At 38.4% G+C, this 72089-nt stretch overlaps 1 protein-coding gene across 1 annotated transcript; it reads right to left on the reverse strand.

The window, feature by feature from the left end:
• Nucleotides 1-13634: 13634 nt before the first annotated feature.
• LOC145104895 (uncharacterized) lies at nt 13635-37817 on the reverse strand. The gene is made up of 7 exons (XM_079042059.1): nt 36696-37817; nt 35775-35804; nt 16374-16531; nt 16062-16266; nt 15913-15992; nt 14052-15072; nt 13635-13811 (listed from the first exon to the last, which is right to left on the reverse strand). The coding sequence occupies exons 1-7, from the start codon at nt 37815-37817 to the stop codon at nt 13635-13637; spliced, it is 2793 nt and encodes a 930-aa protein (XP_078898185.1).
• Nucleotides 37818-72089: the final 34272 nt, after the last annotated feature.

Here is a 72089-nt window from a genome sequence, read left to right on the forward strand (position 1 = left end):
AAGCGTAGGGCTTTTCGCCACCTTTTCGTGGATATAAAGTTTGTCGGAAACAGACTTAAAACGAAGAAGATATAATACTTTGAAGTTATTGTCAGTTTTAGCCTCTAATGGAGTTTCGTGACAAGGCAGCCCATGCATGCAAGGAATGCATGCGTAAGTTTAGTTGGGTATGCCCAGCGTAAGATGGGTTACGCCCAGCGTATAAGGATAAATGGGCGCGGGTGCAGAGAGGCGTACGTCCAGCGTACGAGAGGTATGCCCAGCGTACGCTCAAAGTTCCTAAGCCCTAATTTTTTGGGTATGCCACTATATAAAGAACATAATGCTTCAAGGGTCAGCCTCCCTCTCATCCTTAGACAGTTTTCACGAAACCCTAATCTTACTTGAGTGTTCTTGGAGGTTGGAAGGATTTGTGAGAGCATTTTGTTGTTTTGGATCCAGCCTTCAAGGAAGCAAAGGTCAAGGCAAGGTGTTGGTGCAAAAAAGAAGGTTCAGATCTGGGATTGTTGCTTTACTTCAGACCTTTTCAAGGTATAAAGTCTTGAGCTTGATGATTAATCTCTTAGATCTCTCTTAGGATGAGTTTATGGACTCTTTTGGTCCCAAGAATGGATCAGTATGACTCCAGCACGTTTTTAGGACCAGGGTTGCCACCCTTAGTATCTTGTGAGTCCCATAAGCAGTAAAGTTTCAATCTTTAGGGCTCATTTCTGGCCATATTTGAGATCTATCCCTTTTCATGGAAGTTTGTTGTCACATTTCAAGTTTGGGCTATATTGGTGGGTTACAAGCCACCAAGTGAGGGACTTTATGGTTTAAGATGTTGAAAAGGACTTGGATCTGTGTTTGTAGCTTCTGGGGTAGAGTATTAAGCACTTAATAGGAAGGTGACTTAACAGGGGAGTACGCTGAGCGTACATGCAGTTACGCCCAACGTACACACCATTTAGCTTGTACACTTAGCGTACATAGGAGAACGCCTAGCGTACTCATCAGATTGGGCTTGACGAGTTTGGGCCTCGGTTTGGGCCATGTAATGGATTTTGGGTCTTTGGGCCTTAGTGGGCCATCAGAAGTTAGATAATTTGGGCCAAGTATATGTTTGGGCATAGGGTAAGCCCATTAGAGGGATTGGGCCCAATTTAGCAAATTAGGCCATTAGTGGGCTTGGTAAGCCTACATAGTGTTAGGCCTTTTGTAGATCATGGTTTGGGCCTTAAAAAGGGATCAAGTTGGTCTAGGGGGTAAAATGGTCATTTTACCCTAAGAAGGATTATTGTTTTCAACTAAGTGATATTTTGGTATTGGTAGCTCGGGGAGCCGAAGGATCAGCAGCTCGGGGAATTGCCAGATAGCAGCCAGAGGGGTATCAGCAGGACTTCAGCAGTGCAAGGTGAGTCTCCTCACCGTGTGCATGGGTCTACGACCACAATGTCGGCCCATTTAGTTTATGTATGGTAGGAAGACCCGGGGGTTAGCCCCAGGCATTGTATGATAGTATGTTTCTGGACCATGGTCCGATGCCGGGCGAGGCCTGAGAAAGGTCTATAGGTATGTTATTCCAGACCAAGGTCCAATGTCGGGGCAAGCCCGAGGAATGTTTGTATGTTAGTTTATACGTGTTGTCTGTGTGATACTTGTATGTGCCTGGTAGGGAGGTGAGTGTGGGTGAGGTCTCGTATCTCATCACTAGCTGAGTATGGACGGGGTTCTGTATCTCTTTAGTATCAGAGCAAGGGTTGGGCCCGAGATAGGAGAGAAGTGAGTGTGGACGGGGGTCCGTATCTCACTATCAGCCGGAGTGTGGACGGGGTTCCATGACTCATCAATAGCAGGACAGGGGCGAGGCCCAAGTTAGGTGAGGCCTTAGGACAGGAATGCAGTAGAGTATGTTTGCTTATGTGTTAGCATGTTTATATGATTGTATGTGTATGGCGGGCGACGCCCAGAGACAGGCGGGGCCTTAGAGAGACAGATCTGTATACTGAGCGGGGCTCGATGCCAGGCGGGGCCCGATGCCGGAGCGAGTCTGATGCCGGGCAAGTCCCGATGCAGCGGGCGGGGGCCCAGTATGTGATTATGTGTATGATATGTGGTAGTATGGGGAACTCACTAAGCTTCATGCTTACGGTTTTCAGTTTTGGTTTCAGGTACTTCCGGTAGCGGAGGGAAGAGCTCGGGATGACTGCATTGCACACACCATGATGTTTTGTTGGGTTTTGAGCATTCTAACACTCCTATGGTGTACATGCAACCCTATAAACCTTGGATCTATGTTTTCTCTATTATACATGCAAATATTAACTATTCCAAGGTTTCATCCTAACTAGCATATTATAAAGCACCTATACTACAAAGTTCTAGTTAGATGACATACCTTTTGATATAGCTTGATGTCTTCAAGCTTTAAGAGCTTAGCCCCAATAGTGTGGAAGCCTCAAACGGAATCACAAATCACCAAAACACCTTGGAAGAACTTGAGAGAATATGTATGCACACTAAAATCGGCCCACTCTTATTTTCACACACTTGTGCCAATTTTGTGAGCCAAGGACCCCTTTATATATTATGGAGGATTAGGGTTACATCCATGTAAACCCTAATACCCATGACCTTTCATTTACATAGGATCCATTGGTTAAAAGCTCCATGGACCATCCATGAAAGCTTAGCCCAACCTAAATGAACTTGGCCCATTCCATATATATAAGAGTCCATATTTAATTAGTTCTTTTTGATCACTTAATTAATTCTAAATTAATTCTTGATCAATACTAATTAAATAATATGATTCCATATTAATATATTAGAACTTATAATATATTAATATAAATCATAAATATACTATTCTCAAAAGACTATCCATATAAATTGTGCCGGTTAAGTGCAACCCAAATGGACCATGCCGGGTCGGGTCAAGTACATACCAAATATAGTTATGGACTTAGACATTAATCCAACAGTCTCCCACTTGGATAAGTCTAAAACTATTATTGAGTATGACTTCAAAACCTAACTGGCAATCATAGCTCTTAAAGCCGCTGTCGAACTCTGACCTTGTCAATGACTTGTCCATTAGATAAGGGATCATATATTCCTCCATTCTAGATATCATATGGACTGAGACATGGATTATAATCATTCTCTCTGTCCATTTGTTGTTTCCTGATTTTCAATTTATGATGACTGACTGATTGAACAAATCAAATCAGTCCTGGCTTGGCCAAGCACTCACATGTGTCATCGCTAAATCATCGAGGGGCCCACAGATATCGCTTTTATCCCGAAGGTAAAAGGAACGGATAAACTTCGACTCATATGGATTGTTCTACTACTTGTTGAATCATACACAAAGGCACGTTTTATAACATCGAGTTACCAAATGCGTTTTCGTGCAATCAATGTATAACCAACTCATAGTAACAACTCATATCTCTAGGTTTGAAGAATATAAGATATTATCGTCTCATGATCACTCGTGATAAAATCCATGAAGTGATTCAAATGAGCGCGGGTTGAATCCAATACTCAGAACTTATGAGCACTCATGAGTGTTGTAGCACCACTTTGTCCACCAACTTGGACCTCTACAAACCAACCCATGACAGTCTTGATTCATATCTACTTCCAAGATATGACCGACTGTGGATGGTTTGAATAACTTAATCATTCAGGAAGAGCGACTTAGTTATTCTGGAAGTCAAAACATGCAAAGTGAAACACAAGAATAAATGAATCAAATATGGTATAAAACCCTATGGATATAAATAAACACTTTTATTTATCACCATACTGATTACTCATTATTTCATTGTTTCGGTTTTATCAACTTTATACTTGAATTAAAAACACTAGTTGTCCCATGCTCCAAGCATGTACACTATGTTTTTCTTAAACAATAGCTTTGCCATACACCAAGTATGCACTCTATGTTTGTCTATGATCCTTACTTTGTGAAATAAACCAATTAAACATAATTTCAATGATTCTAATTTCACACTCCCAAATCCTTATCAAAAAATGTGAGAATTTCAAATTCCTATCATTTATCGAAATCTGTTAAGATTTTAAACTTATATGCACCGACCCTCCTGTAATGAATATGTACAAAGTCACAAAGACTTGTCAACAGTCATTATAAGGTATTCCAATGGAGATCAACTCCATGGAAACTAAGTCTCATATTCAAAGTACATTGCTTTGGACATGCTTCTTGCATTAAGTTTTCTAATCTTACACAGATAACTTCCACCTATGGAGACAACTCCATATTCTCATTTTGACTATCACTTCTGAATAAGAGATGCCTCTTTTCAGAATATGTCAATATGGTCCTTCCAAAATTAGCATTATACTTCCAACTGTCCCTGAGTAACCAATCTTTGGTAAACCTCAGATTGTCTTCGACAATTGCTTAATCATTTTAGTCATATCCAATTCTAGACCTTTTCCCTTCTTAATGCCTCTGGGCATTTGGAAAAATTTAGAAATGACAAATATTATAGCACATGCAATCGATCCTGTACCCAAAGCAAATGGTACACGATTCATGATGTCTCACATAAAGACATGATTCTAGACCAGTCTTTTGCTACAATATTTTTATTTGCCATGTTTTCAAAATTTGACTATGAAGAGGGATGTCGTAATCATAATCGAATTTTGAGAACGCAATATATAGAATTTCCTTAAGTTGAACCAATCCAACATGAAATTCATATATATATTCTTGACTAAAGATGATTAAGGTCTCAATATAAGCCTTTAGAACTGAAATGAAGTATATTCTCTCCCTTAATTATAGTAAAACAACTTTTTCAATCCCTGCAGCCTCACGAATTGAAACTTTTGTTTTCTATAATTAACATTGCTAACTTGAAACACTAACAATAATTATCATGCTCCCACTAACATGATGATTATTAGCATAACACTTATGCTCCCACTAGCTTTGACATGTACTCAGAAATCAGCTGGACTTCTAGAAATCAATACTTTATTGACTTTCTTACCAAAGTTCAGATTTCTGATACGATATGCTTTGATAAAACTTTATCAAAATCATACACCGTTCCTTAGATAGCATGCATGTGTGTCTAAACAATTTCAGAACTATGAAAAGGGATGTCGTAATCATAGTCTCAATTGTTTAGACCTTTTTCCATCTGCTTCAAATCTACTTGGTGGAAGTGTTTCCTCACCATCATTTTCATGAATCGAAGAGAAACCTTATGACCCTTAGATTTTATGGTGTATGTGTTCTTATCCATGTGAATCGTCAAAACCATAGTCACAAGACAAGGATAATGACAAATCCAAACTCATATGGACTGAACTTATGCAATCTTAACTTCTTGCCACCTGGCAGTACAGGGCCTGCCATTGCTTCCAAGTTGTTATGCAACCAATTGAGAACTTTCAGAACTCCTATGCAAAGCCAACTTTAACTAGAATGGGCACAAAATATGTCAACACGATAGGTTATAAACCTCAAGTCGGTGCTAGTGAAGAACCTCACGTTTTATTCTTGATTAGTTCTTGAAATTCTTTTTAGGATCTTTAAGAATCCCACTGTCCTCTTGACATATAAGACTATCTTGCCAAATATTCAAGAGATAGTGCGGATTCTTTATCAAGAAAAACACTTCACACAATTGGCCTTAGTTGGTCTTTGTTTTATCCAAAACATCACAACTTACCAATTTCAAATGTACAAGAGTAGGACACTTTTACTCTTACATTTGACAAGTGTTTTAAACCTTTCTTTAAGATATGTCACTCAAGTTACAATCTTGGAGTATGACTCTAAGAATTGTTTTGGAACGAAGTATGACTCATCTTCCTGATCTAACCATTTCAACAATTCATGACTCCTCTTCTTAGTCATAAGAATGCACTAAGATGACCTTTAGAGGACTAATTGTGATATGATTTCTAAATCATTAAGATGATCACAAACATGATACTAAAGTACTCTCCCATCTTTTCAGATTTGAGAAACTTTTATCTTTCTGCCTAATTTGATTCTTCCCATTCGTTCTGCCATACATTGAGACTTTTCCAATGTTTCAGAATTATACTTAAACTTGTAAGTATAACCATATTTACTAAACTTTAGTAAATCAAATAGTCTTAACGAGCTTTGTGGCGGACATGACCAGTGCACAAGAATGTGTACTCGATCCCTTTAGTCCTTCACTTGACTCACACATCCATGTGAACAAGTAATTAGTCTTGATTTTCCAATGCCTGAAAGTTCTCATTCATCATACTATTCAACTTGCATGATTCCAAGTTTCGGTCCAATTGAAACTTGGGCGATGAGGAACTTTCCTGATTTGGTAAATTTAGACACTACCACAAATGAAAGAATCAAATCCATTTTCCAATATTGCTGTCAGTGGAATCATATAAGCAACAATTTTCCACAAATGCCATTGTAAGGATACTTCAAATAAATAAAATTAAACAATTTTCTTTTATTTTAAAACTTTGCGGAAAAACTTATCCTTACAATCCACATGGAAAATTGTTGTTATCTATTCCTTAGCAATATATCATAACTTCTTAAGCAACTGCTCAAAATTCTGATGCGATCGAAATCCACTTTCGCGATCAGAATCAGCATATACTTCCTTTAAGATTTCTCTCTATTCTTTGATTCTTAAAACATCAACATGTGACCCAGTCACATCATGTAGTGAGGATCTCAGAATAAAACTTAACAGAGTTAGATAATGGGCTCTACCTGATGTAGAGTCAAACTTATTGACTTTAACATCCTTAGGTAAATTTGGCAGCTTTGCAATCAACGCCCCTTCCTTTGGCAAAATAAACATATGGACCCTTTGGTAATGGGACTATCTCAGACTTAGCCTTTCTCTTTACCATTTGGTCAACCGGGTTGACTATGGCCAATCCCTTTCCATTGGGAAGAGAATGCTTTTTCTGGATTTCCAGTGTCACCATTGTCACTGTCCATAAAGTTTTTGGGAAGTTGATCTTCTAATCTAATTTGCTTCACTATCGTTCCAAATCATTGCTGATTCAGCAGCACCAAGCAAATAGATATGATCATTAAGATTCATGTCATAGTCTGTATCATAGTAGTCCCAAAGGAACTCACTATGTGACTTAGAAAGTGATTGAACATCCAATTTTCTCAAGACTTTGAAACCCAACTCTTCCGGCTTGTCAATATGTGACTTCATCTCTAAGATGTGATCACACATAGACCTTGCTTGCCATTAGGGCTTGAGTGACCTTGAACTTGTGGGTTAGGGAGAATAATTGGAGGAGGTGGAGGAAGTAAAGTTCCAAGAGATTTGGGAAAATCATAGATGTTTGAACTCGACATCTTTTGGGAGATATTCAAGATAGTTGATCTAAAGTCCTTAATATAACACCCAATATGAAATATTAAGGCTAGGATCCAACAACCTATTTATAACTGGAAGAGGGATGTCGTAATCCGAGTTATAAAATAGTTGAAGGTAGGTAAATGACGATTTACCAATTTCCACCATGAAAAACAAAATAATTTAATTAGGTTTTTTACTTGGATTTGAAACTCCTAGATCTTTTGAGATTCATTGAACTTTTCAATGGCATGTTTCAATCTCGAGTGTGCCCTTCAGGTTTTGTGACTGGGATGCCGAGGATCACAAAACAAGGTGTGAAGTAACCATGCAAATATACTTGGTACCCTTAATATTTACCCCTCAATCGATGTGCCGGTTAACCACACGAGCTCCACCGATACTATGATAAATATTAAGTTACCCTTTGCCTACTTTGTTAAATCCAGGTTAGTGTGCCGGTTAACCACACACGCTCCACTAACGGTTTAAACAAAGTGCAAAGTGTAATTTCATGGATTAGCACCTTATTCACATTTTCCTAAGTAACTAATATTGGGAATTAATAAAAGGTTTAGTTACTTAGTATTTATCATTAATACTTTTAATAAAGGGAGAATTATAGTCCTTGTCCTACCTGTTCGGCTAACGACCCTCCACCAGTCAAGGAAGCGGTGGGTGAGAGTGGACACCCATTAAGCTGCCATTTTATAGGCAACAACCTTATACCCCCCTTATAGACCGGCTTCGTGAATGAGGCCTACTAATGGTAAGACGACTTGCTCTTATACATATAATATATTGAACTTTTAATATTATAATAGTATAAATGTGTATTTTAGACATTTAAAATACTTGATGGTTTAATCTATTAATTAAACTAGACTTTTAATTTAATTAAACTCAAACCATATATTTATGGATTTAATAATACTCTTTTAATTAAACGCTTTAATTAACTATTAATAAAGTCCATAAGAGTTAATTTGAACTATTCAACAAAACATCATAATTCCAATTATTAAACTTAAAATTAAAACCATTTAATTAATTGTTTAAGTTATGAACCCAAGAGTTTTAGAATTTAATTATTTTTTTCATAAAAAACTTTTCTCAAATTCCAAAACTTGAGGGCAAGTTTTGTAATTCTTGAAAACCTTTGGATTCCATAACTTATGGAATTAATGGTGTTTAATGATGAAACTTTCCATGTTCCATAACTTAAGAACAAGTTATGGAATTGTTTAAAACATTAACACCAAATTTTGTAACTCCATAAAAACTTTGAATCAAATTTTTTTTTTTTTTTTAAAAAAAAAACTTTCATATCCATAACTTATGGAAGTTTCAAAAACCCTTAACATCACAACTTTAAAAAAAAACTTTTGAGCTCCAAAATTTTATGACAAAATTTGTAACTCCTTAAAATATTTAGATCAAACTTTTAAAACTAATAAAATAATCATATCATTTTATCTTTTACTAAATTTGACCTAATTCAACTCATATAACAAATGATTCAAATTTTACAAATAATTCGTTTTTCACAAAACAAGTAATTATCTTAAAATTTGACAAACGTCATGTTTTTTTTTCCTTTTTTTTTCCAACTTGAAAATAAAACATTTGCATCAATATAACAGAAAACAACCCATGGCTCTGATACCACTGTTGGGTTTTGAGCATTCTAACACTCCTATGGTGTACATGCAACCCTATAAACCTTGGATCTATGTTTTCTCTATTATACATGCAAATATTAACTATTCCAAGGTTTCATCCTAACTAGCATATTATGACGCACCTATACTACAAAGTTCTAGTTAGATGACATACCTTTTCATATAGCTTGATGTCTTCAAGCTTTAAGAGCTTAGCCCCAATAGTGTGGAAGCCTCAAATGGAATCACAAATCACCAAAACACCTTGGAAGAACTTGAGAGAATATGTATGCACACTAAAATCGGCCCACTCTTATTTTCACACACTTGTGCCAATTTTGTGAGCCAAGGACCCCTTTATATATTATGGAGGATTAGGGTTACATCCATGTAAACCCTAATACCCATGACCTTTCATTTACATAGGATCCATGGGTTAAAAGCTCCATGGACCATCCATGAAAGCTTAGCCCAACCTAAATGAACTTGGCCCATTCCATATATATAAGAGTCCATATTTAATTAGTTCTTTTTGATCACTTAATTAATTCTAAATTAATTCTTGATCAATACTAATTAAATAATATGATTCCATATTAATATATTAGAACTTATAATATATTAATATAAATCATAAATATACTATTCTCAAAAGACTATCCATATAAATTGTGCCGGTGAAGTGCAACCCAAATGGACCATGCCGGGTCGGGTCAAGTACATACCAAATATAGTTATGGACTTAGACATTAATCCAACATGTTTATCCTGGGATGTTTTACTCTGATATAATATGTTTAGACATGATACTCTGATTAAATATGTTTTGAATGAATGGTTTGACAAATTATATATTCATTAAGGTTTTAAAATGAAATTTTTGGTCATGATTTCTGGGATGTTACATAAACCAAGCGACGATTGCGTGACGATCCCTGATTTGACGCCTGGAAAAGTGGGATGTGACAACTGTAGCGGCTGACAGGGTGTCATGTGACATCAGGCGGCATGAGAATGGGAACCGTTTTAACTTCTACGCGCCTTTATTTTTAAAATCTTATTTTCAATTTCCGCGTCAACAACTGTTATCCCCAACGTTGCAAATTCCATGTGTTCTTTTAGACGGATAATTACCTTTCGCTTTTGAGAAACAAACTTCACAAGTGCATATAAAAGCGAATCTGTGAAACTGAAAAATACCAGAAGCGTCACGAACTAGACTTTTGGAAAATCATAAAGATCTTTGTGCAAGAGTGTGCCAAAGAAAAGGAAATAAAGCAAATTATAGTTGTGGGATGTAAGTGATGTCAACAAAGGCACGAAACTGTGGATCCCGGGCACGAATCTCTTCCTTCTAAGTCAAGAGAGACTAAGAAGTGTCTGTGTGGTTTCTTGTTGAATGACAATCATTTGTTTGTTAAGAAACAATGAAAGGCATCTTTTAAAGTTAGGCTAGAAAAGGTGGTTTCATCTTCAAACAAAACTACGAAACTTAACATAAGAACAAAAGTTGGATGAAGTACTTGTGTGACCGGTGTAGCCATAACCACAAGTAGGTTCAATATTATTTCAGTGATTGGTGATTTTAGAAATCTCAAAAAAATAAAACTGGATCTTATGGTTAGAAAAGTCTTGGTTTTAGAACAATTCATAAATATCACGCAAAAAGAAAAGAGATTTCGTGGTACAATCCATGAAGGTGGAGTGACGTCATTTCCATGGTGAAAGCTAGAAATTTTAATTGTTCACCGTCAATTCATTTATGTGTGTTGAATGTTGGGTTTCACTTAGTTCGTGGTGAACGAAGCTAAGATCACTAACACAGATGTTTTGTAACCATAAACCTCAGTGGTATAGCTGAGAGTCTCAAGGGTTACATTTATGAGTATGAAGGCAAATGGAGAAAAGTGAAGGTGGCTCCAGATAAGTAAATGTACCTCTGCTATGCGAATGTGACCAAGCAGATAACTCTTAACTCAAGATGAGAAGAGTAAGGTAGATCGTGACTAATGTGAATTTCACAGCCTAGTTTGGAAGAAACGAATGGTAGATTCGGTTCATTAAGGCTTCACATAGAGTCTATTGAGGCTTCGGACAACATGCATCAGCATGCTTCTAGGGACACTTAGCTAGTACAAAGATATGGAAATTATACCTGCCCCATCATTCGTTTTTGCAATCTGACCTGCAATGTCACTCAAAGAAACAAAGATATTAAATAAGAAAAGAAAATATTTTTGTATTTTGATAATTTCTGAAAAAGAAAGAAAACAAAACAAAAATAAAATATTTTTGGATTTTAAGCTTGGAAGAGAAAAACATAAAGAAGTTAAATTTTTATGTATTTTTGAAAGGTTTAGTGAAAGATGAAACGAAACGAGAAACTTTAGTATACAAAATATACAAAAAGATCAGATCACGAGTGTTCGCTTAAAAAAATTTATGCGCGAGATAGGGCAAAAGTTCGTCTCAATTCGAGTCTCGAAAAAATCGGAAACGAAATAGAGCGAGCATTCGTTCTATTTCGCTTGTCGAAAAATAAAAGCGAAAGCGAACAGGTAACCCAAAAGCGAACGGGATACTTTGAAAGCGAACATGGTTTTGGAACCGACTCAGCTTCCATAATTCCTAGGCCTTGGAGTATTCTATTAAAGGCTGCTTCCATCATTTCGTGAATATGTCAGCCAATTGGCCTGCGTATCGAACGAAATGAATCTCAACGTTGCCGTCTTCTACATGATCCTTGATGAAATGATACCTCAGTGCTATATGTTTCGTTTTTGAGTGTTGCACTGGGTTGTGACAGATGCGAATTGCGCTTTCGGAATCACAATAAAGTGGCATTCGCTTCATGTTCAGGCCATAGTCTCGTAATTGACTCTGAATCCATATGACCTGAGAAGTACAAGATGCAGCAGCAATGTACTCAGCTTCGGATGTTGACAACGAGACACATGTTTGCCTTTTGGACTGCCAGCTGACAAGTTTGCCATCGAGAAATTGGCATCCTCCAGTTGTGCTTTTTCTATCTAAATCGCATCCTCCAAGATTACCATCTGAAAACGCTTGTACGAAGAAACCTGATTTCGCTGGATACCATATACCGAGTGAAGAGGTTCGTTTAAGATATCTAAAGATATTCTTAACTGCCACCATATGAGGTTCGTGTGGATTAGCTTGAAACCAAGCACAATAACAAACAGAAAACATAATATCTGGTCTACTGGATGTTATATACATTAGAGATCCTATCATTTGGCGATAAAGAGTCATATCAACAGCCGATTTTTCTAGAGATGGTGTTAGTTTCGTTCTGAATGCCATTGGAACATTCACTTTGGAGTCTCACGTCATGCCGAACTTAGACAGTAAGGTCTTCGTGTATGCTTCTTGATTTATGAAAATGTCTTCTGGTCCCTGTCTTATATTCAAGCTAAGGAAAAAGTTAATCGGACCCATAGAGCTCATATCAAATTTAGTTTCCATCAATTTTCTGAATTCAGTTGTTAAGCTAGGATTCGTAGAGCCAAAGATGATGTCATCAACATAAATTTGGACGATCATCAAGTGGTCGCCCTCTTTCTTGCGAAAGAAGGTTGGTTCAACCGAACCTTGTTTAAATTTGAACATTTTAAGGAAGCGAGTGAGAGTTTCATACCAGGCTCTTGGAGCTTGCTTCAGACCATATACTGCCTCGTCCAATATATAGCAGTGATCAGGATACTTCTCATTCACAAAACCCGGTGGTTGTTCAACGTATACGGTTTCTTCTAATTATCCATTTAATAAAGCACACTTAACATCCATTTGAAAAATTTCGAAGTTATTGTCGGCCGCATATGCCAAGAAGATGCGAACAGATTCCAACATTGAAACATGAGCGAAGGTTTCTTCGTAGTCGATGCCTTCTTCCTGACAGTATCCCTTAACCACGAGTCTCGCTTTGTTCCTTATAACATTGCCTTCTTTGTCCATTTTGTTGCGAAACACCCATTTCAGACCAACCAAAGATGCATCCTGAGGAGTGGGAATCAACCTCCAAACCTTATTTCCTTCGAACTCATTGAGCTCATCTTGCATTTCATGTACCCAATCAGAGTGATCGAGAGCAGTATTGACAGATTTAGGTTCTATCTTGGAGATAAGCGAATTAAAAATGCAATATTCCACTTGAGAGAATAAAGCAGTCTGTTTCGCTTTTAGTTGAGATCTTGTAAGAACTCCTGCAGATGATTCACCAATCACTTGTGTTTTTGGATGATCTTTGGTCCATTTTGTTAATGGAGCGTAATTTGGATCATAAGATGGATCCAGTTCAGCATTCACGTCTTCGAATTCTGATTGAACATCTGTATCATCATTCGTATCTGTATTCTCCCCCTCGAATGATGAGACAGATTCAAAGATTGGAATCGCTTCTTCCCTCTCGACTGGACTTTCATGTGTTACACCTGGACGCGGACCCTCCCCCTGGAATGAATCATTCGATTTCTATGGAGTAAAAATCTCCTCTTGAGGACTTGCAGTGGAGTTAAAATTCTCCCCCTCGAGTGTAGTGCTCATGTTTTGAGGCTTGTTTGTTGTTGATGGCTGATTGTGCATGTCTTTCGCAGCATCATATTATCTTCTCCAATTCGTCTACCTTATTATCAGCTGCCTTTGCTTCAGATATGATGGCCTTCTCAGGTTCATCAAATAGAAGCATGAATTCTTCAGAAAGATTAGCCGATGGAATGGTCACTTGGTTTGATTGAGGAAAGATCTCTTTAGCTTGACTGTCATTCGCTTGTGTCTTTTATAAGTAATTGTTGTAGAACGTGACATAATAGGTTTCTTCAAACTTTTTGGATCGTTTATTTAGAACCCTATATGCTTTCGACGTTAGCGAATATCCCAGAAAAATGCCTTCATTAGCCTTCGCATCAAACTTATTTCGTTGTTCCTTTGAATTAAAAATGAAACACCTGGAACCGAAAACATGGAAGAACTTGACGTTAGGTTTTCGTTTATTGATAATTTCATAGGGAATGACAGCGAATCTTTTGTTAAGAAGCGATCTGTTTTGCGTAAAGCAAGCGGTGGCAACAGCATCAGCCCAAAAGTAAAGAGGCAGTGATGCGAATGAAAGCATGGTCCTGGCTACTTCACACAACGAATGGTTTCGTCTTTTAACGACCCCGTTTTGCTGTGAAGTATAGGGAGCAGAAAAATTGTGAGATACTCCCTTATCGGTGAGAAATGCATCGAACGCTTGGTTCTTAAATTCCAGACCATTGTCGCTTCGAACATTGCAAACCACCTTTCGCAGTTGTAACTCAATCTGCTTGATAAAGTCTTGGAGCTTCGGAGTTGCTTCAAATTTCTGGTTAAGAAAGAACAGCCAAGTGAAACGAGAAAAATCATCTACAATAACGAGAATATATTTGTTACCGCCGATACTTTCGATTGCAGATGGGCCACACAGATCAATGTGAAGCAGTTTGAGTGGCTCAAGAACCTTCGTGTTCACTTTAGTTGGATGACTTTTCTTGCTTTGCTTCCCCATTTCGCAGGCGGCGCATAGATGATCCTTGTCATATTTCAAGAGAGGAAGACCTCGCACGTGATCACAAAGAACTAGCTTGTTGATATCTTTGAAGTTAAGGTGCGAAAGTCTCCTATGCCACAACCAACTATTGTCTAAAGAAGCTTTAGTGAGTAGACAGATAGAAGGCTTCTCTCGTATCGGATTGATATTCAATGGATACATCTGGCCTTTGCGTTTTGATTTAAGCAACATTGTTTTCGACTTCTTTTCGATAATTTCAGATCCTTCATCGTCAAACGAGACCTTTAACCCAGTACCAATCACCAACTGTGAAACACTTATTAAGTTGTGTTGCAGTCCTTCAACATATGCTACTTTGTGAATTGAGAATTCGCCATTCGTTATCACGCCATATCCTTTGATTTCCCCAAGTGCATTTTTACCAAACTTCACGAGACCACCATTCTTCAGTTCCATGTATTCTCTCAACTCCTCTCTTCCTCCTGTCATGTGACGCGAACAGCCACTGTCGATATATCATTCAGTGTCAAACTGTTTGTCATGTATAATCTGCAAAAATTAAGCAGATTTAGGAACCCAAAGGTGTTTGGGTCCTTGTGAGCCTTTTACGAAAACTGGATAAGTAATAGAGAGATCAACCATAAAAGTTCGTTTTATTAAGGTTGTTTGGTCTTTCTTCTTTAATGTAAAAACCTTGATACGATTATCTTTCTGGTTCGCTTCTTTTAAGTTACTTTGTTTTTGTTTTTGTTTGTTTCTAATTTGATTTTTAACAAACTTTCTCTCTTCCTCCTTATATCTAAAAGGAGTGTGGGACTCTGAAACAATCTTCGCCTTCCCTTTATCTTGTAGTGAGGAGGTCGAAGAGTGCGAAACTCCAGATTTGGAAACGAAGGTGGCTTTGGGAGATGACTTATGATTTGAAGGATATGAGGGTTTGGAGACAGAGGATATACGATGAATTGTGTGTCTTGGATCCTGAGAGCTGTGAGATTTACGAGATGAGAAGCCTTTTGCATTCCAAGAGGAATTTTGGCTTTAAGAGCTAGCACTTGATCCAACATTCGCTTGACGATTGAAACGCTTTTCATGGTGAACATAGTTTGGATTTCTTGACTTCCAAAACTACTTTCGTTCCTGCATATTTTTGTTGTATCTTGCGTTTCGTTGACGCTTTTGTGTTGCGAACTATTCAGCAGATTTGTAAACATTCGCTTTTGCCCTTGTCTTTCCCACAGGAGTGTTTTCTTGAATTGAGGAGTTATCAGTGACATTATCCTTGGTTCCACTGGAACTTCCCTTTTCATAGGAGGTATTAACCTTATTTAAAGGCTTAGCTACATACCTTCCTTTAACTCTCCAAGTGGTCTTCTCAGCTAGACCTACTGTTTCGTCTGCATTGTCAATCGGGGTGGACCAGAAGTGCTCAACACAAACATCAACATTATCAGTTTCGACTAAGGACGTTAGTTCAACAGTTTGTCATTTAGTTACGCCATTAACTGCAAAGACTTGGTTAGGTGCCATTTGGACCTTTAGAAAGACAGTCGCAACTTCCTTTAGAACCTTTGGATTATTTTGATAAAGATGTGCAAATTCAATCGAATTTTCTGAAATGAGAGTTTTCGTTTTTTCAGGTTCGTTTTTAAGGAATTGCGAATAGTCAACCTCATCTTCTATAGATATTTCACTCATCTCACTGTCCTCATCGAATTCAGAAGTATTTCAACATTTAATCTATTGTCTGAACTCAATTTCGAACTCAATGAATCAAATTTCTGTACAGTTTTGGTTTTGATCTTTAACCTGTCATTTTCATCGAGTAATTGTCTCAGCATGTCCTTGTGGTCTTTGGACTGAATGTATGAGTTAATTTTTTCAAGTCCAATTTTATAAGCCTTTGAGATTTCGTCCGATGAGACGATGGATTCACATTGATAACAATCAGCATCAATTTCATCTTCCTTTAATTCCAAAAATTGCAAGATCATTTTTTGAATTTTCTTACCAATTTTACAATCCAAATGCAATTGAGTGATATTAAAATAAAGCCTCTTATCAATTAAACAAAAATGTTACATTGTTTCTAAATGTTGGAACCTAAAAGTTAACCTCTAGCAATCCTAAGTACATATTCCGAAGGCTGTTGGTTCCGAAGGAAGATGTGATCCAGAACTTGTCCGGAGCTGAAGAAAAGGAGTGAAGTATGTTGAAGAGGAACGCATTCCGGAGCTGATCCTGAAGTCCGGAATGCATGTTGATCCGGACGTAAACTTTCATCTCCGGAACATTACTTGTCCGGAATGAAGTTATTTTGTCTCTTGTGCATTTATTACTTTTGTCTTGTATTTTGATGTAACGTTTCATAGGACTAAGTCTAAAGTTGATTTAGGACAATCAGAATGTCAGACTTGTATCTTTTGTCCGGTCCTATGTAAACACTTGGGTTAATTCACTGTAACATTCTCTCCTTTAAATAGGAGCATTCAATACAAGTCAACTACGGATCTTTCTCTCACTTTTGGCAATTACTCTTATCACATTTAAAACATTCTTCTTGTTCCTCATTTATTAACTTTACTTTGATCACTATTTACTTGTTCTTAATTAATGTCTTGATCGTTTGTTGAATCGATTATCTAAGACTTGACTGGTCTTTCCAGTCTAGACTTGAATATCCATTATTAAGCAGACATTGATCTCAAGCATTCACTCAAGGTTGAGTTCTCAAACCTTGTCCCTGCGCAAAGATCTTGTTCTTACAATTGGTATCAGAGCTCGAGTGGTTGTCCTTTGAGTCCATAAGATCAGATTATAGTTGGTTTGAATTTACCTTGGTATTTCAACCATTTATGTGTTAAGGATAAAAGTTCTTCTATATACCACTTAAGCTTGAAGATATCTTGACTTCAATGGCTGTTTCAAATCCTCAACAAATGATTTCAATGCAAATCGCAAATAGCGTGGGTGGCCCTCCACGTGCCCCATTGCTAGTTATGGAAGAATATGATCATTGGAAAGTTAGAATGGAAAGGTTTTTACTAGCCAAAGAGAAAGGTGAACAAATATGGAGATCCGTCAAAGAAGGCCCTCATGTTCCTGTAAGAACAGTTGTAAGAGATGCAGCTGCTCAACTCATGTGAGAAGATGAAGTTCGTCCAGCCCCTCTAACCGCTGATGATATTGAGAAACTGCATGTTGATCAAGTCGCCTTCTCTAAAATGGTGTTTGGTGTTCCTCCATCACTCTTTGAGCACATCAAGCTATGCAAATCAGCCAAAGAAATTTGGGACACTCTTCGGGGTCTGATTGAAGGTTCCAAAAATATGAAGGACAAACGCCTTACCTCCGTTGTCAATGACTTTGACACCTTCACTACTACTCCAGGTGAATCCGTAGCCTCAACCTCCAACCGATATCGAATCGTTGTCAACAACATGACTGCTCATGGGATTGTTCGAACTCCTCTCGAGTACAATATCAAGTTCATTAACAGTCTTGGTAAAGGATGGGGAAATGTAAAGTCTTGTCTTCAAGGTAATGGTTCCTTAAAAAAATTGAAACTCTATCAACTTTTTGATGAGCTTCAAGGACATGAATCAAACGTTGCTCAAACCATAAGAGAACTTTCCGGAGGACCACTTGCTCTAGTCAGCTCTTTTGAATCAACCATTCCAAACCCACCTGCTCCGGAACCTTACAAACCCACTGTTCCTTTGACTCAGTCATCCCTAAATTCATTACCCACACACATCTATCCTGACGATGATTCCGAAAACTTGGATTCTGAACTCCGTTTCCAACAAGAATTTGCCTTACTCTCAATGAAATACAAACGACCTTTCAATCCCTCTTACAAACCATACCAAAACAGATTCAGCGCTCCTCACCAAAACCATCCTCAACCATATTCTGCTTCGGAACCAAAACACGCCTCCGAAAATCCTCCTGCTTACAAGCCTAACCTCACTAAACCAAACTCAGCCCCAGAATCTTCTCAAAATTCCAACTCGGAAAAACCAAAGATATTGTGTCATAAATGTGGTCATGCAAACCATTTTGCCAAAGATTGTCTAGCTGATGCTCCACAAAAACCAAAAATCAAAGACTCAGCTTATTATGTCCGAAAAGCACAAGAAATGGCTGAAAGTGAAAAAGCATTTGTTACTACTGTTTCAAGAGATATAGAAGGATACTGGTCATCCGGAGATGATGATGATTTAGTAACTGGAAGAAACATGTGTTTGATGGCAAGAAAAACAGTTGAATGTGATGAAGGTTATTGGTCTTCTGGATCCGAAGATGAAGATGATGTTGCTGAACCTCACTACTGCTACATGGCCACCAACGATCCACCAGGTCAAAGCATTGTTCAGCAGGTAAAATCCATGATCTCTGATAATAATTTTGATTTGACTTTATGTGAGCCTTATCTGACCCAAATTCAAACAGATATGAACACCATCTATAAAGCCTATGAGTCTGCCATAGAAGCCAGTGAGAAGAAAAACTGTGAACTAAGTCGTCTTAGATTACGTTTTGAGGATAAGAAATTGAACATCGAGTCATTAGGGCATGAACTTGTAATGTCAAAAGATGAATGTATCATTTTGAAATATAAATGTGAAATCACTTATTCCGAACGAAATATTTTGATTTCTGATAACAAACGTATCAATTCCAAAATAGATGCTTTGCATAACTCTGTTGACATGCTTGAAGCTGACATTCGGATGACTAATAATTTTCGTCATCCATGGTCCAAAGCTCCTGGTCTCGGAAGCGAGTTTCCGAAACCAATTGTTAGTCCCCTGAAGGAATTGCAAAATCTGACATTCATGGGAGAGGTTCCGAACATTAAGCATTCGGACACTCCTGTCTCTCCATTGTCACCCCTTCCGGAGGCTAAAAGATCTTTTGAGTCCCTAATTCCTGAGTTCAAACCAATAGTTGTCAAATGTCCTGATTCCACGCCTCTTCCGCCTCTGATAAACCTGGACCTGAATTGGACCACGGAATATCATTATAGTCTTCCAAATTGTGTAGACCATGTTCCTATAAGAAATCACGTCAACAACTGTGTGATTGAGGATATCATTCCGGAAACAACTGAAGTTAATGCCTCGGAATTTGTATGGGCATCTTTAGATGATAAAGTTGAAGTCTCAAGCAATGTGTCCTCTGATTCATGTGAATCGGACTCCGTATTTCTTTCAAAACCAAATTGGTTCCCATTACTCGTAAGTTTTCAAATCCATCCAAAGGACAAACTTCTGGATCCTCTCCTAATTCTAAGAGAAAACCAATGTTGAATAGAAAAGATGTTGTAGATCCCAAGGTAGAAGCTAGGAATGCTTACAAAAAGGAAGTTAAGAATAGACAAAATTCCAGGTTCCTTGCTAACTCCAAACCAAACTCATCTCGGAACAACACAAGTAAGTCCTTATGTCAAAACCATTGTCAAAATTCATTTGTTCCCACAAGGATCCTAAAAAGACCTTCCGAACCTCCTGTTCGTTCGGAACCAAAGGAAGTCCTTAGCTCCAAATCACCTCAATCTCATGTTAATGTCAAAACCATCCGAAACACTTCGCCGGCAAATCGAAATGTTTCATCTGTCTTTATTGCAAAATCTGATGGCACAATTTTTAAACCAAAAATTTCTAACAACAATGTGTCATAAAACAAATCCACAAGTTCAAAAACCACTGTTTCAAAATCCTCAAACAAAAATCTTTTGTGGAAAATCAAAACATCTGGTAACAAAACAACTGTCTCGGAGATAACAATATGACTACTGGATAGATGAAAAGACTTTAGCGTTCTGTCTGTTTCCAAAGAATTCAAGTAATCTCACAGAGAAACACGTAGTTGTTCCAAAGTCACAATCAATGTCCAAAGTCCATGCCTACGTCCCAAAGTCTAATTCGGAGCCTAAAAGCTCCATTGCTCACTAATTTTGCAGGCACTTTGTGCTTCGGAGCAAGAAACAATATGGTATATTGATAGTGCTTACTCCATGCACGGCTTCATTGGTACCCTTTCGGTATGCGTTGCTGACGGGGCAGAAGGACTTTTTGCGAGATTTAAAGCTCTCTCCAAATGTTGGTTACGTGACATATGGCAACAACTCAAATTCTCAAATTCGTGGTTATGGAACTCTCACAAATGGAAACTTCTCTATTTCACATGTTGCTTATGTGGCTGACCTGAAACATAATTTGATAAGTGTTGCTCAGCTCACTGACTCAAGCCGACGTGTGGAATTTTGCAAAAAATACAGTTATGTGATGACTGAAGACCGAAAATAATGTTTGATAAAGTCTCTTCGCAACAAAAACATGTACCCACTTGACATCAATATGATCATTGGCAAACCGCAACTCTGCCTTCTCTCCAAAGTTGTTCCTGACGTTAGTTGGTTATGGCACCGAAGGCTTGCACATCTGAACTTTCGGTACATGAATGATCTTGTCTCAGGAGAAATGGTAAGAGGTTTACCTCTTCTCAAGTTCGAAAATGATCATTTATGTGCTGCATGCGAGTGTGGTAAGCAATCAAAGAATGGTCATCTTGTTATCATCGAAAAATCCATTTCGGATCCCTTAGAACTTCAACACATTGATCTTTGTGGACCATCCACTGTAGAAAGTCTTGATCATAAGAAATACATTCTTGTGATTGTTGATGATTTTACAAGGTTCACCTGGGTCTTCTTCCTAAGGCTGAAATTCGAAACAGCCTCTGAGCTCATCAATTTTATCAAAGGAATAGAAGTTCTTATCAAACTCCCGGTCAGAAGAATCCGAAGTGATAATGGTTCGGAATTTGTTAATTCCACCATTGAGAAGTTCCTCACAGAAAAAGGAATCGATCACAACTTCTCATCTCCCTACACTCCACAACAAAATGGTGTAGTTGAAAGACGCAATAGAACACTCGTTGAAGCTGCTCGATCCATGTTGAACTATACAAACCTTCCACTCTATCTCTGGGCTGAAGCTGTATCCACTGCTTGCTTCACTCAAAACCGAAGTATTATCAATCGACGGCTCAACATGACACCATACGAAGCAATGAACGGTCGAAAGCCAATGATTTCATTCCTACATGTCTTCGGATGCATATGCTTCATCAAAAACAATCGTTATCAGCTTACAAAGTTCCAACCGAAAGCTGATGAAGCTATCTTTCTAGGGTACTCTTCTAAATCCAAGGCTTACAGAGTTCTCAACCGAAGAACTCGTGTTCTGGAAGAAAGCTTCGATATTACCTTTGATGACAACTTTGTTCGAAATTCTAGCCCCACTCACATCACAACTCACATCATGGAGTCTGATGCTCCTCCTCCAGGATGTCCGAACCCTCAAACCATTCTCGAGGTTGACTTTGAAACCCTTTTTGGTCCTTCCGAAACAGCTCTTGATTCCGCATCTCGATCACGACCATCTCTGATTCCAATTCCTCCTTCGGAAGCCCCAGTTTCTCACAACCTCTCCGGTCCTCTTCCGAGCCTCCCTCCATTTGATTCCGAACCGTTTCAACCTTCTCAGGTTGAGGGGGAGAATAATGCGAATCCCTCTCTTGAATCAAATGTGGATGGCTTCCAAGACGTAGCTGCTAATTTCGATGACTCAAATCCTCTCAACATTAATGAAAACGAAAATTTCTTTGAGTTTCCTTCTGATGATGATGTAAACCTCTTCTGTTCAGAAGTTAAGGGGGAGCATCATCCCAATATTCAAATCATTCAGGGGGAGCAAATCAATTCTACTATTGATGTAGGATCCTCCACTGCACAAGAACTCCCTCGATTGCATGTTTGGACGAAGGATCATCCTCCAAACCAAGTAATAGGCAATCCGAATGTTGGTGTACAAACTCGCTCAACTACCAACATCCAAAATGAATGCCATTTTTCAGCATTCATATCCATGGTTGAACCCAAATCCATCAAGGAAGCATTAGAGCATGCTGATTGGATTATAGCCATGCAAGAAGAACTGGCAGAATTTGACCGAAATGAAGTATGGACTCTCGTACCTCCTCCTCAACATCACCCCATTGCTGGTACAAGATGGGTATTTCGCAACAAGCTTGACGATGCAGGAGTTATCATCCGAAATAAGGCTAGATTGGTAGCAATAGGTTTCACTCAAATTGAAGGTCTTGACTACGACGAGACATTTGCTCCTGTTGCACGACTTGAAGCTATCAGAATCTTTCTTGCTTATGCAGCCCACAAAGGTTTAAAAGTTTATCAAATGGATGTTAAGAGTGCTTTTCTTAATGGTGAACTTGACACTGAAGTATACCTTCAACAGCCCCCCGGATTTATTAATCTTTCCTTTCTGAACTACTGTTATAAACTCCGAAAGGCTGTCTACGGACTCAAGCAAGCTCCTCGGGCTTGGTACGAGACACTCACCGATTTTCTCAAGCGCTCAGGTTTTCAAAGAGGTATACTTGATCCCAGTCTATTTCGAAGATCAAATGGAAAGCATCTCATGCTGGTACAAATTTATGTGGACGACATCATTTTTGGATCTACGGATTCATCTATGGCTGCTGATTTTTCCAAACTTATGGTCAGTCGTTTCCAAATGAGCATGAATCGAGAGTTAAGCTTCTTTCTTGGCCTTCAATTCAAACAGACTAACAAAGGTATTTTCATTCACCAAGAGAAGTACATTTCTGAGCTTCTCAAGAAATACTCCATGGACACTTGTGCCTCAGCCAAGGTACCTATGGGCTTCGGTCACAAAATCTTTGCCGACCCTTCGGGTGTCTCAGTAGATGAAAAGAAGTACCGTGGAATGATTGGATCCTTACTCTATCTCACTGTAAGTCGTCCGGACATAATGTTCTCAACATGCTTATGTGCCAGATTTCAAGTCAATCCGAAGATGTCTCATCTTTTGGCTGTGAAACAAATATTCCGGTACCTCAAAGGTACAAAGAACCTCAGAATCTGGTATCCAGCAAATGAAAGTTTCCTTCTGCAAGCTTATTCTGATTCGAACTATGGTGGTCTTCAACTCGATAGGAAGAGTACATCAGGAGGATGTTAATTCCTAGGTGGTCGTTTAGTCAGCTGGTCATCCAAGAAACAGAACTACATTGCTCTCTCTACAGCCGAAGCTGAATACATTGCTGCTGCCAGCTGTACCTCTCAAGTTCTCTAGATGAAATCTCAACTCTTGGATTATGGTTACCGATTTCAACGCATTCCTATCTACTGTGATTCTCAAAGTGCCATTGCAATCTCACAAAATCCAATTCAGCACTCCATGACGAAGCACATTGACATTCGGTACCACTTTATTAAAGATCATGTTCTAAATGGTAACATCGAACTTATTTTTGTTCCATCTGACGATGAAATTGCTGATGTCTTTACTAAGGCATTAGACGAAACCAAATTCAATGGTTTTCTGAACAAAATAGGTATGATGATGTCTGATCCTCAATTCTTTCAGGACACATGTTCTCTTTGATAGAAGTATTCAGAAGAAAAATATGCTCCGAACTCATTTATTTTTGCTTCAGAACTATTTTCCCTCTAAATACATAGGATCCTTTTACCTGTCTTTTTTTACTAATTATCCCTTGAGTTTCTTAAGCTGTACAGTTCATTCTCTTCTTCACGACTATCAATACCGACCATCATCCGGATCACCATTTCAGAACTCTTTCCGGAAATCCACTCAGGAAAAGGAAATTTGCTCCGGAATTTCAAAATTGCTCCGAAATTTTCAAAAGTGCTCCGGAAATTCAAAAGTGCTCCGGAAATTCAAAAGTGCTCCGGAATTTCAAAATTGCTCCGGAATTTTCAAAAGTGCTCCGGAAATTCAAAAGTGCTCCGGAAATTCAAAAGTGCTCCGGAATTTCAAAATTGCTCCGGAATTTTCAAAACTTGCTCCGGAATTTGAAATTTGCTCCGGAAATTCAAAATCTGCTCCGGAATTTTAAACTTGCTCCGGAATTCTCAAAAATGCTCCGGAATTTTCAAAAATGCTCCGGAATTTTCAAATGTGCTCCGGAAACCCTTTTTATCATATATATTCTAGAACATTTCTTTTATCTTCCGGATCATACACTGTCCGGAACAATTCATCCGGAATACCAAGAGGTAATAAGGTGAAACAGTTTTTCTCAACGGTTACTTTTTTGGAAGATCCTTATCCAATCTTCCTCGATTTGCGTGACACGATTGCACGCCTTCTAAAATGGAAAACGAATTGACGGTTACATTCCCCTTTTTTAGACCAATTGCCTTGCCCTTTCACCTCACTTGTCTAATCTCATTGTCCAAACATTAAATGCGACCCAATGGATCTCGGATCCTCATCATTACCCTTTTTCGACCCGACCCGACTTTTCCTATCTATAAATACTTTTTCACATTTACCTTTACCTCTTTACGCTTTCTCAATTCTCAAACCTCTCTAAAACCCTCACAGTTCTTCGTGTTATTCAAGCCTTCATCATCTTCAACAATGGAGTCCTCCAAGATCCAAGCTTCAACTGCTCAAACTCCCAAGAAATCCATCGCCAGGAAGAAATCATCGAAATGATCGAAGGGATCATCATCGTCGGCAGATCAAGAACCCTTTCTTAGGGACACTACCCAATGGTTTTCCTTAAACCCTCTTGACTACGACGAATCAATCAGGATCATGATTGAGTTCCTTGCTCATCATCCTCTCTCCATTCCACTTACCAAAATTCCAGATCCTCCACTCCCTCTTTCTCATCTTCATCGTGCATTCATTAGCATCAAACTTGAAGATGATGTTCTGTTAGCCTCCATCATCGATGATCGCCCCATTCCTGTCTACAAAGCAACCTTTCTCAAGGCCATTGGAATTTCACCAACCCCTGCTGGTTTCAAAGTGGTGGAACCAACTGCTGAAGAGTCCTAGACGTTTCCTAACTTCATCGGTTACAATCAAGACTATAGGGAAAAGGATTTTAAGAAGACTGCAGTTTCAGGGCTCTGGACCGTCCTTATGCACTTCATCATCCGTGGATTATCGGGCAAGCACGGCGGCACTGATACCCTCAGCAAGGATTGGTTGAATGTGGTATTCAGCATCTATTTCGGACGAAACAATGTTGTCGACCTTCTGGAAGTATTATGGCAAGATTTTTGCAAGCTTGCCATCAAGAGGAAATCGAACGAGATTTCGAGCCCTAGATTTTGGGCCCTGACGATTGAACATATCTTCAAGGAACTTAACGTCCCCATTCCGGTAAGCACCATTCCTCTGGAGGTATGTGTATCTTTCAAACTTGTTAAGACTTACACAATTCCGGACCAATCATCTTTTGGTCCGGTCAAACGACTTCCGGACAATATGTTGGCCCTCATTTCTTCCGGATCTCCCTTTTTGAAACACCATCTTGGGACCTCGGTTGTGTTTGACCCAACACAACCTGTCCCGGTCTCAGTTGAGCCCATTCCGGAAGAGGCCACTCACACTAAGTCCGTACCCAAGGTTAAGCAACCGGCCAAACGAAAGGCCTCCCCCACCAAGCCTAAAGCCAAAACAAAAACCAAATTCAGTGCCCCCTCTCAATAGGAGGGCACCCATGACATTCTGGCTGATTCTGGTCATCCGCACACCCCTCCTGTCAACTCATCCGAGGTACCCCTCAATGTTTCATCATCACAAGCACATACTCACGGGGAGTCTACACATATTCCACCCTCACCCTCCCAAAAGGGTGATGTCGATGTTGAACAAAGTTCCTTGCAGCCCCCTGGAACACACCCACGTGTCACCTTTGATAATCCCCTTATTTCTTCCACACGCACACACTCCGGAACCGTTGTTCTGGAACCCAAGCATCCGGAAGGAGGAGCAGTCTCTCCAACTTCCGATTCCCCAACTGGTCTGATACTCGGAAGGCGTCAGGACGACCAGGTTCTAATGATCCTTTGAGGGAAGATTATGTAAACAGGGCTGCATCAAGGCGTCCAGACCTGACTCGTGCTCAAGTTAAATCCACTCTCATCTCCATGAGGAACCGGGCTATCCAAAGCAACATGCCCTATGTCCTTCCCTCAGACGATGACGCCTTCAAAGAACTCTCTTCCGAACTGCCCCCAATCGTCATTCACCAAAGCATCTTATGTTGGGTCTTGAGCATTCTAAAACTCCTATGGTGTACATGCAACCCTATAAACCTTGGATCTATGTTTTCTCTATTATACATGCAAATATTAACTATTCCAAGGTTTCATCCTAACTAGCATATTATGAAGCACCTATACTACAAAGTTCTAGTTAGATGACATACCTTTTGATGTAGCTTGATGTCTTCAAGCTTTAAGAGCTTAGCCCCAATAGTGTGGAAGCCTCAAATGGAATCACAAATCACCAAAACACCTTGGAAGAACTTGAGAGAATATGTACGCACACTAAAATCGGCCCACTCTTATTTTCACACACTTCTTCCAATTTTGTGAGCCAAGGACCCCTTTATATATTATGGAGGATTAGGGTTACATCCATGTAAACCCTAATACCCATGACCTTTCATTTACATAGGATCCATGGGTTAAAAGCTCCATGGACCATCCATGAAAGCTTAGCCCAACCTAAATGAACTTGGCCCATTCCATATATATAAGAGTCCATATTTAATTAGTTCTTTTTGATCACTTAATTAATTCTAAATTAATTCTTCATCAATACTAATTAAATAATATGATTCCATATTAATATATTAGAACTTATAATATATTAATTTAAATCATAAATATACTATTCTCAAAAGACTATCCATATAAATTGTGCCGGTGAAGTGCAACCCAAATGGACCATGCCGGGTCGGGTCAAGTACATACCAAATATAGTTATGGACTTAGACATTAATCCAACAGTCTCCCACTTGGATAAGTCTACAACTATTATTGAGTATGACTTCAAAACCTAACTGGCAATCGTAGCTTTTAAAGCCGCTGTCGAACTCTGACCTTTTCAATGACTTGTCCATTAGATAAGGGATCATATATTCCTCCATTCTAGATATCATATGGACTGAGACATGGATTATAATCATTCTCTCTGTCCATTTGTTGTTTCCCGATTTTCGATTTATGATGACTGACTGATTGAACAAATCAAATCAGTCCTGGCTTGGCCAAGCACTCACATGTGTCATTGCTAAATCATCGAGGGGCCCACAGATATCGCTTTTATCCCGAAGGTAAAAGGAATGGATAAACTTCGACTCATATGGCTTGTTCTACTACTTGTTGAATCATACACAAAGGCACGTTTTATAACATCGAGTTACCAATGCGTTTTCGTGCAATCAATGTATAACCAACTCATAGTAACAACTCATATCTCTAGGTTTTAAGAATATAAGATATTATCGTCTCATGATCACTCGTGATAAAATCCATGTAGTGATTCAAATGAGCGTGGGTTGAATCCAATATTCAGAACTTATGAGCACTCATGAGTGTTGTAGCACCACTTTGTCCACCAACTTGGACCTCTACAAACCAACCCATGACAGTCTTGATTCATATCTACTTCCAACATATGACTGACTGTGGATGGTTTGAATAACTTAGTCATTCAGGAAGAATGACCTAGTTTATTCTGGAAGTCAAAACATGCAAAATGAAACACAAGAATAAATGAATCAAATATGGTATCAAACCCTATGAATATAAATAGACCAGTTTTATTTATCACCATACTGATTACTCATTATTTCATTGTTTCGGTTTTATCAACTTTATATCTGAATTAAAAACACTAGTTGTCCCATGCTCCAAGCATGTACACTATGTTTTCTAAACAATAGCTTTGCCATACACCAAGTATGCACTCTATGTTTGTCTATAATCCTTACTTTGTGAAATAAACCAATTGAACATAATTTCAATGATTCTAATTTCACACTCCCAAATCCTTATCGAAAAATGTGAGAATTTCAAATTCCTATCATTTATCGAAATCTGTTTAGATTTTAAACTTATATGCACTGACCCTCCTGTAATGAATATGTACAAAGTCACAAAGACTTGTCAACAGTCATTATAAGGTATTCCAATGGAGATCAAATCCATGGAAACTAAGTCTCATATTCAAAGTACATTGCTTTGGACATGCTTCTTGCATTAAGTTTTCTAATCTTACACAGATAACTTCCACCTATGGAGACAACTCCATATTCTCATTTTGACTGTCACTTCTGAATAAGAGATGCCTCTTTTCAGAATATGTCAATATGGTCCTTCCAAAATTAGCACTATACTTCCAACTGTCCATGAGCAACCAATCTTTGGTAAACCTCATATTGTCCTCGACAATTGCTTAATCATTTTAGTCATATCCAATTCTAGACCTTTTCCCTTCTTAATGCCTCTGGGCATTTGGAAAAATTTAGAAATGACAAACATTATAGCACATGCAATCGATCCTGTACCCAAAGCAAATGGTACACGATTCATGATGTCTCACATAAAGACATGATTCTAGACTAGTCTTTTGCTACAATATTTTTGTTTGCCATGTTTTCAAAATTTGACTATGAAGAGGGATGCCGTAATCATAATCGAATTTTGAGAACGCAATATATAGAATTTCCTTAAGTTGAACCAATCCAACATGAAATTCATATACATATTCTTGACTAAAGATGATTAAGGTCTCAATCTAATCCTTTAGAACTGAAATGAAGTATATCCTCTCCCTTAATTATAGCAAAACAACTTTTTCAATCCCTGCAGCCTCACGAATTGAAACTTTTGTTTTCTACAATTAACATTGCTAACTTGCAACACTAACAATAATTATCATGCTCCCACTAACATGATGATTATTAGCATAACACTTATGCTCCCACTAGCTTTGACATGTACTCAGAAATCAGCTGGACTTCTAGAAATCAATACTTTATTGACTTTCTTACCAAAGTTCAGATTTTTGATACGAGATGCTTTGATAAAACTTTATCAAAATCATACACATTTCCTTAGATAGCATGCATGTGTGTCTAAACAATTTCAGAACTATGAAAAGGGATGCCGTAATCATAGTCTCAATTGTTTAGACCTTTTGCCATCTGCTTCAAATCTACTTGGTGGAAGTGTTTCCTCACCATCATTTTCATGAATCGGAGAGAAACCTTATGACCCTTAGATTTTATGGTGTATGTGTTCTTATCCATGTGAATCGTCAAAACCATAGTCACAAGACAAGGATAATGACAAATCCAAACTCATATGGACTGAACTTATGCAATCTTAACTTCTTGCCACCTGGCAGTACAGGGCCTGCCATTGCTTCCAAGTTGTTATGCAACCAATTGAGAACTTTCAGAACTCCTATGCAAAGCCAACTTTAACTGGAATGGGCATAGAATATGTCAACACGATAGGTTATAAACCTCAAGTCGTGTGCTAGTGAAGAACCTCAGGTTTTATTCTTGATTAGTTCTTGAAATTCTTTTTAGGATCTTTAAGACTCCCACTGTCCTCTTGACATATAAGACTATCTTGCCAAATATTCAAGAGAAAGTGCGGATTCTTTATCAAGACAAACACTTCACACAATTGGCCTTAGTTGGTCTTTGTTTTATCCAAAACATCACAACTTACCAATTTCAAATGTACAATAGTAGGACACTTTTACTCTTACATTTGACAAGTGTTTTAAACCTTTCTTTAAGATATGTCACTCAAGTTACAATCTTGGAGTATGACTCTAAGAATTCTTTTGGAACGAAGTATGACTCATCTTCCTGATCTAACCATTTCAACAATTCATGACTCCTCTTCTTAGTCATAAGAATGCACTAAGATGACCTTTAGAGGACTAATTGTGATATGATTTCTAAATCATTAAGATGATCACAAACATGATACTAAAGTACTCTCCCATCTTTTCAGATTTGAGAAACTTTTATCTTTCTGCCTAATTTTATTCTTCGCATTCGTTCTGCAATACATTGAGACTTTTCCAATGTTTCAGAATTATACTTAAACTTGTAAGTATAACCATATTTACTAAACTTTAGTAAATCAAATAGTCTTAACGAGCTTTGTGGTGGACATGACCAGTGCACAAGAATGTGTACTCGATCCCTTTAGGCCTTCACTTGACTCACACATCCATGTGAACAAGTAATTAGTCTTGATTTTCCAATGCTTGAAAGTTCTTATTCATCATACTATTCAACTTGCATGATTCCAAGTTTCGGTCCAATTGAAACTTGGGCGATGAGGAACTTTCCTGATTTGGTAAATTTAGACACTACCACAAATGAAAGAATCAAATCCATTTTCCAATGTTGCTGTCAGTGGAATCATATAAGCAACAATTTTCCACAAATGTCATTGTAAGGATACTTCAAATAAATAAAATTAAACAATTTTCTTTTATTTTAAAACTTTGCGGAAGAACTTATCCTTACAATCCAAATGAAAAATTGTCGTTATCTATTCCTTAGCAATATATCATAACTTCTTAAGCAACTGCTCAAAATTCTGATGCGATCGAAATCCACCTTCGCGATCAGAATCAGCATATACTTCCTTTTAGATTTCTCTCTATTCTTTGATTCTTAAAACATCAACATGTGACCCAGTCACATCATGTAATGAGGATCTCAGAATAAAACTTAACAGAGTTAGATAGTGGGCTCTACCTAATGTAGAGTCAAACTTATTGACTTTAACATCCTTAGGTAAATTTGGCAGCTTTGCAATCAACGCCCCTTCCTTTAGCAAAATAAACATATGGACCCTTTGGTAATGGGACTATCTCAGACTTAGCCTTTCTCTTTACCATTTGGTCAACCGGGTTGACTATGGCCAATCCCTTTCCATTGGGAAGAGAATGCTTTTTCTGGATTTCCAGTGTCACCATTGTCACTGTCCATAAAGTTTTTAGGAAGTTGATCTTCTAATCAAATTTGCTTTACTAATGTTCCAAATCATTGCTGATTCAGCAGCACCAAGCAAATAGATATGATCATTAAGGTTCATGTCATATTCTGTTTCATAGTAGTCCCAAAGGAACTCACTATGTGACTTAGAAAGTGATTGAACATCCAACTTTCTCAAGACTTTGACACCCAACTCTCCCGGCTTGTCAATATGTGACTTCATCTCTAAGATGTGATCACACATAGACCTTGCTTGCCATTAGGGCTTGAGTGACCTTGAACTTGTGGGTTAGGGAGAATAATTGGAGGAGGTGGAGGAAGAGAAGTATGACTTCCATGAGCCAAACTCGGGAAGTCATATTCATTAGGAAAGCTTGGTTTGGGAAGATCATTGTTGTCTAAACCAGACATCAACAATGGGAGAAATTCACGTAAAGTTGATTTAAGTCCTTAATATAACACCCAATATGATATATTAAGGCTAGGACCCAACAAACTATTTTATAACTTGGAAGAGGGATGCCGTAATCCAAGCTATAAAATATTTGAAGGTAGGTGAATGACGATTCACCAATTTCCACCAAGATAAACGAAATGTATTATTAGGTTTTAATTGGTTTTGAAACTCCTAGATTCTTTTGAGATTCATTGAACTTTTCAATGGCATGTTTCAATCTCGAGTGTGCCCTTCAGCTTTTGTGACTGGGATGCCGAGGATCACAAAACAAGGTGTGAAGTAACCATGCAAATATACTTGGTACCCTTAATATTTACCGCTCAATCGATGTGTCGGTTAACCACACACGCTACAACGATACTATGATAAACATTAAGTTACCCTTTGCATACCTTTTTAAGTCCTGGTTAGTGTGCCGGTTAACCACACACGCTCCACTAACAGCTTAAACAAAGTGCAAAGTGTAATTTCATGGATTAGCACCTTATTCACATTTTCCTAAGTAACTAAGATTGGGAATTTATAAGTGTTTAGTTACTTAGTATTTATCATTATACTTATAATGAAGGGAGAATTATAGTCCTTGTCCTACCTGTTCGGCTAACGACCCTCCACCGGTCAAGGAAGCGGTGAGTGACAGTGGACACCCATTAAACTGCCATTTTATAGGCAGTAACCTTATACCCCCCTTATAGACCGGCTTCGTGAATGAGGCCTACTAATGGTAAGACGACTTGCTCTTATACATATAATATATTAAACTTTTAATATTATAATAGTACAAGGGTGTATTTTAGACATTTAAAATACTTGGTGGTTTAATCTATTAATTAAACTAGACTTTTAATTTAATTAAACTCAAACCATATATTTATGGATTTAATAATACTCTTTTAATTAAACGCTTTAATTAACTATTAATAAAGTCCATAAGAGTTAATTTGAACTATTCAACAAAACATCATAATTCCAATTATTAAACTTAAAATTAAAACCATTTAATTAATAAGAGTTAATTTGAACTATTCAACAAAACATCATAATTCCAATTATTAAACTCAAAATTAAAACCATTTAATTAATTGTTTAAGTTATGAACCCAAGAGTTTTAAAATTCAATTCTTTTTTTCATAAAAAACTTTTCTCAAATTCCAAAACTTGAGGGCAAGTTTTGTAATTCTTGAAAACCTTTGGATTTCATAACTTATGAAATTAATGGTGTTTTATTATGAAACTTTCCATGTTCCATAACTTAAGAACAAGTTATGGAATTCTTTAAAACATTAACACCAAATTTTGTAACTCCATAAAAACTTTGAATCAATTTTTTTTTTAAAAACTTTCATATCCATAACTTATGGATGTTTCAAAAACCCTTAAGATCACAACTTTAAAAAAAACTTTTGAGCTCCAAAATTTTATGACAAAATATGTAACTCCTTAAAACATTTAGATCAAACTTTTAAAACTAATAAAATAATCATATCATTTTATCTTTTACTAAATTTGACCTAATTCAACTCATATAACAAATGATTCAAATTTTACAAATAATTCGTTTTTCACAAAAACAAGTAATTATCTTAAAATTTGACAAACGTCATGTTTTTTTTTCCTTTTTTTTCAACTTGAAAATAAAACATTTGCATCAATATAACAGAAAACAACCCATGGCTCTGATACCACTGTTGGGTTTTGAGCATTCTAACACTCCTATGGTGTACATGCAACCCTATAAACCTTGGATCTATGTTTTCTCTATTATACATGCAAATATTAACTATTCCAAGGTTTCATCCTAACTAGCATATTATGAAGCACCTATACTACAAAGTTCTAGTTAGATGACATACCTTTTGATGTAGCTTGATGTCTTCAAGCTTTAAGAGCTTAGCCCCAATAGTGTGGAAGCCTCAAATGGAATCACAAATCACCAAAACACCTTGGAAGAAAAAGAGAGAATATGTATGCACACTAAAATCGGTCCACTCTTATTTTCACACACTTGTGCCAATTTTGTGAGCCAAGGACCCCTTTATATATTATGGAGGATTAGGGTTACATCCATGTAAACCCTAATACCCATGACCTTTCATTTACATAGGATCCATGGGTTAAAAGCTCCATGGACCATCCATGAAAGCTTAGCCCAACCTAAATGAACTTGGCCCATTCCATATATATAAGAGTCCATATTTAATTAGTTCTTTTTGATCACTTAATTAATTCTAAATTAATTCTTCATCAATACTAATTAAATAATATGATTCCATATTAATATATTAGAACTTATAATATATTAATTTAAATCATAAATATACTATTCTCAAAAGACTATCCATATAAATTGTGCCGGTGAAGTGCAACCCAAATGGACCATGCCGGGTCGGGTCAAGTACATACCAAATATAGTTATGGACTTAGACATTAATCCAACATGTTTATCCTGGGATGTTTTACTCTGATATAATATGTTTAGACATGATACTCTGATTAAATATGTTTTGAATGAATGGTTTGACAAATTATATATTCATTAAGGTTTTAAAATGAAATTTTTGGTCATGATTTCTGGGATGTTACATAAACCAAGCGACGATTGCGTGACGATCCCTGATTTGACGCCTGGAAAAGTGGGATGTGACAACTGTAGCGGCTGACAGGGTGTCATGTGACATCAGGCGGCATGAGAATGGGAACCGTTTTAACTTCTACGCGCCTTTATTTTTAAAATCTTATTTTCAATTTCCGCGTCAACAACTGTTATCCCCAACGTTGCAAATTCCATGTGTTCTTTTAGACGGATAATTACCTTTCGCTTTTGAGAAACAAACTTCACAAGTGCATATAAAAGCGAATCTGTGAAACTGAAAAATACCAGAAGCGTCACGAACTAGACTTTTGGAAAATCATAAAGATCTTTGTGCAAGAGTGTGCCAAAGAAAAGGAAATAAAGCAAATTATAGTTGTGGGATGTAAGTGATGTCAACAAAGGCACGAAACTGTGGATCCCGGGCACGAATCTCTTCCTTCTAAGTCAAGAGAGACTAAGAAGTGTCTGTGTGGTTTCTTGTTGAATGACAATCATTTGTTTGTTAAGAAACAATGAAAGGCATCTTTTAAAGTTAGGCTAGAAAAGGTGGTTTCATCTTCAAACAAAACTACGAAACTTAACATAAGAACAAAAGTTGGATGAAGTACTTGTGTGACCGGTGTAGCCATAACCACAAGTAGGTTCAATATTATTTCAGTGATTGGTGATTTTAGAAATCTCAAAAAAATAAAACTGGATCTTATGGTTAGAAAAGTCTTGGTTTTAGAACAATTCATAAATATCACGCAAAAAGAAAAGAGATTTCGTGGTACAATCCATGAAGGTGGAGTGACGTCATTTCCATGGTGAAAGCTAGAAATTTTAATTGTTCACCGTCAATTCATTTATGTGTGTTGAATGTTGGGTTTCACTTAGTTCGTGGTGAACGAAGCTAAGATCACTAACACAGATGTTTTGTAACCATAAACCTCAGTGGTATAGCTGAGAGTCTCAAGGGTTACATTTATGAGTATGAAGGCAAATGGAGAAAAGTGAAGGTGGCTCCAGATAAGTAAATGTACCTCTGCTATGCGAATGTGACCAAGCAGATAACTCTTAACTCAAGATGAGAAGAGTAAGGTAGATCGTGACTAATGTGAATTTCACAGCCTAGTTTGGAAGAAACGAATGGTAGATTCGGTTCATTAAGGCTTCACATAGAGTCTATTGAGGCTTCGGACAACATGCATCAGCATGCTTCTAGGGACACTTAGCTAGTACAAAGATATGGAAATTATACCTGCCCCATCATTCGTTTTTGCAATCTGACCTGCAATGTCACTCAAAGAAACAAAGATATTAAATAAGAAAAGAAAATATTTTTGTATTTTGATAATTTCTGAAAAAGAAAGAAAACAAAACAAAAATAAAATATTTTTGGATTTTAAGCTTGGAAGAGAAAAACATAAAGAAGTTAAATTTTTATGTATTTTTGAAAGGTTTAGTGAAAGATGAAACGAAACGAGAAACTTTAGTATACAAAATATACAAAAAGATCAGATCACGAGTGTTCGCTTAAAAAAATTTATGTGCGAGATAGGGCAAAAGTTCGTCTCAATTCGAGTCTCGAAAAAATCGGAAACGAAATAGAGCGAGCATTCGTTCTATTTCGCTTGTCAAAAAATAAAAGCGAAAGCGAACAGGTAACCCAAAAGCGAACGGGATACTTTGAAAGCGAACATGGTTTTGGAACTGACTCAGCTTCCATAATTCCTAGGCCTTGGAGTATTCTATTAAAGGCTGCTTCCATCATTTCGTGAATATGTCAGCCAATTGGCCTGCGTATCGAACGAAATGAATCTCAACGTTGCCGTCTTCTACATGATCCTTGATGAAATGATACCTCAGTGCTATATGTTTCGTTTTTGAGTGTTGCACTGGGTTGTGACAGATGCGAATTGCGCTTTCGGAATCACAATAAAGTGGCATTCGCTTCATGTTCAGGCCATAGTCTCGTAATTGACTCTGAATCCATATGACCTGAGAAGTACAAGATGCAGCAGCAATGTACTCAGCTTCGGATGTTGACAACGAGACACATGTTTGCCTTTTGGACTGCCAGCTGACAAGTTTGCCATCGAGAAGTGCAACCCAAATGGACCATGCCGGGTCGGGTCAAGTACATACCAAATATAGTTATGGACTTAGACATTAATCCAACATTATCAGCTTTCTTTTTCTGTTTGATTTCCTCAAGCTTGCGAAGATAGTAGGCCTCATCATCATCTCCCTTTTTCTTCTCTTTCAATTGCCTCAGCATGCACTCTTTAGCCAAATGATTCTTGCCATGACAATAGTTGCAGTCATAGCCTGAATCACTTGCAAGTTGTTTCTCTTTCTTTTCTTCTTCCTTCTGGAAGCTATTTACTTTCTCCTCCTTCGCTTTTTTTGAACTATAGCTTCCCTGCCAGTTTCTGTTTTTGGAGGGAAACTTCTTCTTTACGAATTTCCTGGGATTCGACACCATCAGAGCGAACTCTTCATTTGTGAGCTCAGTGTCAGAAAGATTGGTCTCATCTTTATCCTCATCAATTTGCTTCCCCTTTGCAACCAGTGCCAATGTACCCATGCTAGATACAACTTTCGCTTCTTTTGTCACCTCACTTTCGTGTGACTTCAGAATCCCTACCAGCTTTGCTAAGGTGTAATTTCGGAACTGCTCGTGAGATTTCACCGTTGATACCACAACCATCCATTCAGACCTTAACCCATTCATGAATGTTACCTTTTGCTCGATGATTTCACGTCCAATGCCATGTTTCGTCATCCTGCTCAAAAGATGATTGTAGCGATTGAATGTTTGACTAAGATTTTCTTCAGCCTTTTGCGCAAAAGCTCCAAATTTAGAAAGCAATAGCGTTTGAGTAGAATGCTCCAGATTTGCATCTGTTGAGTAAAGCTCTTTAAGCCTGTCCCATATGGCTTTGGCGGTGTCACAAGAACTAACAAGATGAAAGGTATCAGCTTGCAATGTGAATCTGATGATTCTCATTGATTTGATGTTTCTATGTAGTTTTTCTCTCTCATCCTGAGGAACTTCCTTGACATCAAGAAGAAGTCGATTGATATCAGTTTGAGTTTTAATCACCCTTCTTGTTCCAAAGTGAACAAAAGCTCCAATAGTGATAGCTTGCCAGATCAAATAACCATTATCTTCTAACCCTAGAACATAATCTTCAAAGTGAAGTGCCCAGACTTCATATTTGCTGGGAAAGAGAATGGGAATCCTTGTTTTTGACCCAATATTGCTGATGGAATTGATCTGAGAATCGTCGTGCGACATTTTAACAATATCTTTGTAACCTATTTAAGAATCAGAAGTGTAAAAATTTAGGGTAATATTGGGATCACAGCATCAAGAAAACGGTGATGACGACTAAACAGGATCCAATATTAACGGAAACCCTAGTAGCTTCTTTTAAAAGAAGATATGCATATAGATTACATAGTCTCATGCTCTGATACCAATTGTTAGGATAAAATCCTTAATGATCGATAAGATTCAAAAACAGAAAGCAAAGAAGAACACGACAATGAATCAAAATATGCTTAATGGTTCAAGCTTCACCGCCTCAGAAGAGCTCGACAAAGAACTTCTACTGTAGAGGCATGATTAGGGTTTACAAATGATTTCCAAAGATAAAAAGCATTAACATCCTACGGTGCATGCATGCACTATAAATACACAAACCCTAATAAATGAGACGGCTGGACAGGCCCAAAACCGTGTACATAATGGACTAAATACAATAAGCCCAATGACGCAACATCTAATACCCAACACTAACTAAACCTAGTCATGTGGAATACGCCCGTAGACTTCTAGCCTGTAGGTGTTAACGAACTTTGTGTTCATTCATTGCAATCTATCCCCCTTATGGTTGCCTTTATTGACTAATACATGCTGCCAAGGTCACCCCTAGGCAGTATAGTCAACTCGTTGCTAACAATGATCCATCGGGATAGATCTTATAAGATCATTGTAGTAGGCTCAAAATGTGAGGATCAACGGGATGGATAATTCAGTAAAAATGTATTATAAGATATTTATGTTGTGTTGATTGGATGAGAGGTGGTTTTGCAAGTTTATTGATTATGCATTAATATTGTAATAGCATTATGGGATTGCAAACCCTATGTATCTCACCAAGTTTCCCAAGCTGACCCACTTAATTTATATGCATCACAGGTAGCAGTGATAAAACTATTGAGGACTTGAGTAGGATGCTAAGTGATTAAAGAGAAGACATGCAGTAGTATTCAGGACCATTACATATTTACACTATAACATATGTTGTGTATCGATTATGACATCCTTAGAGTTTTTATTATTTAGAGACAAACATTTGTACTCAAAATATTTTAATGTATTGGGATTTTCTGCAAAAAAAAAAGATGTTATGAAATTTTAAAGCCTAAATATTTTTTTTTGGTCCTGAAAAATAGTTGATGTCACAAGTAAGGAGGTTTATAAGCAATCCAGGGAAGGCTCATTGGCAAGCATTCAAGTGGATCTTGCGATACTTGAAGGGAAAGACATATGTTTGCTTGGTGTTTGGAGCTAATGCTAAAAGTGGTTTAGTTGGATATGATGACTCTAATCATGGTGGTAATTTGTTAAAACAAAAGTCACATGCATTTTATATATTCACTTTGTTCAGATGTGCCATCAGTTGGAAATCAACGTTACAAGATACTGTTGCTTTGTCTATAATTGAATTCGAGTACATGTCTATGACGAAAGGAATAAATGAGGAGATATGGTTGCACAGACTTATTCAGAGTCTTAGTTAGAAGGTGGAGAAGTATTTCTTGTATTGTGGCAGTCAGATTGCGTTGAGTCTTTCAAAGAATCATGCATATCATGAGAAGACGAAGCATATTGATGTCAGGTTGAATTTAATTTGTGACATTCTGGAAGACAACAAGTTTTCAATACTGAACATTGATACCCAGGTGAACCCATCAAATATGTTGAAAAATTCATTGCCCACAAAGAAGTTCAAGCTTTTCTTGGACTTGGTTGATGTTTGTAGGAGTTAGGTCCCTTTAAGGATGGATGGCAGGAAGGGATAAGAAGTTCTTGTTTAAGGTGGTGTTCATAGGATGCTCAAGTCAAGGTGGAGATTGTTAAATGTGAATTGAGCATTTGTAGCATTCGCATGGTGAATTTGAGTTCAATAGAGCACTTGGAACTCAATGCAACACTTGGGATTCATGAAGCATGTGACAAAGGAACGAATCATTTAAGAAGGGAATAGATCATCCAACAAAGGAATTATTTGGAAGTAAAGCGGATAAATAGGAAAACCAAAAGAACACTAGACACAATATTTACTTGGTTCCGTCAAGGTAACCTACGTCCACGGGCAGTAAGGGAGTATTCTTTATTTCTGAGTTCTGAAACAGTGGTTACAAGTAAAAATTTTACAAAGATTCGCCTAAAACTCTAGAATACAATATACAAAATGACTTATCATGCATCCGTATTTATAATTGAGGGATCAGACCTAAAACCCTAATGGGCCAAGAACATTGGCCCATAGGCCCATGAAAGGTGAGAACGAATCATATTCCACCATGCAACATCTTCTAGAACATTCTTCCATGACATACAACACATGTGTATCAGCAAAACACATGATGGAGCACCTAGTACCATAGTGGAGCATCATGATGCACATGTGGCGCATCATCAACACTAATGGTCCAACATCCATCATGGTGGTACAACATGGTGTATTCCTTGAGCATCACCAACTCGTGATCATCATAGAGGACTTCATAGCATACGTGGCTCATCGGGGATATCATAGCTCATCAAGAAACCAAGATGGCGCAACATGAATGATGTTGGCCAATCCAAAAATCAAGGATGGCGCAACATCCTTCCCATTTGGCGTAACATGCACCCAAATGGCACAACTTCTCCCTTCATGGTGCAACTTCTCTTCTAGATGGATCAACATATCCTAAATGGCACAACATCTCTTCAATGTGGCGCTACACTATACCTCATGGCACAACTTACAACAGGATGGCGCAAGATGTTATCATTTGGTACAACATCCCTAAGGATGGCGCAACTTCTATCCTCGTTGTCAACATGTTGGACAATGTTTCTCCATGTTGCTCCAAGTTGCTCCAAATCACCTCTAAGATGATCCGTTCCTTTGGAAATTGATCCGTTCCTTTGTTTGATGATCCATTCCATTCTCAGATGATCCTTTCCTTTGTGACATGCTCTGTGACATCCCCATTTTCACGGCCAAAAAAAACCGATTTGTTTATGCTTTATTTTGAAAATCAGAGTAACCTTTAAAAGAAAAGTGTTGCGGAATTTGTTCCCAGTAAAACATGATAAATACGTTATCAAAGCATTTCCGAAGAAATGTATTTTTTATTCATTTTCAAAACCTTGGGATGTCATCGTTAATACAGAAACATAAGCATAAACAGAACTTACATTCATTTACACTAGTGATCTACATCTCTTTTAAATCTCCCAGTGTAATGTAACTTCATATCGACACCTGTGATAGAAATAAGCTGGAGTGGGTCAGGTTGGGAAACCTGATGAGTACATAGGGATTTCAATCCCACAATGTTATATCATATATATAATTTAGAACTCACAAAATATACAATTTCACCATATATATAATAGCAACTCTTACCCCACCCCGTTAATCCTCTCAACGAGACTATCCATACTCTTGGACCTTAAATTTTACCTCTTACTTAAACCATACTCTCGGATCTAATCCATGCTCTCGTATCAATAATAGTGCCCATTCCATACTCTCGGATTAGGGACAAGTGTCTATGTGTAAATCCATTCTCCCGGATTAACGACGAATAACTATTTCCTATCCATACTCCCGGACTGAGGACGGCTGTCTATGTCTTAATCCATACTCCCGGACTAATGACAGTTGGCTATGTCCAATCCATACTCTCAGACTAGGGACAATGACTATGTCTAATCCATGCTCCCGGATCAATGACATATACTAAAGTTCTATTCTCTGAGTATAACTCACTCGTACTCGTAAGAAAATACTACCCAATATTCCCCATAATTAATTTAGGTTTACTCTTTATCCTAAATCATCATATATAATCAGGTATGTTCTTTAACACGTACTTCAGGCAACATCAAATAACTCGCACATAAACATATATTTAATACTTCAATCAATACTTTTATTAAAATCATGTTCATGAAAGGGACTATGCACACGCCTGAAAGGTGGTGACTCTGCACTCGAACAGCACTTCGTTATCTCAAAATAATTTTCCTTCGACAAAACATAGTATCAATACCACTAGGGTTTAGTCTAACGTTAACCGCGACTAATTAATAGCCTAGCTATTATTATTATTATATAAGCGTTAAACAACACTCTATATAACTCATAATAATAGCCCAAATAAATATTTTAAGGACCTAATCACATTACTATAATTATTTAAAAGCTATATTAAAAATTTCATAGGCGTAGCTCACTTACAGCGGATTTTAAAGAAAACCGGGTTTCGCTTGGAGCAGCGTTTCCGAACCGAAAGACCCTTTTTCTCGGGACTCCGGGAGCCTCGGGGCTTCCTTCGGGTGCTAGGGGGTTCCCTAGGGTTTAGGGGAGTTGGAATGGGTTAGAGAGAGAAAGAAGTTAGAGAGAGAAGTGGAAATGTGCAAGAAATCTGGCTGCCTTCGCAGGGTATTTATAGCCGCGAGCCCTCTCGGAATGCTGGGCGTTCGGAACTGCTACGCGGGGCGTAGCTTCGGGTCGTACAGCACGTGTCGCGGAGCTGCTGGGGCGACGTGGACCTTCTCGGACCGCATGAAGGATACGAAGTACGCGCAGCGTTCCCTCCGGACGCGAGGCGTTCTTCGGACACTGGGCGTTCTACTTGTACGCGCTGCATTTGCGAGCCAGGTGTCCGAATCCGAAGGCTGAGCTGTGATCAGCAAGCGACGGCCCAGATGCTGCCACGTCATCAATTTCGCATCAGTCTCGCAATTTTCCTTTCCGACTTCTAAAATTCATAACTTTCGCATACGAGCTCCGTTTTCGACGTTCTTTATATCCACGCGTAGCCGGGAACATACTCTACAACTTTCGTTTAGACTCCGTCGGCTAATTTTGACTTTATTTTAAAAGTTATATTTTTAACAGGCCGGGACATGATTGGTCCGTTAAAAATTCATAACTTCTTCATCCGACGTCCATTTTCGTTTGTCTTTTTATCGTTATGCTACTATTAACGAGATCTTCGATTATCGTTTAGGTTGTGTCGGCTAAAAATTACTCGATCTAATATTCGAACTTCGGGCTGTACACTGCTAAGCCGAAACTTCGAAAAATCATAACTTCCTCATACGAAGTCAGATTTGGGCGTTCTTTTTATGGACGCTCTCGGTTTAACGTATTCTACAACTTTCGTTTAGGTCGCTAAGGCTAAAAGTCGCTCTATCTTAAATTCAGTATTTACGCTTCCCGGTGCCGTGCCGGTTCCGTCGCGAAACTTCGACGGGTCATAACTTCTTCGTTATAACTCGGATTTCGGCGTTCTTTATATGTACCGAACCCTTGTCACATATTCTACAACTTGGTTAAGATTATTTATTCTAAATAATCTTTTGTTGAAAAGTCATTTTCGACCCCTATTATCTCTAGATTGACTAGCCCGGATCTACGGCCGTTACAATTATCTCCCCCTTAGGATGATTACGTCCCGGAATCATCAACGAAACAGGGCTCACATGATGACTCCATCCGTTATCTCTTCATCCTAAGTGATAACCATAACTTTGATGTTTCTTCGAACAAGTATCTAACTCTTAGACTCCTTGACTACAGGCGGTACTCGATCTCGTACCTGCACGTTAGACTCCAAATTATGACATTCGAGTCACAATCTATCTGGAGACTCCTTCTTCTTCTTAGCAACTGAAGATAAGCTCTTTTATTACTACAATGGACTGATGTGTCGTATTCTAATGACATATCATCGTATATTGCAATTAGACTCGGGTCTCCAGAACAGACTCGTCGTAGTCGGACTTAATTCGATATGACCACTAGGGTCGGAATAGCAATCATCTTTTTAGTCTTTACCGAAACGATGGTAACGACATATTTGAATAAAACGGTATCAATTACTAGCTTCTTGGTAACCTTGTGACTATCCCTGATCCAAGTGTGAGTCATGTGCTTCCGGTAGTATAGCCTTCTACTACAATTCACAGCTACTCATACTCGTCTCAAGTATTGTCTCGCAGTTCTCCAAGTTATTATCACAAAAACAATTTTAACACATACAAATGTGTCCAAACAATCATATAATTTTCTCTAGACTCTACTAGGACTTCTTCCATGCGTATCTTCAATCATCAATTCTGTTTCAACCCGGTTGGTGGTCGAAATGTCAGACGATGGGATAACTTCATGGATTCTACCAAAAATCTTTCTTTCTTCTAATCGAAAGTGAACTTCTCCCGTACTAGACGTATTATTTATTAGACGCATTCTAAAGGCAAGATATCACTCTTAAAATATCTTCCGATAGATATCATTCACTATCATAAGCCTTCTCATTTCATCCATTCGCTCACTCTGCTATGAGTCCTTATCATGACATTCTATACACCAAAGCAGGCATTCGGTGTATCGAGACGAGAATATAGATAGTGGAAGATTTAGACGCGTATTCCTCCGTATTACTCCAAAAAGTTACATACCAGTTCTAATATCGTAATTAAACGTTTAGAAACCTAAGCACATAAAATTCCCAGATCTGGTCGGCAACAGACCATAGATCCGATCAAACGATAGCATAAAGCATCATAAATCATTTAGCACATAAAATCATTTTAGGCATCTTCCCTAATTAAGCTAGTGCTTATGTCTATTCAGGCGTACTTCCTAAAATATATTAGACACACTCCTCATGATCATCGCTTAACATTCTAAGTTTAAGTCTAGAAATAAATCCTTATTCCTAGTTCTCTTAAACTAATGCTCTGATACCAACTGTGACATCCCCATTTTCACGGCCAAAAAAGACCGATTTGTTTATGCTTTATTTTGAAAATCAGAGTAACCTTTAAAAGAAAAGTGTTGCGGAATTTGTTCCCAGTAAAACATGATAAATACGTTATCAAAGCATTTCCGAAGAAATGTATTTTTTATTCATTTTCAAAACCTTGGGATGTCATCGTCAATACAGAAACATAAGCATAAACAGAACTTACATTCATTTACACTAGTGATCTACATCTCTTTTAAATATCTCAGTGTAATGTAACTTCATATCGACACCTGTGATAGAAATAAGCTGGAGTGGGTCAGGTTGGGAAACCTGGTGAGTACATAGGGATTTCAATCCCACAATGTTATATCATATATATAATTTAGAACTCACAAAATATAAAATTTCACCATATATATAATAGCAACTCTTACCCCCACCCCGTTAATCCTCGCAACGAGACAATCCATACTCTCGGACCTTAAATTTTACCTCTTACTTAAACCATACTATCGGATCTAATCCATGCTCTCGTATCAATAATAGTGCCCATTCCATACTCTCGGATTAGGGACAAGTGTCTATGTGTAAATCCATTCTCCCGGATTAACGACGAATAACTATGTCCTATCCATACTCCCGGACTGAGGACGACTGTCTATGTCTTAATCCATACTCCCGGACTAATGACAGTTGGCTATGTCCAATCCATACTCTCGGACTAGGGACAATGACTATGTCTAATCCATGCTCCCGGATCAATGACATATACTAAAGTTCTATTCTCTGAGTATAACTCACTCGTACTCGTAAGAAAATACTACCCAATATTCCCCATAATTAATTTAGGTTTACTCTTTATCCTAAATCATCATATATAATCAGGTATGTTCTTTAACACGTACTTCAGGCAACATCAAATAACTCTCACATAAACATATATTTAATACTTCAATCAATACTTGTATTAAAATCATGTTCATGAAAGGGACTATGCACACGCCTGAAAGGTGGTGACTCTGCACTCGAACAACGCTTCGTTATCTCAAAATAATTTTCCTTCGACAAAACCTAGTATCAATACCACTAGGGTTTAGTCTAACGTTAACCGCAACTAATTAATAGTGTTAGGTATTTTATATTGCGTCATGGGCTTTGTTTTTGTATATCCGGATTGGGCCTGTCCATCCGTGATTATTGATTAGGTTTAAGCTATATATAGTGCATGCATGTATGCCTTAGATATGATCGTCATTATTATCATTATTGCTTTGTAACCCTAAACACCTCTACAGTCGAAGTTCTTAATCGAGCTCTTCTGAGGTGTTAAAGCTTAATCATTCGACATCAGTTAAACCATTCCTGTATTCTTCATTACGTTATTTATTGCTTTTCTGCTTAGAATCAATCGATCCTACTAGAACTTTGTTCTAACAATTGGTATCAGAGCAGGAGACTGTGTGATCAAAACACATTCCTTCTGTTTGAAGAATTCTTTAGGGTTTCCGCTTTTATCGAACATAAAGAAGCCGTCTTCTTCCTGTCGACGGTGACTCTTGTGTTTGATAAAACCCTAATCTCAAGTTTACAGGTCTGATTCTAGCAGTTCCAAGGAAAGTCTCATCATGTCTCACGACGATTCTCAAACTAATCCCATCAACATCTCCAACAGCATTGGATCCACTACAAGGGTTCCCATTCTTTACACTCAAGACTATGAAGTGTGGGCGCATCACTTTGAAGACTACGTAGTTGGATCTGAAGATAATGGTTATCTCATCTGGGAAGCTATCACGATTGGGCCGTTTGTTCACTCTGGAACAAACAGGACAATGAAGAATCAAAAAGAATATAATCAGCGGACGTAGATAAGATGCCACATGATGAAAAGGACAAGCTGCTATGTAACGTGAAAGCGATGAGAATGATCAGATTCGCATTGCAATCTGACACTTTTCGTTTAGTCGGTTCATGCACGACGGCTAAAGAAATCTGGGATAGGTTAAAAGAACTGTACTCAACCGATGAGGATCTAGAACACTCGATCCAAACCTTGCTGCTCTCAGAATTTGGAGCTTTCGAACAGAAACCTGAAGAGAAACTGATACAGACCTTCGATCGCTTCAATCATCTTCTCAGCAAGATGATTAATCATGACATTGAAAGAAAAGTGATTGAGCAAAAGGTGACCTTCATGAATGGTTTAAGACTAGAATGGATGGCAGTGGTTTCAACGGTGAAAGCTCATGAACAGTTTAAATCTTACTCGCTAGCGAAACTGATGGGTATTCTTAAATCCCATGAAAGCGTGGTAACCAAGGAGGCAAAGGTAGTTTCGGGTGTGGGATCGTTGGCCCTTGTCTCAAAAGGCAAAAGTGTAGCAGAAGAAGAGGAGGATTCAGATATGTCTGAGTGTGACCTTACTGGTGAAGAATATGCAATGATGGTCAACAACCCAAAGAAGTTTGCACGAAAGAAGTTCCCTGTCAGTAAGAACTGAAACTGGCAAGGAAGTTATAGCTCTGAGAAGGTGAAAGAAGAAACGAAGAACACCTCTCAAAAGGATGACGACAAGAAAGAAATCAAGCTTGTACGAGACTCTAGATTCGACTGTAATTATTGTCATGGCAAGAACCACTTTGCCAAAGATTGCATGTTGAGGAAGATGGCTGAGAAAAGGGACGGTGAAGATGATGAGGTGTATTACATGCGAAAGTTGGAAGACATAAATAAAAATAAGGCAACTAATAGTTCAATGAATGCCTTGAATGTGCAGGAAAATATGGATGAAGATGAGTTCGGTGGCGTTGAAGTCTGGTCAACCGATTCTGAGGATGAAGAAGTGAGAAGACCCACACATGGAAGAGCTTACGTGGCGAGAGAGGAGGCTACTAGTTCGGCTGGGAAATGTTTGATGGTTACTGCTGGTAGACCAACCGAAGGTGAGCATAAGGAGCCGAACCTGACTGAGGACAAGTGTTTTGCAGCCAAGCCCGTGAGTGAGAGGATCAACGACTGTGATCGGCTGATCAAAAAGGTACAATCCATCCTTGAATCACTTCAAGTTCCTGTAACAAATTATGAAGAAGAATTAAATGAACTAAAATTTAAATTTTCTAACTTAAGTGGTAGTCTCATGCAAACTCGCTTAACGAACTCTAACCTAACTGACCAACTCAGCAGGGTGTCTTCGAAGAGTGAGGAGAGAAGGACGTGGATTGAGCTGAAGGAGACGGAGTTAACTAGGGCTAGGGATGAGATTATTTATTTGCAACGAGACAATTTAAAGTTTTTAAAACAACGGAATGTTTTTTGCTTGATTGCTAAACGCTTATATACGAATATTACTCAGTTGCACTTAAATTGTGAAATATGGAAAAAGATTCATAAGATGATCTTACCCTTCCTGGAATTTAAGGAGGATGAGGTCATCGCTGAGTGTGAATCCATAATGTCCTCAGAAGAGACTTCTATCACTTATAAAATCGGACTAGTCAAGATAGAGACCTTTATTGACTCTAAGGAACATAAATGTATGCTCAAAAATCTTTTAGATGAAAATGATAGGTTGAAAATTAAGTCCGAGACCATTCAAACATTTGACTCGTCTAATGCCAAATTAATTTCAGAACATAAAATGAATATAGAAAACACGTCTGAATTTGATGAGGAAAGTGAGATGAGTGAAATCTCAGTGGAAGATGTGGGTGATTGCTCTGAATTTTTGAAGAGCAAAACCGAGAATGAAAAACCACTCATATCTGAGAACTCGGTTGAATATGCTCGCTTGTCAAAGGACAAGTCGAACAAACTCAAAGAGAAAGAAATGGTCTATCAGAAAGTTCAAACAGTGCCAAATCAAGTATATGTTGTTAAAGGGGTCACTGAAAAACAAACAGCATAATTGAAAATCTTGGTCGACACAGACAATGTTGAAGGGTGCGACGATTACTTCTGGTCTGTCCCTATCGATAATGCAGATGAAACCGTCGGCTTATCGGAGCGAACCTCGTGGAGGGTAAGGGGTAGATACGTTGCTGAACCCATCAACAAACCCTCAAGTTCTGATAAACCAAGCACGAGTGGAACAAAAGAGATACCAGAAGAACCAAAGAAATCATCCAATGTATCTTCCAAGACAACTTAAACTCAAAAAGAGAAGCTAAATCAAGTTTCAATATTCATAAATCTCAAAAGCAGTTGGCTGAACAGAAACGCCAAAGAAATCAGAGGTACATGAAGAATCTGAATGAGCGAAAACGGTTTTGGCAGTCTCAAAACCCTAACCACATTCCTTCCAAGAAAGAATCAAAAGTCAAAGAAAATGACAAGCCAAACCGAAAAGACAGTTTTAGTCCAAGCTCCTATTACTCCAAAGCTCAGAACCGAACATCCGGTTTCTGTTCCAATACCAGAGCTCAGAACCGAACATCCAGTTTCGGTTACAACGTCAAGGCTATAAACCGAAAGTCTAGCTTCGGTCCTTTTTGCTGCCAACGAAAGTCGTATTCAGTGAAGGACATCAAAGGAAAGGGAAAACTTGATTCGAATTCTGACATCAATAATAAGAAAAAGTCAGCTAACCCTAGGACTCAAAAGAATATTCCAAAACCATCTAACAACACACCATCTAATACACCACAATTTAAACAAGATAAAAAAAATCAAGGTGTATACCATCAAAAGAAAAGACGAAACTACTCTTATAAAAAGAAATTACTTGGTTGATCTTTCTGTTGCTATTCCTTTTTCTGTAAAAGACTCACCAGGGCCCAAGAAACTTTGGGTTCCTAAATCTGCTTGAATTTGTAGGTTATTAGTAACGAGCAGTTCGATGACGAATGGTACATAGACAGTGGCTGCTCACGTCACATGACAGGAAGGAGGGAAGAGCTGAGGAAGTTTAGGTCCCTTAAGGATGATGGATGTGTGAAGTATGGAAACAATTCTTTTGGCACAATTAAAGGATATGGAATGATAACCAACGGAGAATTCACAATTCGAAAAGTGGCTTACATGGAAGGATTGTAACACAACCTCATCATTGTATCTCAATTGGTTGTGGGAACCGGTTTGAAAGTTTCATTTGATGATGAGGGATCGGAAATTATGGAAAAGCAATCCAAAAGAGTTCTGTTGAATTCTGAACGCAAGGGAGAGATGTATCCTTTAAATCTCAACCCAATTCGAGGAAAACCAGCAATATGCCTGCTGTCAAAGGCGAACTCTGATGAAAGCTGGTTATGGCATCGACGCCTATCGCACCTGAACTTCAAAGACATTAATAAGTTGGTGCTTGGTGATCATGTTCGAGGCCTTCCACTTCTCAAGTTTGATAAGGAATACTTGTGTGCAGCGTGTGAGATGGGCAAACAAAGCAGAAAGAGCCATCCTACACGTATCAATACAAAGATTGTTGAAGCTCTTGAACTTTTGCATATTGACTTATGTGGACCTTTGGCTATCGAAAGCATCGGTGGTAGTAAGTTCATTCTTGTCATAGTAGATGATTTTTCACGCTTCACCTGGGTTTTCTTTCTTAAATAGAAATCAAAAGCGACTCCCAAGTTGAAGGCGTTTATCAAGCAAGTGGAACTGGAGCTGCGAAAGATAGTGAAGAATATTAGAAGCGACAATGGGCTTGAATTCAAGAATAAAGATTTTGAAGATTTTCTAGCTGAAAAGGGGATATCTCACAACTTCTCGGCTCCCTATACACCACAACAGAATGGGATTGTTGAAAGACGAAACCGTTCCTTATGTGAGGCAGCCCGAACCATGCTGAGCTTCACTTCTCTTCCGCTGTACTTTTGGGCTGATGCAGTTGCAACTGCATGCTACACTCAGAACCGATCCTTACTTAACAAACAATTCTCCATCACTCAGTATGAGATTCTGAACAATCGGAAGCCCAACGTTAGGTTTTTCCACGTGTTTGGTTCAAGATGCTTCATTTTCAACTCCAAAGAGAACCGAAACAAGTTCGACGTCAAGGCCGATGAGGGAATTTTTCTTGGTTATTCACTCACTTCAAAGGCATACAGGGTTTTGAATAAATGCTCCAAACATATTGAAGAATCCTACTATGTAACATTTGATGACAATTACATGAAGAAAGTTCAAACAACCGAAAGTACCATGGGGGAAATATTTCCAGAATCAGGACAAGTCTCGGTTCCCATTTCCAACTTGTTTGAAGAGTATATAAGGCTATTTGATGAACCAGAAAAGCCCATACACTCAGAAGCGAAAGCAGCAGACAACAAAATTGACAATCTGAAAAAGATCATCGATGAAGCTGCAAAAGATATGGAAAGTGAACCTCCTAAACCGACTGGTGGTCAACCCTCAACTGACCCTCCAAAAAACAGCTCAACGTTCAAGGGGGAGGGTTCATCTGTACCAAAAACAACCGATTTGTCTTTCGAGGGGGAGAATCCAACTCCAACCCCAACCCATAATAGTCCAATCGAGGGGGAGAATCCAACTCCAACCGAGGGTAAAAATCCTGAACCTGATATGGGATACGCTTCGCCATTTGAGGGGGAGAATGAGAATACAAATAGCGAAGGTGATCAATCAGAATTTGAAGAAGAGGTAAATACAGAGTTGGATCCTGCCTATGACCCTAATTACCCTCCTCTAACGAAATGGACTAAGGATCATCCCAAAACACAAATAATTGGTGAATCATCTGAGCAAGCTCTCACACGTTCTCAATTGAAAGCGAAACAAACTGCCTTATTCTCTCATGTTGAATTTTGCATGTTTAATTCGTTTGTCTCGAAAATCGAACCAAAGACGGTTAATGCTGCACTTGATCACGCTGATTGGGTACAAGCAATGCAAGATGAACTCCATGAGTTTGAACGTAATCGAGTTTGGAAGCTGATTCCCACTCCAAAGGATGCTTCTGTGGTCGGCTTAAAATGGGTCTTCAGGAATAAGTTGGATAAAGAGGGCAACGTCATTCGCAATAAGGCTCAGCTGGTGGTGAAGGGATACAGCCAAGAAGAAGGGATAGACTATGAGGAGACCTTCGCTCCTGTAGCAAGGTTGGAATGAGTTAGAATCTTTCTGGCATATGCTGCTCATAAAAACTTCGAAGTTTTCCAGATGGACGTGAAATGTGCTTTTTTAAATGGAGAACTAGAAGAAACGGTGTATGTTGAGCAACCACCTGGGTTCGTGAACGAGAAATACCCTGATCACTACTATGTGTTGGATAAAGCTGTATATGATCTGAAGCAAGCACCAAGGGCCTGGTATGAAACATTAACTCGCTTTCTTAAAATGTCGAAATTCAAGCAAGGTTCGGTTGACCCAACCTTCTTTCGAAAGAAAGAAGGTGAACATCTAATGATAGTTCAGATTTATGTCGATGACATCATCTTCAGCTCCACGAATCCTAGCTTAACGGCTGAATTCAGGAAGTTGATGGAGACTAAATTTGAAATGAGTGCAATGGGTCCAATTAACTTTTTCCTTGGATTGAATATAAGACAGGGACCAGAAGGCATTTTTTATAAACCAGGAGGCCTACACGAAGAACTTGTTGGCGAAGTTCGGTATGACGGGAGATTCGAAGGTGAAGGTTCCTATGGCGTTTGGCACAAAGTTAACACCATCTCTGGAAAAACCTGCTGTTGACGTAACACTCTATCGTCAAATGATAGGGTCTCTTATGTATCTAACAGCTAGTAGACCAGACATTATGTTCTCTGCTTGTTATTGTGCCAGGTTTCAAGTAAATCCAAGAGAACCTCACATGGTGGCTGTAAAAAATATTTTTCATTATCTGAAGCGAACCTCTTCTCTTGGTCTTTGGTACCCTGCTAGATCCGAATTCTTTGTTCAAGCCTTTTCTGACGCCGATCTTGGAGGATGCGGTCTGGACCGAAAGAGCACAACTGGAGGATGCCAATTCCTTGATGGTAAACTTGTTAGCTGGCAGTCCAAGAAGCAAACTTGTGTGTCTCTTTCGACAGCCGAAGCTGAGTACATAGCTGCAGCATCATGTACCTCACAAGTGATCTGGATACAAAGCCAACTAAGAGACTACGGACTGAGTATGAAGAAAATTCCTCTCTATTGTGACTCTGAAAGCGCGATAAGAATATGTCACAATCCAGTGCAACACTCAAAGACAAAGCATATTGCACTAAGATACCATTTTATCAAGGACCATGTTGAAGATGGAAACGTGGAAGTTCATTTCGTTCGGTCCTCTGATCAACTGGCTGACATCTTCACTAAAGCCTTACCAGAAGCGAGTTTCAATAAAATATTACAAGGTTTGGGAATGATGGAAGTAGAGTCGGTACCGAACCCTCAAACCTCTCTCTAAAAATTAGACAAGCGAAATAGAGCGAACGCTCGGTCTATTTCGGTTCCGGATTTTTCGGGAACCGAAATGAACCGAACGCTCGGTCTATTTCGGCTCCATAATTTTCGGGAACCGAAATGAACCGAACGCTCGGTCTATTTCGGCTCCAGAATTTTAGGGAACCGAAATGAACCGAACGCTCGGTCTATTTCGGCTCCGGAATTTTAGGGAACCGAAATGAACCGATAGCTCGGCTTATTTCGCTTCATTCCTTTAAGGTTTGATTTCGGCTGTATACTTTGTAAACTCTCTTTTAAACCTTTTTCTTGCTATTTTTTTTTCTTTATTCCTAGAGTTTTTTTTACATTAATTTCGTTTATTCTTGTTTCTTTTTCTGTTTTTATTATTTTTCAGAAAACTTTAAAATCCAAAAATATTCTTTCTGTTTTTACTATTTTTCAGAAAATTCAAAATTCCAAAAATATTTTGCTTTTATTTTTCAGAAAATTCAAAATTCCAAAAGGTTTTGTCTTTTATTTATCTCTTTATTATCTTCTGTTTTTTTTTTTGTTTGTGCGTGTGGTTTGTTTGTCTTTGTTTACTCTCTTTACTAGGTACCAAGTATTTCGTTGCTACATCAATTGGAGCTAGGGCAGGTACGACCATTTTAATTTGAACTAGTTAAGTGTCCCTAGAAGCATGCTGCTGCATGTAGACCAAAGTCTCTAAGACTATGAGTAAGGCCTTAATGATTCGATCTATACCTATCGTTTCTTCCCAATCAGGCTGCTAAATTTACTCAACTCATGAGTTACCTTCTCTTCTCAAATGAGTTAAAAGTTTTCTGCTTTGTCACCTTTATATAGCAGGGGTACTTTCGGTTCCTTAACCACCTCCTCTACACTCTCCATCAACTTTCGTTTCACCAAGGTAACCCTTGAGACTCTCAAGTATTACCACTGAGGTTTATGGTTACACAAAATCTTTGTTTATGATCTTAGATGCGTACACCACGTGCTAAGTGAGACCCAAAATCCATCACCAATAATGAATTGACGGTGAATATTTATATTCAAGATCTCACTTGTTACCTAAAGAAATCTCATTTTATTTTTGAGTTGTCTTTTATGAAATTGTCTAACACCAAGGCATTTCTTCCCAAAAAGATCCAGTTTGTTTTTTGTTTTTGAGATTTTTATAACATCATTAGTCACAATAAATTCTATCAAACCTACTTGTTCAACAGACCACATCGGTCTCACAAGTACTTCATCCAACTTTCGGTTTTATGTTAAGTATCGATGTTCGGTTGAAGATAAGCCACCCTTTAGACCCATTATTTGAAAAGAAGCATTCCGATGTTTCTTTACAAACACTCGATCGTATTTTCTCGGGGAACCACAAAAGCACTTCAAGTCTCTCTTGACTTTGAAGGAAGAGATTCTTGCCCGGAATCATCTGCTTCATGTCTTATTACAGACATCACTCGCATCCTATACACATTTTGCTTTATTTATTTATTTCTTTATTTTTGGCACACTCTTACACGAAAATTCTTTGTGATTTTCCAAAATTCTTGTTGATGTTCCTTATGGCTCGTTTAAAGTTTTTTTTGGAGCGAAAGTGGTTATTTTGACATATGGAACGAAAGTGAATTTGAAAAGACGATTTGTGGATAAGATTTTGAATCACGTCATCGGATAATCATTCACATTGGGCACGTGAATTTGAAACGGTTCCTAAACCCACGCTTGATGACGTCTATCTGGGAAAACCAAGCTGTCAAATCGCGCTTTTTCAGGCGACGTTTCAGTGATCGTATCATCATCACGGAGATTCTTTCTCTCTCCTGGCAACGGTATATAAAGGGTTTCTCACACCTATTGTACCTTCTTACCTTCTTCAAACTCTCTCAAATACAACAGGCGATCTTCAACTATTCATCTTCTTCCTTACATCAACAATGGCGGAATCATCATTTCTTCAAGAACAAACTGCTTCATCGTCATTGCTTGTGATCAAACCTAATCAGAACCTGATCATTCAACTAAACCCCTTTTTATATAATTCATACATGCTCCACGTTATTGAATGTCTCAAGTACTCCCCACTGGTTATCGCTCTTACGCAGGTGGAATCTGTTCCTATGTCTCTGCTGTCACAAGTGTACTCTACTGCGTCTTACGACAAGAACAAGGAGAGGATCTATTTTCAAATCTTCACTCACAAGGCATCAATTTCGAAAGGCCGATTTTGTTCCCTGTTAAGGCTTGCCGTCGATGCTTCTGTCATCTCTCCTGATTTCATCACCACAACCCAGCTGTTTATGATGCTTTATGAGATGGGGTATACTGATGTTCTTACCACAGTGACTAAGTTTAAGAAGTCGTGTTTGCCGCCGCAATGGAATGGGTTACTTACTCTTATCAACAAAGGTTTGGCGGAACGGGTAGCTGGGTCAGATGGTACGAGTAAGGGTTTTCTGACCATTCTCTATGGTCTCTACAATGGTATTAACCTGGATTATGGCTCGATTATTTGGTCGCAACTGGTGCAAAGTCTCAACACCTCAACGAGACATTCAGAGATTTCATGTGGTCGTTTCTGGACCATCATCACCCGACGGGCCATTGACAACTTACAGATTCCAGTTATGAAAGATGCAATGCTCTCCTCAGTGGCTACATTTCATACAAAGAAGATTATCTTCTCAGATGCCACCAAGTTTTCTCACAATGGTTCGATAACTGAAACAATGTACTGGTGTGTGTCGAACGAAAGTAATGTGATGACTGACTACCGGAAGCTTACTCCCAAGGGCCCAAGAGAACTGACTCCTGAACAGAAGGTTGCCTTAGATGTTGTGGAAAAGCCAGCAAAGCGAGGGAAGAGGGCGGATACCAAGAAGGTGGAAACCGAAGGTCCTTCTTCTAAGCCTGTCAAGTCCAAAAAGCGAAAGGCTAAAAAGGCTGATTCTTCGGCTTCAAATAAAGTCAAGAAAATGGCAAGGAAATCAAAGAGTCCTACCCCTTCAAGCTCAGAACATGATAAGGAGCAATCGGCTGATGAGGAAAAAGAAGTTCAGCATCACGGTTCACCAAGAGGTAATACACCTCCTCATTCTCCAACTCCTACTGAACCACTCAATGACAAAATTCCAACTCCTCCTCCATCTCCACCGAAGACTATTGTTCCAGTTTCGGTTACTACAATTCCACCACCACCACCAATAAGTACAGTACCAGTTTCTACAACTCCTTTACCACCTCCAATTTTTTCATAAGCAACTACCACAACTACCCCTATCTCCACCACTACAACCGAACCTCCAGTGAACGTCAACGCATCTGATACGGGTGGCTAATACGGAAACCGAAACCCCTGTTACATCCAACCCTCTTTCACCCTCACCCTCAACTGATTTTGCTCCTATTCTCGGTGGTGACAATTTTGAGTTTGACTCAACCTATTACAGTCCTTATAGACTTCCCACTGATGAAGATAAAGAGGCTCCGGTAACCAAACAACAAGTGCAGAGTCTCGATGATAAGCTTGATCAATTGCTCGCCTCTACTAAGACGTACATTGATGTTGTGCTAAAGGCTTTCCTGGACACTGCTTTTGAACAGTATACAGGAGCAATTGATAAATCCACAAAGGCGGTTGAAGCATCCACATCTTCATGTCAGAAGGCTACTACAGATGTGATGGGTTTTTAAGCATTCTAACACTCCTATGGTGTACATGCAACCCTAGAAACCTTGGATCTATGTTTGACTATGATACATGCAAATAATTATTTTTCCAAGGTTCTTATCCTATCTAGCATGGCATGGGGAACTTGAATCAAATAAAGCTAGTAGAATTACTTACCTTGTAGTTGTAGTTGATTGCTTGGAGTTTTAGAGCCTAGCACCAATAGTGTGGATGCCTCAAATGGAAAATCACAAATCACCACAAACTTGGAACTTTGAGAGAATAGTAATCACCTTCTTGAAATCGGCCCTCTTACTTTACTCACCACAACTCGTGTGATTTCAAGAACCAAAGCCTCCTTTATATAGTGTGGTGGATTAGGGTTACACCTATGTAAACCCTAATACCCATGTCTTTTCATTTCCATGAGATCCATGGGTTAAAGCTCCATGGAGTATCCATGGACTTTCCATGCAAGCCTAGCCCATTCCAAATAAGCATTAGCCCACACTATATAAATACAAGAGCCCATATTTAATTAGTCATACTTTTGATCTCTAAATTAATCCTAAATTAATTATAGATCAATACTAATTAAATAATATGATTTTATATTAATATATTAGGACTTATAATATATTAATAAATCATAACTTATACTATTCTCAAACGATTATCCATAAATTGTTCGGGTGAAGTGCAACCCAAATGGATCATGTCGGGTCGGGTCAAGTACATACCAAATATAGTTATGGACTTAGACACTATATCCAACAGTCTCCCACTTGGATAAGTCTAATAACTATAGTTGCAAGTTTGAGTTCAGGAACCGATCAGCAATCGTAGCTCTTTAAACTCTGTTGAACTATGAAGCGTCATTTTAGATAAGTGATCATATAATCCTCTGTTCTAGATATCAGTCGGACAAATACATGGAACATGGTCTTGCTTATTGTCCAGCATTTGTTTCCCGATTTCCGATTTGTTTGACATAGAACTTAACTGAACACATCAATTTAGTTCTGACCGGGCCCGGTACATAGGTCAAAACAAAATCATCGAGGGGCCCAGATATCGCTTCTAATCCTAGAAGGAACAGATAAACTTCGACTCATATGTTTGCTCTACTACTTGTTGAATTACACACAAAAGCACGGTTTATAACATCGATTTACCAATGCGTTTTCGTGCAATTAATGCATAACCAACTCATAGGCAACAAATCATATCTCTAGGTTTGAAGACTTATATGATATTACCGTCTCACGATCACTCGAGATAAATTCCATGAAGTGATACAAGTGAGCGTGGGTTGAATCCAATACTCAGAACTTATGAGCACTCATGAGTGTTGTAGCCCCGCTTTGTCTAACATCTTAGACCTCTACAACCCAACCCATGACAGTCTTGATTCATATCTACTTCCAACATATGACCGACTGTGGAGAGTTTGAATAATATGATATAAACCATAACATAATTATTTTGGAAGTCAAAACATGCAAAAAGAAATAATAGTAAACGATTGACAAGAGATAGCAACACTTTACTCATAAATAACAGCTTTTATTTATCATCAAATGTCAATTACATTTTACAAATTTCAAGATTATCTAACTACTAAAACTAATATCATCCTTCAGCCCTATGCTCCGAGCATGCTGGAGATGCTTAGCCCGAGTCAGTTCCTTCGTGAGGGGATCTGCTGGGTTCTCATCCGATGATGCCCTCTTTGCCACGAGGATTCCTTCTTCTATTCGATGTCTAATGAAGTGATATTTTCTGTCAATGTGTCTGGATCTCCCATGATCTCTTGGTTCCTTGGCTAAGGCAACCGCACTATTGCTGTCACAGAAAATCTCCATTGGCTCCTTTATAGCTGGTACAACTCCAAGGTCTCCGATGAAGTTCTTTAGCCATATAGCCTCCTTTGCTGCCTCGCTTGCTGCTATATACTCTGATTTACAAGTGGAATCAGCCACTGTCTCCTGCTTGGAACTTTTACAAGTAATTGCCCCTCCGTTTAGAGTAAAGACCCAGCCCGACTGAGAGCGGAAATTATCCCTGTCAGTCTGAAAGTTAGCATCACTGTACCCTACAACTCTCAAGTCCTCACTGCCACCGAGGGTAAGGACCCAGTCCTTAGTCCTCCGTAGGTACTTGAGGATATTCTTTACCGCAGTCCAGTGTACCTTGCCAGGGTTCCCCTGATACCTGCTAACCATGCTCAAAGCAAAGGCTACATCAGGTCGAGTACACGTCATAGCATACATGATCGATCCTACAGCTGAAGCATAAGGTATTCGACTCATTTCTGCTATCTCAGCCTCAGTACTAGGGCTTTGTGTCTTACTCAATCTGGCGTTACTCTGGATGGGTAAGTCTCCTTGCTTGGAGTTATGCATGTTGAAACTTTTCAACACTTTGTCCACATAGGTGCTTTGACTAAGTCCAATTAGTCTTTTACTCCTGTTTCTCAAAATCCTTATCCCTAGGATATAGGCAGCTTCTCCAAGGTCCTTCATAGCGAAACAGCTCCCAAGCCAGGACTTTACTTCCTGCAGGGTTGGGATGTCATTTCCTATGAGTAGTATGTCATCCACATACAGTACCAAAAAGCTGACTATACTCCCACTAGCCTTGATATAGACACAAGATTCATCTTCACTCCTTGAAAAGCCAAATTCTTTGATTTTCTCATCAAAGCAAAGATTCCATCTGCGAGGTGCCTGTTTTAATCCATAAATGGATTTCTCGAGCTTACACACTCTACTCGGGTACTCTGTACTGACAAAACCCTCTGGCTAAACCATGTAAACATCTTCAGCCAACTTTCCATTAAGGAAAGCGGTTTTGACATCCATTTGCCATATTTCATAATCATGAAAGGCAGCAATGGCTAACAGACCCCTAATAGACTTAATCTTGGCCACTGGTGAAAAGGTCTCATCATAATCAACTCCCGGAGTTTGAGAATAACCCTTTGCAACCAGCCGTGCCTTATAAGTGTGTACATTACCATCCATGTCGGTCTTCTTCTTGAAGATCCATTTGCACCCAACTATCTTACGATCAGGTACATTGTCAACCAAGTTCCAAACTTGATTGTCATACATGGACTGTATCTCGCTATCCATAGCCTCTTTCCATTTAGCAGCCTCAGGGCCTGCCATGGCTTCCGTGTAGCTGTTAGGCTCATCCAGATTTACCAGTGTGTTATCACTGATAAGTGTCTCACCTTCTGCAGTAATATGAAAACCATAATAATGCTCAGGTGCATTCCTAACTCTGGTGGAACGCCTCAGAGGTATAGATTCTTCAGTCGGCTCAACAGGAGTTTCCTCCTCAGGTTGAGGGATAGGGTTTGAGGTTCCTTCACCACTTGACTCTTGAATTTCCTCAAGGTCAATTTGCCTCCCACTGTCTCCTTGGCTCACGAATTCTCTCTCTCGAAAGAATCCTCTTCTTGCTACAAAGACCACATTATCATTGGGTCTGTAGAAGATGTAACCAAAGGATTTATGTGGGTAGCCGATGAAAATACACCTTTTGCTTCGGGGTTCGAGCTTATCGTGAGTCTCGCGTCTCACGAAAGCCTCGCAACCCCAAATCTTGATGTGGTCTAGATTGGGAACTTTTCCAGTCCACACCTCGTGAGGTGTTTTGGCAACCTTCTTTGTAGGGACTAGATTAAGGATATGGGCGGCAGTCTCTAAGGCATACCCCCAAAATGAGATTGGTAGCGAAGCTCGACTCATCATGGAACGAACCATGTCCAACAAGGTCCGATTGCGCCTCTCAGCTACACCATTCAACTGTGGTGTCCTAGGAGGTTTCAATTGTGAGACAATCCCACATTCCTTAAGATAGTCAAGGAACTCAGTACTAAGATACTCACCACCACGATCGGATCGAAGCATCTTAATGTTCCTGCCCAAGTGATTCTCCACTTCTTGCTTAAACTCTTTGAATTTCTCAAAGGTTTCTGACTTATGCTTGATTAGGTAGACATATCCATATCTACTAAAATCATCAGTAAAAGTCACATAGAACCGATTAGCATCTCGTGTGGCGGTTCTGAAGGGTCCACACACATCCGTGTGTATGAGGTCCAACAAACCTTCACCCCTAGCATAAGTGCCAGTAAAAGGTGACTTTGTCATTTTTCCAAGCAAACAAGATTCACAACTATCATCTGACTTTAGGTCAAATGACTCCAAGACTCCATCCTTTTGGAGTTGGCCTATGCGTTTCTTGCTTACATGTCCAAGACGACAATGCCATAAGGATGCTTTATCTAAGCTAGTGGAAGATTTAATACACAATACATTATTTCCTAGATTATCTACAACAGATACAGTTTCATACACGCCATCACAAGGTAATGCTTTAAAATAAAGAACATTATTAAAGAAAGCATCAATACTACCATTATTATTATCAAAATAAAAGGTAAAACCTTGTTTATACAATGCATGAAAGGAAATAACATTTCTTGCCATTTCTGGCGAATAATAACATTTATTCAAATCTAATGTAAACCCACTATTTAGCACTAAGGAATAAACTCCTATCTTGGTGACAGGTGAAGCTTTCATGTTTCCCATGATCAAGTTTATCTTTTCCTGCTCCACATTCTCACTTCTTTTTAGTCCCTGCAAATCACAACATATGTGAATACCACAACCTGTATCAAGGACCCAAGACTTAGAATGAGGTGAGTTATTAGACAATATAGTGTATATACCTGCATGGTTGGGTTTTACTTTCCCATCCTTCAAATCTTTCTGGTACTTTGGGCAGTTTCGCTTCCAATGCGACTTTTCATGGCAATAGAAGCATTCAGCCTCATTAGGGTTAGCAGAAGGAGTAACAAAACCTTTCTTGGTTTTGTTTGAAGAGGAGCCTTCAAGGGTCTTACCCTTGGTACCCTTAGAAGGGTTCTTTCTCTTCTTCCCTTTGCCATGCCCGATTGCCAAGACATTGGCCGCAGTTGGAGTAGGAGTAGGAGTAGTAACAACCGACTTACCCTTTAGACCACTTTCGGCGGTCTTCAAGAGTCCTTGAAGTTTGCTGAGGGTGACTTCTTCCTTGTTCATGTGATATGTCATGCGGAATTGATCATAACACGATGGCAAGGAGTGCAAAATGATGTCTATTGCTAACTCCTCATGGAAGTTCACATTCAGCTTCAGTAAACGGTCCACATACCTTTGCATTTTCTGCATGTGGCCCGTGATGGGTTCACCATCCTTCATTCGAGTTGTTATCATGGAGGAGATTATTTCATATCGCTCTTGACGAGCACTTTGATGGTAGCGGTCCATTAAGTCCTGGTGCATCTCAAAAGGATAATAGTCCTCATACGACTTTTGGAGCTCGGCTGTCATGGTGGCCATCATGATGCATGCTAATTTTGTAGCATCTCTTTCATGTACCTCATATTCAGCAAGCTCTTCAGGAGTAGCAGTTGGCTCGGGTACCTTCAGCTCCTTGTCAAGAACATATTCTTTGTTCTCATACCGAGTGACCATCCTGATGTTTCTAATCCAATCTGTAAAGTTGGACCCATCAAAGATGACTCTCCCACAAAGATTCATGAGAGAGAAGGAGCTAGTAGGGTTTGAGCCAGAAGCATTGTTATTGGAAGACATCTGAAAAGAAGAGGGAATAGATTAGATTAGATATAGAGATAGTCCTTAACAAAACACCCAAATGTAATATTAAGGCTAGGACCCAACACAATATTTTATAACTTAGAAGAGGGATGCCGTAATCTAAGCTATAAGATATTTGAAGGTAGGTGAATGACGATTCACCAATTTCCACCATGAAAAACGAAATATTTAATTAGGTTTTAATTGGTTTAGAAACTCCTAGATTCTTTGAGATTCATTGAACTTTCTTCAATGGCATGTTCCAATCTCGAGTGTGCCCTTCAAGTTTTGTGACTGGGATGCCGAGGATCACAAAACAAGGTTTGAAGTAACCATGCAAATTACTTGGTACCCTTAATGTATTACCCCTCAATCGATGTGCCGGTTAACCACACACGCTCCATCGATACTATGATAAACATTAAGTCACCCTTTACCTACCTTGTTAAGTTCAAGTTAGTGTGCCGGTTAACCACACACGCTCCACTAACGACTTAAACAAAGTGTAAAGTGTAATTTCATGGATTAGCACCTTATTCACATTTTCCTAAAATAACTAATATTGGGAATTCAATAAAGTTTAGTTACTTTAGTATTATCATTATACTTTTAATGAGAATTTATAATTCCTTGTCCTACCCGTTCGGCTAACGACCCTCCACCGATCAAGGAAGCGGTGGGTGAGAGTGGACACCCATTAAGTTGCCATTTTATAGGCAACAACCTTATACCCCCCTTATAGACCGGCTTCGTGAATGAGGCGTACTAGCGGTAAGACGACTTGATCTTATACATATATATATATATATATATATATATATATATATATATATATATATATATATTATTAACTTATAATATTATAAAGTATAAGGGTTGAATTTTAACTTTTAAAATTCTAGGGGTTGGAACTAAAGTTTTTAATATGACTTTACATGTTCCAAAACTTGAGGGCAAGTTTTGTAAACTTTCAAAACTTTTCATTTCTCGTAACTTATGAGTTAATGGTTATTAAAAATGAAGACTCTTCATTTTTTTGTAACCTATGTGTTCTTTTAATGGTTATTTATAAATGTGACTTTTGGTTATCCATAACTTAAGAACTAGTTATGGACTCCATTAAAACACATAAAGATCAAGAATTAATCTAATCAATTATTAGCACATAATTTCTATGATCTTCTTAAACTCATATGTTTATGAATGTTCATATCAAAAATTTCAAGAATTGTAAGTACATATACAAAACTTGAAATTTTGATACGAGCTTTTGAACAAAACTTCGATTTTCAAGTTTTTTTTTTTTGCATCAAGTATCAAATAAACAAACCAGGCTCTGATACCACTGATGGGTTTTTGAGCATTCTAACACTCCTATGGTGTACATGCAACCCTAGAAACCTTGGATCTATGTTTGACTATGATACATGCAAATAATTATTTTTCCAAGGTTCTTATCCTATCTAGCATGGCATGGGGAACTTGAATCAAATAATGCTAGTAGAATTACTTACCTTGTAGTTGTAGTTGATTGCTTGGAGTTTTAGAGCCTAGCACCAATAGTGTGGACGCCTCAAATGGAAATCACAAATCACCACAAACTTGGAACTTTGAGAGAATAGTAATCACCTTCTTGAAATCGGCCCTCTTACTTTACTCACCACAACTCGTGTGATTTCAAGAACCAAAGCCTCCTTTATATAGTGTGGTGGATTAGGTTACACCTATGTAAACCCTAATACCCATGTCTTTTCATTTCCATGAGATCCATGGGTTAAAGCTCCATGGAGTATCCATGGACTTTCCATGCAAGCCTAGCCCATTCCAAATAAGCATTAGCCCACACTATATAAATACAAGAGCCCATATTTAATTAGTCATACTTTTAATCTCTAAATTAATCCTAAATTAATTATAGATCAATACTAATTAAATAATATGATTTTATATTAATATATTAGGACTTATAATATATTAATAAATCATAACTTATACTATTCTCAAACGATTATCCATAAATTGTTCGGGTGAAGTGCAACCCAAATGGACCATGCCGGGTCGGGTCAAGTACATACCAAATATAGTTATGGACTTAGACACTATATCCAACAAGATGTTGCAGAACTCATTCACAGTTCCAAGATCTTTCTTGAATCCCTTAAGGGTCATGCTGATGTGAATGCAGCTAAGGTGAATGCTTCGGTTGACTCTCTATCCAAGTCACTTCAAGGGGAGCAAGCCAAATTTGAGACTGTTCATTCTGAAATTCACGCTGAGAACACTTCTCTTCTTAGTTCAGTGAATTCTCGTCTTGAAAAGCTCCATGCTGATTTAGCAAAGGAGAGCACATTGAGGGAGGATCTTGCTCGTCAAACCTCTACTGTTGAAGTCCAGAAGGTTCAATTGGCTCAAGCTGAGCGGGAGATTTCTTTGTTAAAAACTGAGCGTGCCGTTTTTTGAAGTTGTGCGGTGACGTTTTGAATATGCTGCACAATGTTCTTCAGGCTCATGATCCAATTCTTACTCTGAAAATCTGGCATCACCTGACCTCCAAACTTCTTCCTGCACTTGAACTTTTACATGAAATGAAGGGTGTTTCGGAGCGATTCGTTCCTCCAAAACAAGGGGGAGAAGGTGCTCAGAAAACGAAACCGAAGGTCACTGTCAAAACAGAACCGAAGGGTAATGAAGCTTCGGGTTCTGGCAATCAAGAAAAGAAGAAAGGTCTTGCTGATGATAGTGATGAAGATCAAGAAACTATTGTTGATTCCCTGAAACGAAAGAAAAGGGATCAGGAGTTAGATGAAACCCTTCGGGTTGCAAAGGAACAAGAAGAGAGGGAGCGAAAGAAGAAGGAAGAGCATGATGCTCTAATTTGCAAGAAGGCTTTGTTTCCTCCTTGGACTAGGGAAACGCTGATCAAAGAAGCGATAGAGTTTCCAAGCACGTTCTGGCTGGAACCTGTTGTGACAACCATCAAATTTCGGTCAAGTCAAAGTCAAACAAAGTCAACAAGTTAAACCGGTCAACTCCATTAACCCTTGTATGTTAGGGTTTGCGTTATGTAATCATTGTACAATTCGCTATTTTAATGAGAAAACATCATTTGGAAAGTTCATGTGTTTGATATTCCTTAGCCTTAACAGTGCTAAACAACGAACCAAAGCGATAAAACACTATTGCACAATCATCGGGATTGTGTAGGACACTAAATCATGGCTTAACAGGGTCTATGGACCTTGCGTTGCGAAGCCGGACACTCAAAAAGATCACAAACGAAACCTCTCTCAATCTCATTCAAACCCTACTCAAGATTACTTGACGCTAATAGGATCAAAACTCATACACTACGATATAAATTGACATTAATAGCAACATAGTATAGTACAACGTTATAACTATAATCAAATTAAATTATGATACCATATTAAAATCAAATCAAAGTATAATGCTCTAATTAAATTTAAAAGAATCAAACCTGAATGCTATAATTAAACTTCAAATCAAAGTAGATTGTTATAATCAAATAATAACTCATCTTTTATAAAACTCCATTTTTATAAACTTTACATTAAATTTTATAAAACTCTATTTTTATAAACTTTACATTAAATTTTATAAAACTCTTATATTAATTATGTAAAAGATGCTTGTGTTAGTGGGAAATTATGAAGACCACCAAAAGCAAAAAGATTATTCTCATGGTCTCCCACTCACACCTCCCATCCACTTTCCTTTCCTTTTTCTCCCAACACATTATTCTCTTCACCACTTAAACCTTCTCTATTCTTTCTCTCACTCTCAATCTCGAAATTCATCCAAGAAATACTCATATTCCAGCCAAGAACAATCTATTATACTCAAATCTTCATCCCTCTTGAAGCATTCATCAAGGTATGTTGTTAAAAATTTCAAATTCATACAAGAAACAAATTAAATCCACCAAAATATCAAAAACTCATTTTATGCATAAACCTGATTTTTCTCAGAATCTCATCAATAAAATAAGAAGTTCTGGAAATTTTCAGAAAATAACTTGTTTTTATTGAATTACTATAATTATTGCAATAAAGTAGGGCAATAATTCACATAAAATACTTTTTGCATTCAATAAATTCTGAGAAAATTCTGGGATGACCAATATATTGATTAAACATAATTTATGAAGTTTCATGCATTTATATTACTGTTTACTATTATTTATGATTTTATTGATTAATTAATAATGAAATATATAAAAAATACTTCCCATAGTCACAAATATCCGAAACTTATACACTGGGCTCTATATCATGTTATAAAACTATGGTTAATTTTACAGAATTTTGGGGAATCATTTATTATTTTTCCCGAATTTTGTTGTTGTTTAATCATTAAAGTATTAAATAAATACTAAAACAGTTCAGAAAAATATAAAAATTTTACAGTAATTAATATTGTATGGAATAATGATTTCCTAATAATTTCATAATTTTTCAATACGGTGTACTATTTAAAACCATTTTCCTAAGTATTTAAGCATGTAAAAATGCATTTTAATGATTATTTCATATAAATAATTGTTAAAATCTGTAAATAATTATAATTGGGCAAGTTATTATTTTAATAAGAAATTATTAAAATCTGGCCTAAATTGAAAATATAAATTAATTATGCAAAGTAATTAATTCAATTTAAAATTCATTTAACAAATGAATACCTTAATATTATAATCAAAATGAATTATTGTTAATTCATCTAATATAAGAATATGTGTCTAATTATTTGTATTAGTACTATATTCTCGTTTAGCAGCTCCTAAACCAAAACTATTAATTATATTAGGTTCTACGCCATTTTGACCCGAACCGTCTATCGTACGACACACGCATTTCGTTTTGGGACTAAAGTGAGTAATCTACCCCATATTTTATAATTTTCAATACTTTTGGGGTGTATCATGTGGTTCTAATATGTTCCAACTTCATTTTATTGTTTTATCACAATTGAGACATTGTTGGGACATTTATACGTGAGTCATTAATTGTATAACTATTGTTTGTTTACGCTACATGTACTTGTAGTGCATTACCATTTTTAGTCTAATCTCCGTGACTATGCCCGTATTCTTGAGGTACGTTATGGACAATAATAGCGCTATTGGGTTGACCACCCCGCCTTGGGACGCTAAGGTGATTGATCGCACGTGGTTGAGTGTGTATGATGATTAGATGCTCCATCCTATATATATTTATATATATATACATATGTATATATAGGGTGAGGACTTATTGTTGTTATTATCATTTTTTAATCAATTTTTGATTTATAAACCGTTATCTCAAATACAATTGTTTGCCGACTTCAAAAGAAAACAAATTTCCAATTATAAAGGTTTCAACTTCACAATTTTCTCTACTAAAATTAGATTACTCACCAACTCTCGTAGTTGACCTGTTTTTACCCATGATGCAGATTTGAAGAATGAAGTTGATGAAAAATAGGTTGTGCCTTAGAAATCCACAAGACTATTTAAATTTAATGTAATAAATGTTGTTCGTATTTGGATTTGTATTTGTATGTTGTGGATCTTGTTTGCATACTTGGTACTTAATTGAATTTAATCATATTATAACATAGTTGTCATGAGACTTTGAACAATATATCACGCCTCGATCGATTCCGACAAGGATCGGGGTGTGACACCTGTAGCTTCGTTTGATTGTGAGAATACGAGGGACTCATAGTTTGATATGCATATAATACGAAAGGCATTTACTTTTCACTGTTTTGATTCAACAGTTCAAGTTCCCTCACCTCACCCTCAAGTTGATCGTGAACTTATTGATTTTTATCTCAAGTTTGGTCAGCCGCTGTATCTGACCTGGAGTGCACAGAAGATTACAACAGTCAAGGTGCTGAAACCTTCGCCTGCAGGGAAATTTATTAATGTTAATTTCAAGATAACCCGAGGTTCAGACAACTCGGTTTCTATGATTTCCATGGCAGATCTTCCTAACTTAAATCGTCATGATTGGATCTTATTGTACAACATTTTGCTCACTAATGCGAAGGAGTATGAGCCGATCCTAGATCATCTGAAGAGGACGTTGGCTTCCTATGTCCATGAAGTTGCTACAACAGATCAGGAGATTGCTAATGTTTTGAAGATGAAGCCAACTGTAAAGCCTGGAGATGTAAACAAGATGAAGCTGGGTCAAATTGATTCTACACATCTCACGGTGATGTTCACAAGAGGCGAAGCTAACAGATTTCTTTTCGTTCTTGTTGATAAGCATCTGTTCTCAACGGACTGCTTGGAGCACATAATCAATAATATCCATCGATGCAAGCACAACAATGAGTCAGAAAAGAAGAACTTCACTGACATGCTTCGGTGGTATATTACTTTTCGTCATACTTTACTGGCCATTATACCGAAGGTGTTCAAGACCATCAAGAAGTCTTCTATAGCTCAACCGAACTGAGCTCTCGGCTCCATTGACGCAAAGGGGGAGATTGTTGGGTATTTTATGTTACGTCATGGGCTTTGTTTTTGTATATCCAGATTGGGTCTGTCCATCCGTGATTATTGATTAGGGTTAAGCTATATATAGTGCATGCATGTATTCCTTAGATACGATCGTCATTATTATCATTATTGCTTTGTAACCCTAAACACCTCTACAGTCGAAGTTCTTAATCGAGCTCTTCTGAGGTGTTAAAGCTTAATCATTCGACATCAGTTAAACCATTATTGTGTTCTTCATTACGTTATTTATTGCTTTTCTACTTAGAATCAATCGATCCTACTAGAACTTTGTTCTAACAAATAGCCTAGCTATTATTATTATTATATAAGCGTTAAACAACACTCTATATAACTCATAATAATAGCCCAAATAAATATTTTAAGGACCTAATAACATTACTATAATTATTTAAAAGCTATATTAAAATTTTCATAGGCGTAGCTCACTTACAACGGATTTTAAAGAAACCCGGGCTTCGCTTGGAGCAGCGTTTCCGAACCGAAAGACCCTTTTTCTCGGGACTCCGGGAGCCTCGGGGCTTCCTTCGGGTGCTAAGGGGTTCCCTAGGGTTTAGGGGAGTTGGAATGGGTTAGAGAGAGAAAGAAGTTAGAGAGAATGGAAATGTGCAAGAAATCCGGTTGCCTTCACAGGGTATTTATAGCCGCGAGCCCTCTCGGAACGCTGGGCGTTCAGAACTGCTACGCGGGGCGTAGCTTCGGGTCGTACAGCATGCGTCGCGGAGCTGCTGGGGCGACGTGGACCTTCTCGGACCGCATGAAGGATACGAAGTACGCGCAGCGTTCCCTCCGGAAGCGAGGCGTTTTTCGGACGCTGGGCGTTCTACTTGTACGCGCTGCGTTTGCGAGCCAGGTGTCCGAATCCGAAGGCTGAGCCGTGATCAGCAAGCGACGGCCCAGATGCTGCCACGTCATCAATTTCGCATCAGTCTCGCAATTTTCCTTTCCGACTTCTAAAATTCATAACTTTCGCATACGAGTTCCGTTTTCGACGTTCTTTATATCCACGCGTAGGCAGGAACATACTCTACAACTTTCGTTTAGACTCTGTCGGCTAATTTTGAATTTATTTTAAAAGTTATATTTTTAACAGGCCGGGACATGATTGGTCCGTTAAAAATTCATAACTTCTTTATCCGACGTCCGTTTCCGTCTGTCTTTTTATCGTTATGCTACTATTAACGAGATCTTCGATTATTGTTTAGGTTGTGTCGGCTAAAAATTGCTCGATCTAATATTCGAACTTCGAGCTGTACACTGCTAAGCCGAAACTTCGAAAAATCATAACTTCCTCATACGAAGTCAGATTTGGGTGTTCTTTTTATGGACGCTCTCGGTTTAACGTATTCTACGACTTTTGTTTAGGTTGCTAAGGCTAAAAGTCGCTCTATCGTAAATTCACTATTTACGCTTCCCGGTGCCGTGCCGGTTCCGTCGCGAAACTTCGACGGGTCATAACTTCTTCGTTATAACTCGGATTTCGGCGTTCTTTATATGTACGGAACCCTTGAGACATATTATACAACTTGGTTAAGATTATTTATTCTAAATAATCTTTTGTCGAAAAGTCATTTTCGACCCCTATTATCTCTAGATTGACTAGCCCGGATCTACGGACGTTACATGCTCCATGAACCCCAAGTGCTCCATTGAACTCAAATGCTCCATGAGAGTGATCAAAATGCCTAAGTCCCATTTTACAGGAACGGATCAAGTGAAAATAAAATGAATCTTCTAAAAGGGGGTATGGAGCAGCTGGAAGAGGTATGGAGCACTTGGGAGTGGAATGAAGCACCTTGGTGCAAGGATGCTCCATTCATGATCATGATGCGTCATCATGAGTAATGATACGCCTCTATGGAGCCAAGGTGCACCATTGGGAAGCCACATGTGCCACTCTAGGTCAAGGTGCATCATATGTGATGTTGGGTGTGCCATCAAGAAGCAAGATGCGCCACATTGAAGGAAGGTGTGCCATTTGTAAATAATGAGTGCCAACATGGAGGAAGGTGCACCATCTTGGAGGAAGATGCGCCACCCTTGGAGAACGTGTGCCATTCCTTGCATAAGATGTGCCATCTTAGTGCAAGGTGTGCCACATGTATTCCTTGATGAGCCATGGTGTCCCTAATGAGCCACTTATGTTGTGAAGTCCTCTATGATGCTCAAGATTGTTCAAGAATGTTGAGAAGTTGAATATCATCAAGGGTTATTACTTAATGTGTCACCATGATGGTTGATGAAACAGGGTGATCTTGATGTGTCACTCTTGCATCGTGATGAGCCACTATGGCTCATGATGCTTCATAATGTGTTGTTTTGATGCTCATGGAATGTAAATTAAGAATGAATGTGCCAGAAGCTGGTGCATGGTGGATTGTGATTGGTTAACACCATTCATTTGCCTATGGTTTAATGGGCTTGGCCCATTAGGGTTTTAGGTCTGATCCCTTCACTATAAATAGGGATGCCTGATAGTCATTTAAATGTGTCTTGTATTCTAGAGTGATAGGTGAATCTCTGTTGAATTGTTCTTGTAACCTATGCTTGAGAGATCATCAATAAAGAATGCTCCCCTGCTACCCGTGGACGTAGATTTCTTTGACCGAACCATGTAAATATTGTGTCTTGTGTGCTTTTGGTTTTGCTTGTTTTTCCGCTTTACTTCCTAACAAGGGTTTTGAGCCACCCCTGTTGTCGCGTCGTGGCAAGGAGATCACCACGCCATGGTGCAGGCCCCACCACATCATGGTGCAGGAGGAATACTAAACAAAAACATTGTAAAGAACTGAAACTTATACCTAAAAACGGGTGTTACATCTTTCCCCCACTTGAATCAAATTTCATCTTCGAAATTTTCCATTGCAAACGAATCGGGGGTAATGCTCTCTCATCTCCTGCTCAGGTTCCCAAGTCCATTCAGAACTCTTGCGGAGCTTCCATTGTACCTTGACCAAACGCACCAACTTGTTATTCAAGGTCTTCATCTTCCTATCTATAATAGCAACCGGTCGCTCCATATAATTCAGACGCTCATCAATCTAAATATCATCCAACGAAACTAGTATGGAATCATCAGCTAAAAACTTATGCATCTGAGAAAAATGGAAGGTGTTGTGTATCTGACTAAGCTCCACGGGTAGATCCAACTGGTAGGAAACCTTGCCTACCCGTGCAACCACTCTGAAAGGACCAATGTATCTAGAGCCCAACTTTCCCCTCTTTTGGAACTGGATGACATCGTTCAAAGGTGACACCTTCAGAAGCACATAATCTCTAACCTGAAACTCAAGATCGGATGACTCGGATTAACAT

The sequence above is a fragment of the Lactuca virosa genome, chromosome 4 (genome assembly GCF_052849685.1).
Source record: "Lactuca virosa cultivar CGN04683 chromosome 4, Lactuca_virosa_CGN04683_v6, whole genome shotgun sequence".
Taxonomy (NCBI): domain Eukaryota; kingdom Viridiplantae; phylum Streptophyta; class Magnoliopsida; order Asterales; family Asteraceae; genus Lactuca; species Lactuca virosa.

Bases quoted from the DNA above. Each gene is read 5' to 3' on its own strand.
- LOC145104895 (XM_079042059.1), bottom strand. From the start codon at position 37,817: ATGTCGCACGACGATTCTCAGATCAATTCCATCAGCAATATTGGGTCA. The intron at 16,267-16,373 runs GTTAAAGATCAA...CGATGAGGACAG, and splicing joins TTACTCGATGAAAATGACAG to TGAGATGAGTGAAATATCTA. The intron at 13,812-14,051 runs GTCATTCCCTAT...TACTTATAAAAG, and splicing joins TTCTTAACAAAAGATTCGCT to ACACAAGCGAATGACAGTCA.